General features: G+C 45.9%; 2 protein-coding genes across 3 annotated transcripts in view; one reads left to right on the top strand and one right to left on the bottom strand.

Moving 5' to 3' along the window:
• Positions 1 to 24,592: 24,592 nt before the first annotated feature.
• Positions 24,593 to 55,192, bottom strand: MDH1 (malate dehydrogenase 1). The gene is made up of 9 exons (XM_068232367.1): positions 55,068 to 55,192; positions 38,050 to 38,148; positions 37,847 to 37,943; positions 34,948 to 35,123; positions 31,173 to 31,295; positions 30,381 to 30,557; positions 29,190 to 29,303; positions 26,793 to 26,882; positions 24,593 to 24,915 (listed from the first exon to the last, which is right to left on the bottom strand). Exons 1-9 carry the CDS (start codon positions 55,068 to 55,070, stop codon positions 24,790 to 24,792), a joined length of 1,005 nt encoding a protein of 334 aa, XP_068088468.1. The 5' UTR covers positions 55,071 to 55,192; the 3' UTR covers positions 24,593 to 24,789.
• A 7,055-nt stretch (positions 55,193 to 62,247) lies between these two features.
• Positions 62,248 to 72,089, top strand: part of WDPCP (WD repeat containing planar cell polarity effector) — a 541,772-nt gene continuing 531,930 nt past the window's right edge. For both annotated transcript variants that reach the window (XM_068232353.1, XM_068232349.1), the window contains exon 1: positions 62,248 to 62,406. The gene's annotated coding sequence lies outside the window, so the exon portion shown is untranslated. The remainder of the gene's footprint in view (positions 62,407 to 72,089) is intronic.

Below are 72,089 nucleotides of genomic sequence, written 5' to 3'. Positions count from 1 at the left end.
CAAGTGTGCTGGTTGGCCCAGCTGTCACCTCTCCCTTACAGGGTCGGACTGGGACACTAAGGGCCCACCAGGAAAGTTGCAGCCTGGAGCCCTCCCCCCCCCCCTGGATACATAAATTAAACAGTCATGTGGACTAAATAAAATAATTAGATAGCTATGTGCCTATAGATATCAGTATTAGGTAGAAAAATGTGCCCCTAGATATTAGGTAGCCATAGCAGACCCCCAATTGCTGGTTGGGTGCAGGGCGCTTGCTGGGTGATGGTTAGGGCAGTTTGCAGGATGGGTGCAGGGACAGCATGCTGGTTAGGGCAGGGTGCTGGTTAGGGCAGTGTGCAGGGACAGGGTGCTGGTTAGGGCAGTGTGCAGGGACAGGGTGCTGGTTAGAGCAGTGTGCAGGATGGGTGCAGGGTGCTGGTTAGGGCAGTGTACAGGCTGGATGCAGGGTGCTGGTTAGGGCAGGGTGCAGGGACGGTGCTGGTTGGAGCAGTTCAGGCTGTGGCAGGGACAGGGTGCTGGTGGTTAGGGCAAGTTCAGGCTAGTGGCTGGGGTAGGGTGCTGGTTAGGGCAGTTCAGGCTGGGACGGTGCTGGTGGTTAGGGCAGTTCAGGCTAGTGGCAGTTACAGGGTGCTGGTTAGGGCAGTTGTGGCTGGGACAGGGTGCTGGTTAGGGCAGTTGTGGCTGGGACAGGGTGCTGGTTAGGGCAGTTGTGGCAGGGACAGTGTGCTGGGGCAGGGTGCAGTGCAGGGACAGGTTGCTGGGGCAGGGTCAGGGTGCTGGGGCATTGTACAGGGGCAGGGTGCAGTTACAGACCTCAGATTTTGCAGCGACCGGTCCCCGCCGCCTGTCCCTGAATCTCTTCTTATAGTGATATACCTCAGATTGCGGCGACAGCAGAGCCACAGGTGCACACACTATCAATGTACTCCAAATGCGGAAGTGATATCAGAGGTGAATGACATCACTTCCGCATTTGGAATATGTTCAGTGTGGATAGCATGTCACTTCGCTGTCGCCGCGATCTGAGGTCTGTCACTATAAGAAGAGATTCGGGCCAGGCTGCATGGAATAGTGGGCCCCCAGGTGAGGGGGGGGGGGGACTGCCCCCCCCCTCCCGGCTGCTCCTCCGTGCTGTGCCTGTGACCCCTCCTACAGTGCTCGGGGCCCCCAGGGCCCTGTAATTAAAGGGCCTTCCGGGCAAAATCCCGAGCTCCTGCCAGCTCAGTACGAGCCTGCTCCCTTACTTCCTGTCATAGGTAGCTACAGGTGCCCTTTAGTATTAGGTAGACATAGGTACCCTCAGTATTAAGTAGCTAGTGGTGCTTTCAACTGAAATGAGATCTTGTCAGTGGAATGCTGACTAGAGCTGCTCAAATCCGGGACCGGTAGATACCCGGATAGTTGCTATGCGGATATCTCCCAGTAAACCTGGGCAGGGGGATTCAAGCTTACCTGTGTGACGTCTTCTTCGCCCGTCCCTCGGCGCCTCCCATGATGCGCTCGCGCGTCATGTGATTACAAACACTACCCCTCCTTAAACCCGGAAGGAGGAAGTGTTTGTAATCACGTAACCGCCGCTTGGACCGCATCATGGGAGGCGCCGAGGGATGGACCGAAGAAGACGTCAGACAGGTAAGATTGATCCCCCCACACACACACACACACACAGGTAACTGGGAGATATCCGGATGTCTCCCGGATCCGGATTTGTGCAGCTCTGATGCCGACAGCTGGGTGAGTAACATCTCATTTACAATCTGCTCAGGACTCTGCATAGGGAAGGAGGGAGGGAGGCGCCTCTCTATTATCAGGCACCTGTAGGCACATGTCTACAGTGCCTTATGGTAAATCTGTCCCTGTGCAGCATTATGCAAATTTATGCAGCTTGAACATGAACCAATCAAATCCTGCTGAGGTAAAATTCAATTGGTCCATTTTCAAGCTGCACAAATTTGCATACAACATTTGCATAACTGCAACTTGACCTCCCTGGCGGTAAGCCCGAGCTGAGCTCGGGCTATGCCGCCGGGAGGCACCGCTCAGGCCCCGCTGGGCCGATTTGCATAATTTTTTTTTTGCTGCACGCAGCTAACACTTTGCTAGCTGCGTGCAGTGCCCGATCGCCGCCGATCCGCCGCTAACCGTCGCGCCGCAGCCCCTCCCCCCAGACCCCATGCGCTGCCTGGCCAATCAGTGCCAGGCAGCACTGTGGGGTGGATCGGAGTCCCCCTTGACGTCAGTCGGTGACGTCATCCCGCCCCGTCGGCATGGCGACGGGGGAAGCCCACCAGGAGATCCCGTTCTTTGAGCGGGATCTCCTGATCTCCGATCGCCGGAGGCGATCGGAGGGGCTGGGGGGATGCCGCTGAGCAGCGGCTATCATGTAGCGAGACTGTCTCGCTACATGACAAAAAAAAAAAAAAAAAAAAACGCATTTGCTGCCCCCTGGCGGATTTTTGCAAACCGCCAGGAGGGTTAAAAGACACAAAAGGGAGAGAAACTTGCCCTTGCCTAAGCTTACAACCTAAGGGCTCTTTTCCACTATGAAATGCGATCGCATTCCAAATTTCCACCATGCGATTGAGCTACTATACTCAGTATAATAGAGCTCAATCGCATCCAAAACGCGGCAGGACAACAATTGCCCTCGGACCAAAATCGCAACGCAATCTGATGGCACTAATGGAAATTGCTGCTACAGTTTCCATTAGTTTAATGTTCCTTGCGTTTTGCTATCAGAATAAAATCTCAAATCGCAGGGTAGTGAAAAAAGGCCCTGAAGGTAGTTTTATGAATGGGAAATGCCATACACATTGCTATAGTGTACAAACCGACAATAATACATCAATATACTGTATAGCCATGGTAAATTTATTGCGATGTTCCTATTCGCTGCCCTATCACTTGGCTTTAGATATAGAATGCATTTCTTATTTATAACTTGCCATCATTTTTACCAACCTGAACATAGCGATACCAATGCAAGTCAGTTCATCACTAATGCTTTGTCCTGTCCATTACTACACCAATATTGTCTTTTTATCTCCAGGTTACCAACAGTATTAATACAGTTCACTGCTGCGCTCTCTTTTATCATGGTTTTATAAACACAACACAATAAATGCATGCGAATTACAGTGATAACATGAACCACAGTGGTAAATTACAGATGTAATCCTCCTGGTTTTCTAAATCACCCCCTACGTTTAGAATTAATATTAAAATCTCTGATCATAAAAAATTACAACACAGTATATCTGACTAATCTGTTCCATCAATTCTTCTAAGAAATGAATGCTGAGCTATCCAACATCCTATTATTCAGCAATCAAAGTTAAGCTTTAATCAATCTAGTGCAGTGAGAGCAACCAAAGAGGCCAACAGCTGTGGATTACTGTAAGGCTTTGTATTAGTTTTGTATGGATTGTGAAAAAGTTAGAACCTGACAGATTTGTAATCCAGTGTGTCCCCACTGGTCAGATTCCTTCTCACTCTTATGTAATTTCTATCATAGGGTCAGGAAATGAGAAAAAATATTCTAAAATGAAGACATAGGCCTCAATTCACTAAGTTTAGACTAGTCTACAGATGTTTTTTAGCAGGGCTGTGGAGTCGGTACAAGAATCTTCCGACTCCAACTCCTCAGTTTCTGAAACCACGACTCCGACTCTGGGTACCCAAATTGGCTCCGACTCCTTAGTCTAATACTTAACAGAGCTGTGGATTTTGTACAAAAATCATCCAACTCAGACTCCCGACTCCTCAGTTTATGAAATCAACGACTGACTCCAACTCCGGGTGCCCAAAATTGCCCCGACTCTGACTCCACAGCCCTGGTTTTTAGTCTACTGATGGTTTGGTGTAATGTTTTAGATCTGGTCTAACATTCAGTAAGGGCCAGTTTCCACTAGGAGCGGTGCGATACGGCTACATAGCCGCATCGCACCGCAGGTGTCCTGAAACACATGCACAGCAATGGAAGAGTTTCCACTGCGTGCATGTTGTGCGGAGCGATCCGTGAATCTGCAGCATTCTGCAGATTCTCGCACGGCCGCGTCCCGTCTCCTCCATTGACTTCCGCATCGGGAGATGCGGAAGTATTGCGATGCGGCTAGGTAGCCGCATTTGCATCATTTAGTAGTGGAAACCGGCCCTAATTACACAATTTACAAAGGCAAACAAGGAGTAACCACGCCCACTTTTTCTCACAGAGATTAGACCAGCTGATTTCTGTTGGTAAAGTAATTCTGTGAGGTATTTTAGATGTAAGGATGGAACCTTTTGAATTAATTATGCAGGAGTTTAATGCAGAAACGTGAATCCAGGCACGCCATCAGACCTTGTCAAAAGATGGTGTGCCAGGTCCTCACCCCAGTACCGAGGGGTCAATGCGATAAAGTCTACCAAGGACCGGCACCACACAAAGTATTTATAGCTCAGTGAATTTTATTGCAGCATAATGCAATATGCAGGAGTTTAATAGTATCCAGAGGAGAGCTCGTCAGAGTAGGATGTCAGTCATAGCTACTTGTTTGTGAATTGCATCTTTTGATCATTTCCCCTGCTTTACCCACCTAATTACCAAACAGGTCTAAAACATTTAGTAATAGTGAATTCCTCTTTGATGCAACTGACCAAACCATAAGTAGACTAAAAATCATCAGTAGACTAGTCTAAACTGCTTAGTGAATTGAGGCCAAAGACAGAAATGAGAGCCTCAACCTGGCTGGATTTTTAGGAAGGTCCCATAGGCCTGGGCCTTGGGCAGAAGCATGCAAAGTGGTGGGAGGCCAGGTAGCCAACTTCACTATTCACCACCTGCAACGCAGGTTGCCCCGGTCCACTACATGTACCTGCTTTGTTGTGCAAACTGCAGTGTTTCCTAACGTGCAGTGAGTGGCTTAGCACGAGAATTCAAAGAGAGAACACTAGCTACCATCAGCTGTCAAAGTTGTAAGATTTGGATTGCTTCAGGAAAGGTCATTTTGCTGCTATTATATGGAGCAGTTTGCATCTTAAAAGAATGTTTACCCTTAAAGAGGAACTGTCACGAAAATCTTAAAATTTAAAACATACAAATAAGAAGTAAGTTTCTTCCAGAGTAAGATGAGCCATACATTACTTCTCTCCTATGTTGCTGTCATTTACAGTAGGTAGTAGAAATCTGACATTACCAACAGGTTTTGGGCTAGTCCATCTCTTCATAGGGGATTCTCAGCATGGCCTTTATTCTTTATAAAGACATTCCCTGAAAAATATTTATACAAAGATGCTGGCCAGCCTCTCTGCTTGCTGTACACTATTTTGGCAGTTGGATGGAACAACTGCCATTCACTAAGTGCTTTAAAAAAAAACAAAAAAAAAAACCTGAGAACCCCCCTATGAGAAGATGGGCCAGTCCAAAATCTGGCAGTAATGTCAGATTTCTACTTCTTATTGTAAGTGATAGGAACATAGGAGAAAACTAAATTATGGCTCATTTTACTCTGGGAGAAATGTATTTCTTATTTGTTTGTGTTTTAAAATTTTAAGATTTTCGCAACAGTCCGTTTAAAAAGAGAACCCAAGGTGGTTTCTAAGAATGATAGCCGCACACAGAGGCTGGGTCTGCTTATATTGCCCGCGCCCCTTCCTTCCAATCAGCGGGGAGGGAAGGGACGCAGGCGGGGACTGGAGCTATGCAGGAGGCGGGGGGAGCGGCGAGAGTGACACTACATAGATAAACACAGCCCGCTGCGTGTCGACAGCACAGCTGTGATTTCTGGGGCATAGCAGAGCGCAGGGGGAACTTAGGGGGGATTGAGATAGCAACAGAGGCTGGGCAATATAAGCAGACCCAGCCTCTGTGTGCGGCCATCATTCTTAGAAACCACCTCATGTTTTCTTTAAGGCCCAGTTCACATTGGCGTTTATTTGCGGACCGCAAACGGAACGGACAATTAAGGGTTCATTGTTAATCAATGGACCCGTGCGCACTCGTCCGTTCCTCCGGATGCGGTCCGGAATTTTCCAACATGCTCCAATTTTCCGGACCGGTCCTACGTCCACCGCCGCCGGCCCAGACAAGAAATCCAGCACAAGAGGAACTGATGAGAAACGGAAGTGCACAACACACTTCCGGATGAAAGCCGGACGTCCTACCACTCTTCCTGTGGGGTTCTCTATGGTGCAGGCGGCCACGTGGATGTACCCAGCGCCGGACAGCCCCTACCCTCTCCAGAAAACCGCAGAGGACGGAAGGACCCGACCATCCAGACGCAGGGCCCCGCGGGACGAGGAGGATGATGTCCGCACAGCAGGCGCTCCCCAAGAAGGACTCCAGCGCTTTTCCAGACCCCTCTTTGAAACCGGATCCAGGACACATGAAGAACGGAAGAAGATCCAGATGAAAACTGAACGTGACCTGACCGGATCCTGATGGCGAACGGATGTTCTCAGAACGGACCAGACCGGTGCCACCGGTAAGTATTTTATTGAAACGCAAGTGTGAACTAGGCCTAAGGGCCGGTTCAGATGGACAGCTATCGGCGTCCATCCGTGTCCTTTAGTGCTGAGATCCACTGCGTTCCACGTTATGATGAATTCATCTCATTGCATTTACCGTTAATTGCGTAAGCAATCACATTTTTTTGTGTAGCTTCTAGCATAGTTTGCGTTCGCGGTTCTATATCCCCATAGGGGCCCAAAACGGAACGATGGGGGAAAATGAGAAATGCTTTTCTGCTCAATACAGCAAAACAAGACACTGTGTGGCTGTGTGAACTGGTCAGATAATTATTTGGAGCGCATACGCTTGCAAAAAAAAAAAAAAATTAAGATTTTTACTCTAATTTTTATTTGAACAGAACCAAAATAAGCAATTCAAATAATATGCCAATCTCCATCTAATTATCAAAATCGGATGAGATTTTTCATACAAAACTGCAAACATAAAACGCATGCTGACAAAAGCAATGCTGCCATGTGATTTAAAAAGAGAAAAATAGTAAAATGTGCAAAAACACAATTCACAGATAAAAAGCTATGCAATAAATTATATTGTGACAAATGCAAAACCAATACTGCTCGACGCACATGAATTTCTGATACTGTATGTGTGAACATGATCTAAGGCAGTGTAATACACAGCATCAGAGGGAACCTAGCGCGACTTTTTTCCTGGTTTCTAATAGCTATAGGAGCTGCCATGTTCCCCTCTCCCCTTCTAGCTGCCCATTATTTTTCCAAGGGAAGGTGTGAAGGTAGCATCTGTGACTTCTGTAAACCCTTTGAAGCACAGAGTCCTAACTCCCCACGCCCCTGCTGATGAAAGCTTATGTTTTTTCTCTGCTGTGTGCAATAAAATAATTACATCAATCTTTATCTGCCTGAAACTTCTGCAGTCGGGCAGGCCTTGAAAGTAGGCTAATAAAATCCTCTGCTATACTTTTTTATATATAAAATACGGTTTTATTAAAGTTTGGTTATACAGAAAAAAAAAACCAATAGAAAAACGAACAAGTGCAGGTTATCTCTCAAGGGATTAAAAGTATTATGCTTGCACAGAACGTTCAATCAATGTCTAGATAATGGTTCGATACGAGATGGTCATAACATGGGATCATACTACTTGTTGCTTAGATAGGAACGTCATGCTGATAGATATCACAGGAGCAGATCAAAGGCAACACCTGCTGTACTTTTAAATGTAAAAAGGAGGTAAAATTGAATTTTTCTTCTATTAACCACTTGCCGACCGCACACTCATAACGTGCGTCGGCAAAGTGGCAGCTGCAGGACCAGCGACGCAGTACTGCGTCGCCAGCTGCAGCCTAATTAATCAGGAAGCAGCCGCTCGTACGAGCGGCTGCTTCCTGTCAAATCACGGCGGGGGGCTCCGTGAATAGCCTGCGAGCCGCCGATGGCGGCTCGCAGGCTAGATGTAAACACAAGCGGAAATAATCCGCTTTGTTTACATTTGTACGGCGCTGCTGCGCAGCAGCGCCGTAAGGCAGATCGGCGATCCCCGGCCAATCAGCGGCCGGGGATCGCCGCCATGTGACAGGAGACAGCCTGTCACTGGCTGCACAGGACGGATAGCGTCCTGTGCAGCCCGGCTTACCAAAGGGGGCCAGGTAGGAGAGGGAGGGGGAGCATTTCGCCGCGGAGGGGGGCTTTGAGGTGCCCCCCCCGCCAGCCACTCGCAGGCAGCAGAGATCAGACCCCCCCAGCACATCATCCCCATAGGGGGGAAAAAAGGGGGGCAATCTGATCTCCCTGCCTGCACCCTGATCTGTGCTGGGGGCTGCAGAGCCCACCCAGCACAGATCAATCAAACTAGCACTGGTCCTTAAGGGGGGGTAAAGGGTGGGTCCTCAAGTGGTTAAAGAGCCACATTGTTGGCGTGCATATTAAATGTGCTATTGAGATGCCCTGGGTGCTACAAATGGTGCTTGGTTCACTTTAAAACCTGTGCAGCAATGGGTGTTCTTACTAACATGGCTCTACTGAGTCTTAGTGAATGATAGTTTGGCTTGAATTCCTGATTTGCAGTCCAGCCTCACCACTCTCCACCCTTTGTCATACTTGGCATTTGTGCCAGCAGTTTGTGCTGCAGGAGCTGTAAGGCTCCGGCGGCTTGCTAATTGCCAGAGATGGCAAAGTGGTAGTACAGTGGAACCCAATGAGGATGGGCCCACTGCAGCCTTGGGAAAAATCGCAACCATGCTGCATGCAGCATCTTCTCAGCCACTGCGCTTTGTGTGCAATTTTGCAGAATTTTTTCAACTTCAAAAATCATTTTGGGGTGGGGTTGATTTGCATATTTGCAATTGGTAAGCCACTGCATTTTGCAATCTGCAGTGTGAACTAGGCCTTAAAGGACAACTGTAACATGAGGGATATGGAGGCTGCCATATTTCTTTCCTTATAAACAATACCAGTTGCCTGGCAGCTCTGCTGATCTGTTTGGCTGCAGTAGCATCTGATCTGCATGCTTGTGTCTGATGTGATTAAAAGAAACATCTGATCTGCTGCATGCTTGTTCAGGGTCTATGGCTAAAAGTATTAGAAGCAGAGGATCAGCAGGACAGCCAGGCAAACTGGGATTTCATTACAGTTGTCCTTTAATAGATAGGGCCAGTAATTCACTAGACTAGAAGACACTTTAACACAGCAGCTTTCCGTTCGAGCAGCGAGAAACTATAGTGTTTGATTTTTTTTTTCTGTGAGCGGATATTTGCTTTTTTTGTGAGATTTCTGAGCTCATTCTGAGTGCATCTTTAGGAAAATTACTTGATATAGAATTTAATGGAGCAGTGAGAACAACATTTAGGAAGTAGTCACAGCTTAATCCAGAATTACAATGTAATGAAATTAGTGAGAAAATAGCCGTAAGCCGCTTGTGCTCAACTATATCACACAGTTAAAATAATTGACAAGACAATCCGATCTGCAGTTGTAATCTGCATGGCCCCTGTGACATGGAAAGGTGTATGTAAGGTCAGTCAGCTAATAGGCCGACTGCTACTTACATACAGAAAAGAAGTCATCTATAGTATAGATGACTTCTTTTCTGTATGTAAGTAAGTAGCAGTCGGCCTATTAGCCGACAGGGGTCCCCAACCTTTTTCGGCCCGGGGACCGGTAACCGTCCAAAATTTTCTCTGGGGCCCGCGGGGGTTGGGGGGGGGGGTGTGGATATTCGCGGCGGCACAGCAAGCACAGTTGCCCCAGTATAGGGAGCTAGTATAGAGACCCAGTATAGCTAATATAGTGCCCAGTGTGCCCCAGTATAGCTAGAATAGTGCCCCATGTGCCCCAGTATAGCTAGAATAGTGCCCCATGTGCCCCAGTATAGCTAGAATAGTGCCCCATGTGCCCCAGTATAGCTAGAATAGTGCCCCATGTGCCCCAGTATAGCTAGAATAGTGCCCCATGTGCCCCAGTATAGCTAGAATAGTGCCCCAGTGTAGCGCCCCATGTGCTCCAGTATAACCCCCCCATGTGCCCCAGTGTAGGCCACCCTCCGCCCCGCGGCCGCCGCTCCTGTCACAGATTCCCGTAGCCGCTCTCCTCCGTACAGCATCTTCTATTTACAGCAGCGCGTCGCACGGCTGCTGTAAGGAGGGAAGGAGGCGGGCAGCGGTTCCCATGGTAACGGCGAACGCCGCTACAGGAAGCCACTGCCCCGCCTCTTTCCCTCCTTACAGCAGCCGCACAGGAAGCGCTGCTGTAATAGGAGATGCTATACGGAGGACAGCAGCTACAGGGAATCAGTGACAGGAAGCGGCCGCCAGCTCATAAGATGACAGGAGCGGATGGCCGCGGGGGGAGGAGGGGCGAGAGGTCAGACCCGCCGCGGCCCAGCTGGCAACTGCCCACGGACCGGCAGTGGGCCGCGGCCCGGTGGTTGGGGACCCCTGATCTATAGGACTGGATTACATAACAGTTCTAATGCTACCCTCACAGGGACACAGTTGTAGGCCTTGTTCCCATTGCGTTCTGTTCGCATGGCCATCTGCATTTGGCGCGCTTTTTTCAATTTCTGTGCGTTGGACAAGCAATTTTGCAAAGCAGCGATTGCGTTTGTCAGTCAGGAAGTGAACTCTGATCCAGAAATACAATGTATTTATTCTTAAAGACACTCACGCAATTGCGGCACAAATCGATTGTGAGCGTTTTCCTATACCTTCCATTGAGCCGGAATCACCTCAAAAATGGCCCATGAACCGCTTTTCTGAGCGGATGAGAAACAAACCGCTCAGATGTGTGCTTTCTCATGGAGAATTGCACAAGACCTTTCAGGAAGTTTTTGAAAATCGCTGAGTGTTTGGGAAAAAAAAACCCGCCCCTAGTGTGAACGAGCGCTCAATGTTATCTTTCTATGCTTGTGCAGAATTCTTCCAGCTACCTCACACAACCTAAACAATGGAAGACTGACTGGCAGGTTAGCAAATTGGCTTAGCCCAGAGTTGTTGGCTCTGGTAGGCATATTAGCCTGAACTCCTGAGAGCAAAAGTGCCATAGTAAGTACTCAGTATAAGACTGAACAGAGGCGCAAAAAGTATAAAAACAGTGTTTAAAATATTAAAAATTGCTTTGGAGGCAGTGGTGGACTTACCTCCCTCAAGCAGACACAAGAAGCTGTGTATTTCAACAAAAAGTAAGTTTATTAGTACACTCCAGGGTATTGCTTACAACGCGTTTCGCAGGTCTATACCCACTTCATCAGGCAGTAGAGATAGGAGTACACTAGTGGGGATAAAAGGCACGTATTTGGTATGTGATTTAGACTAAAAAACATAAGATTGCAATCAGTTTCATTATTATTTAAACCTGTGTATTTAAAGGAGAGGGCAACTATTTGTAAAAGGATGGGGGGTTGGGCGTGGGGTGGAGTAGGATTTCTTTGACAAAGGAATATAGTTCCATCGCTTTTCTCTCATTATGAGTTTTTAGGACAACTACTTTTAAACATAAAGTGGGGGCGAATATCCCCAATACAATACCTCCTTGTATAATAGAAGGTCTCACACAATCTAATGTACCATTTATTTATTTATATATCTTCCTCATGATACATACTGCGATTTAATTTTGACTTTTTACATTTTTATATTTACATGTCTGCCATCATTTTTATACAGTATAATCCAGATTCATTTATATATAGTTGGTATTCTCTTATGTATTTTTATATACAAGGATGTTTTTTGTTCTTTTATCTTTGTTGTTTTATATAACTGTTAGGTAATAAACCTCACGTGTTAATTATAGTACCCATTTCAAATAATACCCACTAGGTGTCACTAGTACACTAAAATAAGAATCCTTTGTCACTTACGTGGAGATACCAAATTTTCACAAAAAGAAGATAATCCATAAGTTAATTACATAGACACTGCCACTTCACTGTCCTTTTATATAAACTGCCCATTTTATAACACAATTCATACCTCTCGTGCCCTCTTTAATGCCTACAAGCCTTTACTGGCAAGTATTCCCACACCTAAGATGGCGTAGGATAATCCCACGCATGCGCCTTCTGAAGCACCCCTTATTCCGGCTTGTATTCCCAGCCGGGCGGAAATGACATACTCACCCAGTCCGCAGTAATGCGGAAGTAATGACGCAGTAATGCGGAAGTAATGACGCAGTAACGCGGAAGTAATGACGCAGTAACGCGGAAGTAATGACGCAGTAACGCGGAAGTAATGACGCAGTAACGCGGAAGTAATGACGCAGTAACGCGTCTTATTCAGCCATACACGGCGCCATGGCAACGTACAGACTCAGGCCCCTCAAAGCATTTGCCACCTTCAACTACTGTACATCACTTCCTAACTGTCCAGAACCAGGCCTTGTCTCATAACTGTTGCATAGAACCCATACTCTGGTCAAGTATTAGGAAAATGGGAAAAATAAGACTTGAGATGGTTTTAAAGGTCTAAAATAAAAATAAAGTGTAAGTGTAGGTTAGGTTACAGCAGGCACCACATCAGAAAAGTCCCTTGGGCGCTTTATAGTATGACACAGACAACTACACAAATAATGCAGCAAGCAAGGTCTACCAGCACACCAAATTCAAGGTTATAGTGCACTCTTTGTGCCCAAAACCACAAGGGAACCTTAATAGTTTTTGGAGTCTTGTCGGTCTTTCTTTGATAAAGGGAGGCTCTGCAAGGCTCTTTAACAGTTGTGGTTTTGAGCACCATAAAGAGTGCACTATAACCTTGAAGTTGGTGTGCTGATAGATGTTGCTTAGTAAACGTGCGCCATTGTGTTATTTGCTCGTGTATTTAAAATTATATCAAGTGGTCTATGCTTAGCAGGTGCAGTACTCTTCCATGATGGACACAGCATTTTCCAGTTGCTGTTCAGAAAGGCTGGTACTCACTTTATTGGCCAATCACCGACCAATGTTACCACTTCAAAAGTAGTAAGAACTTTGTTCTGTCAGTTGGCCCTCATACTACATTGAATAGGTAAAATTAGTCTGTAATTGGCAGAAGTTTTACATGTGTAAGCACCTTCAATCAGCATGGGTCTGTTCTAAAGCTGGGAAGTGTACAGGGCAACAGATATGTTCAGAGGTCTGGAACAGCAGTCTGTTGCAGAGCTAGAATTACATGCTACGATTGCCATTTCTTTTCTATGCTGAAGAGTGACAAGACAAAAAGGAAAGCCAAATGCGCATCCTAAAGTCTGGTACACACTGTCAACTATGATTGGATCTTTACTGACCAACTTTACCAGCTCCATGTAGTAGGAGAGTTTGCCTAGTACACAATATGCTCATAGTATTCAATATCTGTTAACCTCCATGCAGGTGGTAAAATTGGCCAATCATAATTGAAAGTGTGCACCAGGCTTCAGACTTCTTGATGAAAGCATTCGCATGCAAATCCTAAATGAGCACAATTCTGTAAAGGAAGCAGTGCATCATCTCCAGGAGTATCAAAAAAAATTAAATTGATCATTCAAAGTCAAGGTGGGATCTGATTGGTCCATTTTCAAGCAGCATGAATTTGAATAATTCTGCATCAACTCAAATATTTGCATCTCATTGACCTATCCCTAAGGGCCCATCTCCACTAGAGCGAATCTGCATGCATTTCCTGCATGCAGATTCGCACCACAGCCAATACAAGTGGATGGGCCTGTTTCCACTTGTCAGGTTTTCCTGTGTTTTTCTGTGCAGGATTTTTCTGCACAGCAGAGCCCTCAGAAGTCACTTGTGTGTGGAATGCAGACGAATCGCACGCAATGTATTTAACCACTTCCCGACCGCCGTATAGACAATTGGCGGCCGGGAAGTGGACCCCGCAAGGACCGCCGTATTGACAAATGGCGGCGGTCCTTTTACGGGCATGGGCGGCGCGATCGCATCATTTGTGATGCGATCGGCCGCCAGGGACTGGCTCCGCCCACCTCACGCTGTAACCCGCCGGCCGTTCGGAAGCGCCGGCGGGTTACTAGCACCCGGATCGCCGCATACAAAGTGTATAATACACTTTGTAATGTTTACAAAGTGTATTATACAGGCTGGCTCCTGCCCTGGTGGTCCCAATGTCCGGGGGACCACCAGGGCAGGCTGCAGCCACCCTATGTCGCACCCAAGCACACCGATCCCCCCCCCCCCTGCCCCAGATCGCCCACAGCACCCCTCCGACCCCCCCCCCCCTGCCCACCCCCCAGACCCCTGTTTGCACCCAATCACCCCCCTAATCACCCATCAATCACTCCGTCACTATCTGTCAACGCTATTTTTTTTATCCCCCCCCCCCCCTGATCACCCCCCCCCCCCCTCAGATTCTTCCCAGTCCCCCCCCCCCCCCCCCGTGTACTGTATGCATCTATCCCCCTGATCACCTGTCAATCACCCATCAATCATCCCCTGTCACTGCCACCCATCGATCAGCCCCTAACCTGCCCCTTGCAGGCAATCTGATCACCCACCCACACCAATAGATCGCCCGCAGATCCGACGTCAGATCACCTTCCAAGTGCAGTGTTTACATCTGTTCTCTACCCTAAACACCCACTAATTACCCATCAATCACCCTGTCACTGCTACCTATCAGATTAGACCCCTATCTGCCCCTAGGGCACTCAATCACCCGCCCACACCCTCAGAACGCCCTCAGACCCCAGCCCTGATCACCTCGCCAGTGCATTGCTTGCATCTATTCCCTCCTGTAATCACACCTTGAGACACCCATCAATCACCTCCTGTCACCCCCTAGCACACCTACCCATCAGATCAGGCCCTAATTTGCCCCGTGTGGGCTCCTGATCACTCAGCCAAACCCTCAGATCCCCCTTCCGATCACTTCCCCAGTGCATTGATTGCATCTATTTTCCCCTCTAACCACCCCCTGAGACACCCATCAATCACCTCCTGTCACCCCCCTAGCACTCCTATCCATCAGATCAGGCCCAATACAACCTGTCATTTAAAAGGCCACCCTACTTATGACCGATTCCACAAAATTCGCCCCCTCATAGACCACCTGCCATTAAAATTTGCAGATTCTTATACCCCTGAACAGTCATTTTGAGACATTTAGTTTCCAGACTACTGACGGTTTTGGGCCCGTAAAATGCCAGGGCAGTATAGGAACCCCACAAAGTGACCCCATTTTAGAAAAAAAGACACCCCAATGTATTCTGTTAGGTGTATAACGAGTTCATAGAAGATTTTTTTTTTTTTGTCAAAAGTTAGCAGAAATTGATTTTTATTGTTTTTTTTCCACAAAGTGGCATTTTTCACTAACTTGTGACAAAATAAATTCTATGAACTCGCCATACACCTAACGGAATACCTTGGGGTGTCTTCTTTCTAAAATGGGGTCACTTGTGGGGTTCCTATACTGCCCTGGCATTTTAGGGGCCCTAAACCGTGAGGAGTAGTCTAGAAAACAAATTCCTCAAAATGACCCATGAATAGGACGTTGGGCCCCTTAGCGCACCTAGGCTGCAAAAAAAAAAAAAAAAAAAAAAAAAAGTGTCACACATGTGGTACCGCCGTACTCAGGAAAAGTAGTATAATGTGTTTTGGGGTGTATTTTTACACATACCCATGCTGGGTGGGAGAAATCTCTGTAAATGGACAATTGTGTGTAAAAAAAAAAAAAAAAAAAAAAGTCATTTACAGAGATAGTTCTCCCACCCAGCATGGGTATGTGTAAAAATACACCCCAAAACACATTATACTACTTCTCCTGAGTACGGCAATACCACGTGTGGCACTTTTTTGCAGCCCAACTGCCAGTGTTCTCCCCAGGCTCTTTTAGCCGGGTGCTCCACCCGGCTAGATTTGGTGACCACCCGGCTGTCATCGGCTCACCTCCTCACCTCCTCCTATGCTGTAAGCAGAGTTGCCCTGCATTTTCATCTCGTCCCACCCGGCTGTTTTTTCATGCCACCCGGCTACTATTTCATGCCACCCGGCTGGAAAAAAATTCTGGGGAGAACACTGAACTGCGCTAAGGGGACCAAAGTCCAATGAGCACCTTTAGGCTTTACAGGGGTGCTTACAATTTAGCACCCCCCAAAATGTCAGGATAGTAAACACACCCCACAAATGACCCCATTTTGGAAAGTAGACACTTCAGAGAGGGGCATGGTGAGTCCGTGGCAGATTTCATTTTTTTTGTCGCAAGTTAGAAGAAATGGAAACTTTTTTTTGTCACAAAGTGTCATTTTCCGCTTACTTGTGACAAAAAATAATTTCTATGAACTCACTAGGCCTCTCAGTAAATACTTTGGGATGTCCTCTTTCCAAAATGGGGTCATTTGGGGGGTATTTATACTATCCTGGAATTCTAGCCCCTCATGAAACATGACAGGGGGTCAGAAAAGTCAGAGATGCTGGAAAATGGGAAAATTCACTTTTTGCACCATAGTTTGTAAACGCTATAACTTTTACCCAAACCAATAAATATAGGCTGAATGGGTTTTTTTTTATCAAAAACATGTTTGTCCACATTTTTCGTGCTGCATGTATACAGAAATTTTACTTTATTTGAAAAATGTCAGCACAGAAAGTTAAAAAAAAAGTCTTTTTTTTGCCAAAATGCATGGTCTTTTTTGATGAATATAATAAAAAGTAAAAATCGCAGCAGCAATCAAATAGCACCAAAAGAAAGCTTTATTAGTGACAAGAAAAGGAGCCAAATTTCATTTAGGTGGTAGGTTGTATGAGCGAGCAAACAACCGTGAAAGCTACAGTGGTCTGAATGGAAAAAAAGTGCCTGGTCCTTAAGGGGGGGGGGGGGTAAAGCCCACGGTCCTCAAGTGGTTAATAGGGAAATCGCATGCGGTTTTGGCATGCGTTTTTTCCCGCAATTTCGCATACAAACTAATGTAAATTCACACAGGCAGTGACATGGTTAAAATCGCCTATGCGAAATCACGGCAAAAATCGCATGTGGAATCGCACCCGCATGCGATCTAGTCAGCGGTGATTCCCGGCGATTCCGCACCGCAATAGTGGAAACGGGCCCTCATGGTAACATTTGGTAAAAGAAATCAAAGTGCTGCATATCGCATAACTCGCACCTTCTAGAAAAGGTGAATGAGCTCTCATCTCAGCTGCACAAAGCAGCCGAACGGGTTTAGTTCTGTGCACAAAAGGGAAGGACTAGCTTGTACGCCTTAAAGTGGAATTTCAAGCTAAAGAAACATACTGTCATTAAAGTGACCCTAAAGCCTGAAAAAAAAAAAAAAAAAAAAAAAAAAAAAAAATTCCGGTCTCGCCGCTACCGGCCGACAGGCATGGGAACGCGAGTGATTGTTCGCGTTCCCAGCCTGTATATTGCCCCCTATGCTGCTATTGCGGCCTCCTGAGGCCGCAATAGCAGCATAGGGGGCGATATACAGGCTGGGAACGCGAACAATCACTCGCGTTTCCATGCCTGTCGGCCGGTGATGGCCAAACCGGAAGTGTTCGCCGGCGGGTCCTGGAGCGTCAGAGCGGGGCTGCGAGGGCACCGATCGGCTGCAGGGGGCTGAGGGAAGCCCCAGGTGAGTATCATTTTTTTTTCCAGGCTTTAGGTTCACTTTAAAGGTAATATGAAATCTTACCCATCCTGCTTTAGAAGAACAGGCAAATGTTTTATTTCATGGGGCAGCCATCTTTTTCATGGGGCATCCATTGTTTTGGTTGAAAGGAGGTGACAGGGAGCATGAGACAGTTTCAACTGTCCTGTATCCTGATCACCCCTCCCAGCTTCGCACGCTAGGCTTCAAATCTTAAAAAAAAAAAAAAAAAAAAAAAATCGGGTAAAATGCCCTGGCAGTTTTCTTCAGTGCAGCTAAAAATGAGGCTTGGGTAAGAAAAAAAGTTCTGTGCTGCGAAACTGTTAAAGAAACCCCAAGCCTTTTCAGTGCTGCAGAGTAGATTTAGTCCTGAGGTTCACTTCTAAGCTGATGAAAAATTATGCCAATTTCTAATGCAAGTGAAGTGTATGCATCTTAAAATGGACCAAAGTCCATCTCTGATTTAATGGATCCATTTTCAAGCTACATACATTCAGAATACTTGCACATAATTCCAGGCTCATGCAGTTATGCAGGTCATGAACGGAGCAGTGCTTTTCAGCACTGCTAGATTTGGGCGCAGCCGGCGCCTCCATAGCGCTCAGTGAGTAACGTCGGCTCCGTCAGAAGACGGAGCCGAAGTTGTTTAAAAACATAATAATTCGGCCTCCAGCAATCGCTGCAAGCCGAATTATTTCATCCCACCACTATCCATGTCGGCCTGGAGGGGGAATAGTAATTAAATCGGCCGGACCTGTGCAGAAGCAGGATCAGCTATATACCGCTGTATCCTGCACCCAAGTCTACCGGCGCCGATTTCAAATATACTCAGTCATGAACCATCCCTAGTGATAAGATAGGTGGAGCAGTTTGGATTGAACAGACTGCTCTACTGTCCAACCAAACAGCATCGGACATTGGCACAGGAAGACCACATTGGAAACCCAGCCAACTAACAATACACAACCACAAAAAAAAAAAAAAAAAAAAACACCCCTATTTCCAATGCACACATTGCTTACACAAGCATGACCTGGGCTTGTAAACAAGTTTCCTCTTTTTTTTGAAAGAACCCTTTACTTTGGGGTTTTAACGCCAACACATTACTATCAATTGTAATGAGAAACGCCGCAGTCAGCACTAAAAAAAAAAAAAAAAAAAAAAAAAAAAAAAAAAAAATGACTCCTGGGAGCTTCAAAACGCAACGCTCCAAAACGCAGCGTTAAGTGTGAAAGGTAAAATGAAAGTCTATGGACTTTCATTTTACCTTGGAAAACTCCAACTATGGCCGTGGCATTAACACGCCGAAAAAGCACTCTAGTGTGAAAGGGCCCTTAGACAGCGCCGGTATCCAAGGAAACCAAAAAGCTGCTTTTTTGTGCGTTACTGAAGAACAGTGGCGCAAAAGAAAGATTTCAAATTTCTGTATGACTTTTCTAGAAGATTTGCATATTCACTACGGAGAGATTTTATACTTTGGCTCATGCTCACTTCAGATACCCACTTTAATGAAAATTAACGTTTTAAACAGAGCAATTTCACTTTTACTCCAAGAATCAGTACACATAGTTCAAGGACACCTGAAGTGAGACATGGAGGCTGCCATATCAATTTCCTTGTTGTCCTCTTGGGCTTCAGTAGAGTCTGAATAACACCTGAAACAAGCACAATGCCAACCCAGTCAGACTTCAGTAAAACATCTGATCTGCATGCTTGTTCGGGGTCTATGGCTAACAGTATTGAAGGCATAGACGGCCAGGCATAGTTTAAAAAAGGTAATTATACCAGCCTCCATACTCCTCACACAAAATTGCTTCATAGTACGAGTCTACATATTTTCTGAGCAGCCTTTCCTGAAGCCATGTACAAATAATGGGCTTTATTTTCTGAGCACTCGTAGGGATGGAGGCACCCAAGTGTAAGATCGGATTCTTTCAGCTTCTAATAGTAAACCTCACTAGCCGCAGTGATGGCTTCACCATCAGTTGTGTTCCACTGACTCGCATATAAGCAGAGGGTAATTTTTCAGCACATTTATTATGCTGAAAAATTAGGCTTATACGCGAGTATATAGAAAGGCAGGTTTCCATTACTACTGGTGTCCTATCTTTTGGAGAGGTAAGATTACCTCTCTTTGTAAAAATATTAGAAGTTTATAGAGTACCATCTTAAACTTGGGCACTTCAACCCCTATGAGTATTTAGCTAAACCTCCCACGAAGATGAAAAGGGAGGGCAAGGCTAGATACCTTTATGCAAATATAATGTATACACATAGGCATCCTGAATAATGTTATTACATTCAACTTTGTCAATTTGGTGCCTCTTTAATGACCCTTCTGTGTGAGTAACCAGTTGGTAAGTGAACACACTAGGTCAAAATTCTTTCAACTGTACTTTTTGCCACCCAGGCCTTGTATACGTCTCATGGTAGGTTAACCACTTGAGGACCACAGTCTTTTCGCCCCTTAAGGACCAGAGCCTTTTTTTCCCCCATTCAGACCACTGCAGCTTTCACGGTTTATTGCTTGGTCATACAACCTACCACCTAAATGAATTTTACCTCCTTTTCTTGTCACTAATACAGCTTTCTTTTGGTGCTATTTGATTGCTGCTGCGAGTTTTAATTCATCAAAAAAAAAAAAATAAAAAAAAATAAAAAATTTTATTTTATCTTTCTGTGCTGACATTTTTCAAAGTAAAATTTCCTAAACATATGAGCGCGAAAGCTATTCTGCTACATGTCTGATAAGAAAAAACAAAAACCATTCAGTGTATATTTATTGGTTTGGGTCAGGGGTCTGCAACCTTTAAGACATAAAGAGCTACTTGGACCCGTTTCCGAAAAGAGAAAAAACTGGGAGCCTAACACTGCATATATTGTTTCTTACCTTAATGCTATATACAGGATCAGATATGACCCCAATATGCACAAATTGTTAGCAGATATGACCCCAATATGCACAATCCTTCAGCAGATCTGACCCCAATATACACAATCCTTCAGCAGATATGACCCCAATATGCACAATCCTTCAGCAGATATGAAAAGAAAAACCCATTTACTCACCTAGTCAGAAGACCTCCTGTCACGATCTCCTCCTGTCCCGACCTTGTGGCGCGCAACTCCCACGATCCTCTTCCTTCCCGACGTCACGTCCTGCCTGCATTACACTGCAGGGCTACGGGAAAAAGGCCGCCCTAAGCCCTGCACCGGTCCGGCGGCCTCTCTGATAGGCTGCCGGCCAGCGGCAGCACAAGTCACACGCGCGCCGCAGCCACTGACACACACTACCGAAGCCGCGGCAAAGGTGAAAAGAGCCGCATGCGGCTCTGGAGCCACGGGTTGCCTACCCCTGGTTTGGGTAAAGGTTATAGAGTTTACAAACTATGGTGCCAAAAGTGAATTTTTCCATTTTGAAGCATCTCTGATTTTTCTGACCACCTGTCATGTTTCATGAGGTGCTAAAATTCAAGGATAGTATAAATACCCCCTAAATGACCCTATTTTGGAAAGAAGACATCCCAAAGTATTCACTGACAGGCATGGCGAGTTCATAGAAGATTTTATTTTGTCACAAGTTAGCGGAAAATTGCACTTTGTGACAAAAAAAAAAAAAAGTTTCCATTTCTTCTAACTTGCGACAAAAAAAAAAAAATTATATCTGCCACGGACTCACTATGCTCCTCTCTGAATACCTTGAAGTGTCTACTTTCCAAAATGGGGTCATTTGTGGAGTGTGTTCACTGTCCTGGCATTTTGGGGGGTGCCTAATTGTAAGCACCCCTGTAAAGCCTAAAGATGCTCATTGGACTTTGGGCCCCTTAGCGCAGTTAGGCTGCAAAAAAAAGTGCCACACATGTGGTATTGCCGTACTCAGGAAAATAGTATAATGTGTTTTGGGGTGTATTTTTACACATACCCATGCTGGGAGGGAGAAATCTCTGTAAATGACACATTTTTGATCACACACACACACACACACACACACACACACACACACACATTTCTCCCACTCAGCATGGGTATGTGTAAAAATACACCCCAAAACACAGTATACTACTTCTGAGTACGGCAATACCACATGTGTGGCACTTTTGCACCCTAACTGCGCTAAGGGGCCCAAAGTCCAATGAGTACCTTTAGGATTTCACAGGCCTCACGGTTTAGGGCCCCTAAAATGCCAGGGCAGTATAGGAACCCCACAAATGACCCCATTTTAGAAAGAAAACACCCCAAGGTATTCTGTTAGGTGTATGGTGAGTTCATAGAAGATTTTATTTTTGTCCCAAGTTAGTGAAAAATGACACTTAGCGGAAATTGATTATTGTTTTTTTCACAAACTTGACAAAAAAAAAAAAATCTATGAACTCGTCATACATCTAACAGAATACCTTGGGGTGTCTTTTCTAAAATGGGCTCACTTGTGGGGTTCCTATACTGCCCTGGCATTTTACGGGCCTAAAACTGAGTAGTCTGGAAACCAACTTTCTTAAAATGACTGTTTAGGGGTATAAGCATCTGCAAATTTTGATGACAGGTGGTCTATGAGGGGGCAAATTTTGTGGAACCGGGCATCAGCAGGGTGGCCTTTTAGATGACAGGTTGTATTGGACCTGATCTGATGGATAGGAGTGCGGGGGGGGGGGGGGGGGGTGACATGGGGTGATTGATGGGTGTCTCAGGGGGTGGTTAGAGGGGAAAATAGATGCAATCAATGCACCGGGGAGGTGATTGGAAGGGGGTCTGAGGGGGATCTGAGGGTTTGGCTGAGTGATCAGGAGCCCACACGGGGCAAATTAGGGCCTGATCTGATGGGTAGGTGTGCTAGGGGGTGACAGGTGGTGATTAGTGATGGGCGAACAGTGTTCGCCACTGTTCGGGTTCGCCCGGATTTTGGCCTGTTCGGGTTCGGTACCCCCCGAACACCTCATGGTGTTCGGGCACGCTGCCCGAACAGGCCTTTGTTAGGCCGAACACGAACATAGCCCCCTATAGGGTCCCAGCATAAAGGGAGAGCATGCCCCAAGCGCGGGGGACTTCCGCCCTCTCTTGACGCACTTCCTGTTTACATTTGAAGTCGCGTCAAGAGCGCAGAAGTACCGCGATGACGCGTACGAGGGTACGTGTCATGTAAAGGACGCGTACCCTCGTTCGCGTCATCGCGGTACTTCTGCGCTCTTGACGCGACTTCAAATGTAAACAGGAAGTGCGTCAAGAGAGGGCGGAAGTACCAGATGGTACTAGCGCCTAGCATCTCCGGCTGCCCGCTTCCTGCTCTCCTCCGGTACTTTTGGGGGGCTTAAATTTAACATTATAGGGAACCGGCAAAAGGGAGAGCTTAGCAGGGAGGGGTGGGGGGCATTTCCGACCCCACCCCCCGCGCATGCTCTCACTTTATGCTGGGACCCTATAGGGGCCCCAAAGGGACATGTTCGGGTTGGGTTCGGCTCGAACATGCCGAACATCAGGGGCATGTTCGGCCGAACCACACCGAACCCGAACATCCAGATGTTCGCCCAACACTAGTAGTGATTGATGGGTGTCTCAAGGTGTGATTAGAGGGGGCAAATAGATGCAAGCAATGCACTTGCGAGGTGATCAGGGCTGGGGTCTGAGGGTGTTCTGAGGGTGTGGGTGGGTGATTGGGTGCCCTAGGGGCAGATAGGGGTCTAACCTGATGGGTATCAGTGACAGGGGCTGATTGATGGGTGATCAGTGGGTGATTAGATGGCAGAACAGATGTAAACAATGCACTTTGGAGGTGATCTGAGGGTAGGTCTGGGGCAATCTGATGGTGTGGGTGGGTGATCAGATTGCCTGCAAGTGGCAGTGACAGGGGGCGATTGATGGGTGGCAGTGACAGGTGATCAGTGGGCTATTACAGGGAAGAAGAGATGTAAATAATGCACTGGCGAATTGATAAGGGGGGGGGGGGTCTGAGGGCAATCTGAGGGTGGGCGATTGGGTGCCCGCAAGGGGCAGATTAGGGTCTAATCTGATGGGTGACAGGTGGTGATAGATGGGTAATTAGTGGGCGTTTAGAGGAGAGAACAGATGTAAACACTGCACTTGGGAGGTGATCTGATGTCGGATCTGCGGGCGATCTATTGGTGTGGGTGGGTGATCAGATTGCCCGCAAGGGGCAGGTTAGGGGCTGATTGATGGGTGGCAGTGACAGGGGGTGATTGACAGGTGATCAGTGGGTTATTACAGGGGGGATAGAGGCATACAGTACACAGGGGAGGGGTCTGGGGAGAATCTGAGGGGCGGGGGGTGATCAGGAGGGAGCAGGGGGCAGTTTAGGGTTAAAAAAATAGCGTTGACAGATAGTGACAGGTAGTGATGGGTAAATGGGGGGGGGGTCAGAGAATCAGTGTGCTTGGGTGCAGACTAGGGTGGCTGCAGCCTGCCCTGGTGGTCCCTCAGACACTGGGACCACCAGGGCAGGAGGCAGCCTGTATAATAGGCTTTGTATACATTACAAAGCCTATTATACAATGCGTCAGTGGCGATCCGGGTGCTAGTAACCCGCCGGCGCTTCCGAACGGCCGGCGGGTTACAGCGCGAGGGGCGGAGCCAGTTGCCGGCGGCTGATAATGACGCGATCGCCACATAACCACACCCACCGCCACCGCCGATGAGCGTATTGCGGACGTTCGGGCCCAGCCCTTGCCGCCGCCCATCGGCTTAAGGCAGTCGGCAAGTGGTTAAAGAGGCACAGTAATGACATAGCAGAATGCAGTAAATTATTCAGGATGCCCACTTTTACACCATCTAGGTTTCATCATCAGAAACAGCTCCTATAGCTATAGATTGTCGATTATTGCTATGTAGCCCTGCTCTCCACCCTGGGAGACCTTGTATTCTTTCCCCTGGCTCAGAACACTGTAGAACATTCTGCAGTGTTGCACCTGTCAGTAGTAAAGATGTTGCCACCTGTGATAACTTTTCAGAATGTAAATCAAGGTGAGGAAAGTTTTACAATGGGTCAGCACTGGGGGGGGGAAATATTGTACGAATTTTTGTACAAAGTATAACTAAAACAACCACACAACAGACCACAAAAGGTTGTATAAACCCAACAGGGTTTTGTTTATTAACTACGGTTCGGAATGGGACTGGTGACAGATACAAAACTCAAGATGTGACCGTCTGGAGAGTTTGCTAGATTAGACTGTAGACATAAATAGCACTTGTTACTAAAACTTAAAGAGAACTTTTCATGTTCTCATTGTTTAAGTGCGTTTCAGGATCAGTTTCTAGTCATGCCAATGACAAAAACTCAAAAGCAGTATCCCTCTCCTCCTCCAGCTCCTTAGCTGTTAGATCCATCTTCTCACGGGAGAAGTCATTAATCTGCAGGCCTTCAACAATCTTCCAGCTCTTATCCTGATTGAGATATGGACGACATGTTAACACTGTTGTAGGTATCCTTTATACATGTAGTTAAGTACATTTCCACTATTGCTAACAGTTCACACAGAAGGAGTTCTTTAAGCAAAACAAAATCCGAAAGGATAAGTGTTTTACTAAAGTTCACCTTGTATTTATTAAAGGGAACCTAAACTAAGAAGGATATGGATTTTTTTTTTTTTTTTTTTTTTTTTATTACCAGTTGCCTGACTCTCCTGCTGATCCTGTGTCTAATACTTTTAGCCACAGCCCCTCAACAAGCATGCAGATCAGGTGCTCTGACTGACGTCACACTGGATTAGCTGCATGCTTGTTTCAGGTGAGATACAGATACTACTGCAGCAACGAGATCGACAGGACTGCCAGGCACCTGGTATTGTTTAAAAGGAAACATCCATATCCCTCTCAGTTTAGGTTCCCTTTAAAAGAATTGAGTTATCCAGAGCATTGGTATGAAGTGAAGAACTTAAGCACTCTCATCTAGGGATGCTCAACTCCAGAGTCGGACGAAATCTGGATAGTTATTCAGATTTCAAACACCTTCAATCCGGAAGAAGGAAGGGTTTGTAAACACGGGACCGCCACGTGGACCACATCGTGGGAGGCGCCGAGGGATGGACCTAAGAAGACATCAGATGGGTAAGATAACAAACCCCCCCCCCCCCCCCCCACGTGATTTGATTTAACCGGATGAAATCCGAACAACTATCCGGATTTCATCCGAATCTGGAGTTGAGCATCCCTGCTCTCATCCTCACCAGAACAGAGCCATGTAAGAGCCTACAGAGAGGCTTAACATTTCATCATGCAGTTTGGAGTTGCAGACAGACATCTGCCTCAGCCATCAGATTTGCAGGATGGCTAGGTGGCTGAACTTTAGGCCAAACGTCTACATTTCTGCCACTGTCAGATGTCAGTATATGAGGAAACAGCAACTTTTTAGGGGAGGGGGAATTATTTTGCTCACCTACAACTTTTTCTAGGTGGGAGGGGATGTCGGCCTATACACACAAAAGTTCTTGAGTTAAAGGGAAGGTCCAAGCAAAATAAAAAAATAATGAGTTTCTTACCTGGGGCTTCTGCCAGCCCCATGCAGCCATCCTGTGCCCTCGTAGTCACTCACTGCTACTCCAGTCCCCCGCTGGCATCTTGCCAACCTCGGAGGTCGGTGGGCCGCATTGCGTACATTTTTACGCATTCCCGCTAGTACAGGAACATGAACACATACATTTTTACGCGTTACTGGTTCAATGCGTACATTTTTATGCGTTGCACCACTAACGTATGTGTTAATGTTCCTGTACTAGGGGAAATACGTAAAAACATACGCAATGCGGCCCACCGACCTCCGAGGTCGGCAAGCTGCCAGCGGGGAACTGGAGTAGCAGTGAGTGACAACGAGGGCACAGAATGGCTGCATGGGGCTGGTAGAAGCCCCAGGTAAGTGAAACTCTTTTATTTTGCTTGGACCATCCCTTTAAGGCACACTTTCTGGACTGCGTTGGTTGAAATCTACATCTTGCAGGTGGCCTCACAGCTCTCACAGGACGTAGGTTACACCTTCCTCACCGTGCGCTACCGCCGATCTTGCCGCAGTTCACTTGCCCTGCCGTCTATATGATGGCAAAGCTCTGAGCAGGTCAGGAGGCTTTCATGATGGGAGAGAGTTGTGACCTGCGGGTAATGTCATGTGCGGCAATCCATTTTAAGCACCATTTTGATGTCCCAGCAGTCTCTGGTCCTTAAGGGGCCAGAGACTGCTGGTACGGAAGGGGTTAAAGACCTGGATGTAGCCACTGTCCGAAAAGGAAAATATGCCTCTTTATATGTAGAAACTGTGTAAAGCTACTTACCTTAATTGCAACAGGGAAGGAGTACATGAGCCCACAGGGGACAGCATAGCTGTTTCCATCAGAAATAACACCCATGGATACATATTCCCCCTGAAAAGAAACAAAAATTGTAAGACCTTTGGGCTTGCTTAAAGTGAACCTCCGGACTAAAAATCGACTCAGCAGCACTGAAAAGGCTTTGTGTTTCTTTAATAGGTTCACAGCATCAGAACTTTGTTTCTCTTATACAAGCCTCATTTTTAGCTGCACAGAAGAAAACTGCCCGGGCATTTTTCCCCTGATGCTGTGCAAAGCATGATGGGATTTCTGATTTTGTTCTCATTCTGCTGTTTTGGTGCAAATTTTTTTTTTACGTTTTGAATTTGACATTTGAAGCCTAGCGTGTTCAGCTGGGAGGGGTTATCAGGACACAGGACAGTTGGAACTGTGTCTCCTGCTCCTTGTCACCTCCTTTCAACCAAAAAGATGGCTGTCCCCATGACAAAGATGGATGCCCCCATGACAAAGATGGCAGCCCCCATGAATCACAAACATTTGCCTGTTCTTTTAAAACAGGGTGGGTAAGAGATTATATTACCTATCTATTCTAATTAACATAACTAATGTAACTTGATGAAGTTCCCCTTTAACAAAAGAGATCCCAAACTTCCAGACTACTAAAATTTTGTTTGCATACATTGATTTGCTTTGCAGTTTATCTTACAATCACAGAGTCATGCAGTAAATTGCACATTTAGACATAGGAAATATTGACCAACTGAATGAGGGAAAAAAAAAAAAAAAAAAAAACACCCACTGCTGACTTCCTTTTGGAAAGGATATGATGCTCAGGCAGTCTACTGATTATCTCTGCCTTACACACTGTCAATAAGTGACCCAAGGAAGTATAGATCGGGGTGGAGGTGCCACTGCCTGCATGCTCAAAACCATTGAAGCAATTATCACCGGACAAATATTAAGTCTTAAAATGAAGACAGTAGCAGAGTATATACTGTTAGAGGAACTCCAGTGAAAATAATGTAATAAAAGTGCTTCGTTGTTACAATAATTATGCATAAATGATTTAGTCAGTGTTTGCCCATTGTCAAAATCTTACCTCTCCCAGATTTACATTCAGACATTTATCACATGGTGACATTTTTACTGCTGGCAGGTGAGGTCACTGGAATGAGATGCCGCTTGCTTTTTTTTTGGCAGTTGAAACAGCTGTTCTTTCCCACAATGCAACAAGGCTCCCACAGTGTTATGTCAGGATCTTAGAGCTGTCAGGTGCTGACAGAGCTCCCTGATGATCCATTTAAGAATAGATTTCTCATGGGAAAGGGAGTATCAGCTACTCATTAGGATGAAGTTCAATTCTTGGTTACGGTTTCTCTTTAAACATGCACGAAGATCACACAATTGTACTGCCTTTAATACAAGGTCCCTCACCAGGGACCATTACTGTACATCATTCAAGAGCCTCAAAAACATCTGATTCTAAGGTTTTCTTGCAGGTGTACAGCTTGTAGCAGCATATTGTCCATAGCCCTGCCCCCTAAAGGAAGAGGTCACAGGCACTTCCCTGATAGATGCTTCTCTAGGACCAATGACCTCTTCCTTTAGGGGGCAGGGATACAGATGGAAGGTGGACAGCTGACACCCGGCAAATAGAATAAATTTGACTCCTGAGTCAGAGCCAATTATGCCAACTCATCCCTTTAAATACTGACCTGAATTATACAGGTCTCTGGGCTAGTTAGATGCAGTTTAGGCACAGATTATGTGTAATTAGCCCCAGAACCTGCATAACTTACATGTGTCAGTATTGAAAGGGATGATTTGACAACCCTCAGAGCTATGCTTTCTTACAAAACTCAAATCTGCAAGAGTTGAAAACTACAGTTAAAGTAAAATGCCATCTAGTTGGGATATGATGACTGCATGTACTAGCAACTTCCTCCTCTGGTTAGCAATAGTTAAAGCAGGCACCTCTACAGTCTATCCTGAACTCATCTACCTCTCTCCTTGATGAGCCTTCTCCATCAGTCCCTATACTGGTTTCTCAGTAAAGGATTGTGCTGCACACAAGATCTCTCTAAAGATCTCCAAGTTTAAAAAGGAGCCCCTTTGTTTTTAGAACAGAAACTGCACACGTCTTGTTTGTCAGGCTTTGGCCTCAACGCTAAACTTTACTAGTGTCACATGGCTAGCGCTTGTCCCAGAACATGCATTCTGTACAGTGTGTGTTGCAGAAGCCCCCACAGCCTGCAGTGTCCATTTGCAAGCTCACCCTAAAGCAGACCCAATAATTAGCAATACATTTATATATGAAACCCTAAAGTACTGGATGCATATCTGGATATTGCTTAACATTGTCAAACAAAAAACCCCACAGAAATCACTGCCCAATATTACCTCTGGGGTTCCAGACCAGATGTCTCGGACATGATCACAGATGGCTTTGGCAGCAGACATGGCGCTAGATAACTTTCTTGCTGCAATAACAGCGGCACCGCGTTGCTGCACAGTCTACAAAAGAAACAATTCAAATAAAGGACAATGACTGGTAAGGTAAAGCAACATATTTCAGTTTAGACAAATGATTACAACCAATCACTAGAGTAACTAGCTAGTGCTCAGCATCACTATGGATCCCATCCTGTAGTTTCAGCACTTTTTGCTCCTTTCAGTATGGAAAACACAAAATTAGACCCCCCCCCCCCCCCCCCTGGTTGTGTGCAAACAGGTAGGGGGAGCAGCCTACATGTTTTCATTCTTTCCAAAAGCACTCCCTAGAAAAGAACTTTACAAAGAATCCCTCTATGAAAAGATGGGCTACTCAAATTTCTACTACTGGTATACTCAGATTTCTACTACCTACTGTAAGTGACAGCAACATAGGAAATAAGTTATTTGTAGCTTATTTTACTCTGAAGAGATTTTTTCCCTATGTTGCTGTCACATATACGGGTACACACGGTATGATTTTCCGACCAGATTTCTTTCCCCACTAGATTCTGCACTCGATTTTCTTATCTTTGCTGGTTTTTCTTATCTTTTTCCATTCACTTCTATGAGAAAGCGAGCGCAGAATCGATCGGGAGTAATATCTGATGCATCCATTGCATGGAAAATCGTACCGTGTGTACCCAGCATTACAGTAGGTAGAAATCTGACAGGTTGACTTTTTCATCTCTTTACAAAAGCACAAAGATAAAAATTGCAAATTACCGCTGCTTATTGCATTTGGGCATGTATGCCACGTCTGAAAGCAGCTGTCTAATGACTGAATGGAACAGTGAGCTTGGTCATAAAATTGGGCTCTAAGAAGAACCATCAATACAGCCAGTTTTAGTTGCACTTTACTTGCTGCGGAGTGATGACTTACACAGAGCTTTGTGTAAACCACATCACCCATGCTAGACTGGCAGAGGTTAATGTGGAAAGCAAATCTCTATGCATGTGTGCCTGAAGCCACTACGTACAACGGAAGTTATATATGGCCCACTGAGGGACATCTACATACTAACATTCTGAACCGCCAATATAAATTCAAGCCCCAGTCACACACGGGTTAATGGGTTTTATCTCGTATTCTTTTCTTACTGAGATGAATTCTCCTTTCAGCCAACTGTCATCCTTCACAGCATCAAATACTGGCACATCCTTTCCTTGCAGCTTGACGACCGCATGACTGGCATCAGGGTACTGAGTAGAGGAGTGATTTCCCCAGATGATCACATTCTTAACATGGTCACTGGCCACATTCAAACGAATTGCAATCTGAAATTAAAAGAAGAGATGAAATGAATATCCACAAGCATGGCTCAGCACCTGCTGCAGTGCAGCTTTTTCGGTCACAAGACAGCAGATGAAGAGGAGAGGCAAATCCCCAGAAGACAATATACTGTAAAAGAATGGCCAAGCCCCAGTTGCGGAGTTAAAGAGACTCTGTAACAAATTGTTTATCTTTATTTCTTCTATGCTATAAGTTCCTATGCCTTTTCTAATGTGGTCTGGCTTACTGCAGCTTTTCCTAATTGCACAGTAGCTGTGTTATCTCTGTTATATGATCTAATCTTCTCTCTATAGTCGGCACAGTCAGGCTGAGGCAGTCAGACTGGAATGTGCAGGGCTGCTTGTGATTAGCTAGAAGCTGTACACACCCCCTGCAGGCTCTGTGTGACTAACACACTCTGCTTAGCTGAGCCTATTAGAAGCTGGTTAGTTTGTTTGTAAACACTGCCTAAAACTGGCAATTACAAGCCAGGTTTGCAGCAGAGAATGGCAGAAACAGCACAGAGGGGACCAGGAGCACATAATGAATAGAATGGTATGCTTTTTATTGTAAGAATTTCAGAGTACAGATTCTCTTTAAGTTACCTGAGCCTCCCTTACCTGAGCCATTGCTCTGTTGTGATCCAAGCGGGTCAGGCAGCTGAAGTTCTCTTTGGGAATGGATGGAGCAGACTTCATAGCAGTCAGGCAGTTGGTATTTGCAGGATTGCCCACCACGATTACCTACAAGGAGGCAAATATAGTATTTATGCTCCAGGTGCTTGCCCCATCCTCTTGTACATCCACACACAGCCAGGCGTACCAACCCATCACCAGAGATCTTCAAGTGGGATATCATACAGACACATGGAATGGATTAAAATGATCAGATGTGACCCAAAAAACGGATGACCAATACTAACTAGGGATAGTCAAACAAGATGCACATTCAGAGTTAGGAGGAAAAAAAAAAAAAAAAAAAAAAAAAAAAAACAGATGGCATTTTCAGATAATCACAAAATGATACTAGTCCTCCAAGAGACTATTTAATGCTGGGTACAATTTTCTGTGCGATAGATGCATCCGATTGATAAAATCCCTCATGTCCGATATTACTCCCAATCGATTCTGCTCTCGATTTCTCAGAAGTAAATGGAAAGCGATAACGAGTTAAGGTAAGAGAATCGAGCAGAAAACGGTCGGGTCAGAAAAAAAAAAAAAAAAAATTTAAAAAAAAAAAACCCAGGCACAGAAAATCATACCATGTCTACCCAGCATAATAAATATTTGACAAGAATGACACGAGGAGAAAAGCTTAGTATTGAAACCATATATATAAGATTTAGCTTTTTGGTACACACACACACACGATGTCAGCTCCACAATCCTATAATGTATGGGCCTGATCCCAAAAGCAGAATAATCAATGGCTGGACTTATCCGGCACTCAGCAATAATAGGATTCTGCAGAACTAGCCACAAATCATTCAGGCTAAATCCTATCGTTGATTAGCCCAAATTGAAGGCATCCTTTACAGCTTGAACTGCATCAGCTTTGTGAGTGAAGTGCAACAGTTCAGCAAACACAGCATGCCATAGTTATCACTCCATAGTGTTACTAGTACAGGGTCTTGATCCTGCACAACAATGTCCACATAGGATGGTGAATCCCAGCAAAACAAAGGTGGCTCACAAGTATCAGCTGTATGTTGTCAGCAGCTCTAGACAGCCTCACAAGTACCCCTATTGGCAAACAGGTTTCTCCGTTAAGTATGGCTTTATCAGGGGCGGGGCACAGTCTTCCCCATGTTGAACGCCATAAATCCAGGGCACGCCCTTCCCACACCCCAAGCACCCGCCCATCAGGCAGCACTGGCCTGCATCATACTCCAATGGGCGACACCTCCCGGATTTCACCAGCCGTGCTCCACATTCACCCTCCCTACCCTCCAGCGCATGCAATGGATGCATGGAAACCTCACGCCCTGAGGAAGCATGCATGGCGTCCAGCGAGCACAGTCAGGACAGTACAATTGGGAGTTGTATTGATCAATCCTGTCAATGATTGTGCACTGGACTCAGGAGTTTCTATCGGTTGTTTGAATGGTTTGTATGTGATTTGACCGATTTATATGCGATTAAATAAAGGTTTTTCTATACTGCAATCTTGTTCAGCTTTATTATTTTTTAGATACTAGATTGTTTTTTTTCCTTTTTTGGCGATGAATATAGCTTCTCAGACCCAGTATCTGGGAGATAATTCCTAGCTCTATCAGTGTTGTGTTGCATAGTTATTTGTGTGCTAGGCACTGTACATTACACGTCTCATGTCACCTCATGGATACTGTATAAAGATACCTTATTACACTGTGGGACTATGGACAGATTTATTAACACAGAATCTATGTATTGAATGCTATGCTGTTCTCTGTTCTGCACACTCTTTCAGGAGCCAAGGTATAAATCTACCCTCTGTATGAATTCATTCAGACCAGAACATCTCCCTGGGTACTTTCCCGCAATTAGAAACAGTATACGTGTTTGACCTGGGGCTCCCCAGCTCGCGCACTGGCCTTCCTCCACAACTACTGCCTCTCACCCAAGTGGGTCGCCTCATTGGATGCATTTGGGTTACTGTGTGTGGCAAGCACCACCCTTCTGTGCTGTATGCACTGCAGTCACCAGTTACTAGCACCATGCTAGTGTGTGTTGGGCTAATACATGCTCTTGGATGCTATTCCAGCTTCCTATCCTGGGACTCTTGTTGGAACCTATGATAACATTGCAGCATACCGCTACCTCTGATCGGTTATAGTATACCTGCATTACAACTGACACTGTCTGCACTAGATGGGCTATTGCTTCAGCTTTGCAAGATTGGAATGCACACTGCTGCTGCTTGCCATCTGTCTATTGCTGGCTTTGACACTGCCTGGCTGCTATACAAACGTGTGATGGTTGCTGCGCTCCTGGGACAGATTATAACCATTCAGCATTGGAGGGTTTGAGGCAGGTTATGGACACAGTGCAGTTGGACATTCACAGGCCTGTGTATTATGGTGATCACCGCTACATATTTGTTCCCTGCGTGTATGTGTTGTGTGAGTGATGGGCGATGTGTGGGTGAGCCGGCTAACCTATAGGTCAAGGCTTTTAAATGTTGCACTGTTTAATATAAAAATAAATAAATTAATTAACACTTTATAATTAAATTGGATTAAGCGTATTAGATTGGTGAGTGCCCCCCCTTCCCCATTATACCCAAACACGTTTTTGATAGTATGTTTCACTCGGGGCTGTGGAGTCAGTCGAGGAGTCGGAGCAATTTTGGGTACCTGGAGTTGGTGGTTTCATAAACTTACGCTAGGTACACACACCATACAATGCACCGATCAGGAGTGCAGCAGGGCGATCAGACTACCCCCCTTTTCCCCACTGGGGGGGGGGAGGGATGTCCTGCTGGGGGGGGTCTGATCGCCGCCGGCTGCATTTGCTTAGCGGGGGGGGGCTCTTCAAAGCCCCCCTCCGCAGCGTTCTCCGCCGTCTCGCGCTCCCTCCTTCTCCCCCTGTGAGCTGCGCAGGACGGATTTCCGTCCTGCGCATTGAAGGATAGGCTTCAGCCTATCATATGCCGGCGATCCCCGGCCAATCAGAGGACGGGGATCGCCGATCTGCCTTACAGCGCCACTGCGCAGCAGCGCCGTATGATGTAAACAGCGGGGATTTCTTCCCCGCCTGTTTACATTTTGCCGGCGAGCCGCGATCAGCGGCTCTCCAGGTGTTCACGGAGACACCCTCCGTGAACTGACATGGAAAGGCCGCTCGATGGAGCGGCCGTTTCCATGGTAACCCGCAGATGACCAGTTTACGCCAATCGGCGTTAGCTGGTCGTCAAGAGGTTAAAAACAATCGAAAAAATGATTTAAACAAACATTTGGAAAAAAAAAATCGAAAGATTGATCGAGATTCAGATCAGACATGTTGGAGAAAAACAAGTTTTGGCAGGTAAATTAGCAAAAACAATTGTATTGTGTGTTCCTAGCATAAGGAGTCGGGAGTCATTTTGGGTACCTGGAGTCAGAGTCGGTTTCATAAACTGAGGAGGAGTCGGATGTTTTGTACGAACTCCACAGCCCTGGTTTCACACAAAAAACAAAAACAAAAACCCAAAACACATTTTTGCCAGTGCCCATAAATAAAGCATAGTACTGAAAACACTTCAGAATAGAATCCCTCGGGCGACATTTTGTGGATGAGGCTGCCAGGCTAACAATGTGTTCAGTCACCATGGCAGGCGATGTGTGGTGCACAATGGAGCGTGGGAGAAAACCATGCAGTCAAGCAGTGTTTGAGCGTATCACTAGGTATTCCCTAAACGCACACTGCCTCCACTCACCTTTACAGTCTTTTTGGCATACTTTTCTAGAGCAGCACCCTGAGATTTAAATATTTTCACATTGGCCTTCAGCAGGTCTTTTCTTTCCATGCCCTCCCTCCTTGGCATGGAGCCCACCAGGATAGCAAAGTCCAGGTCTTTAAAGGCCACTTCCTCCTTGTCTGTGGCCACCACCTCTGCAAAAAGAAAATAGCGCCAATCACCATGAGACTTTGAATTTTACTGTTTGTGAGCAACAATTAGTATTTCAACCAACTAGGCATTCAAAATACAGTCTAACACACTTGTGTGCCTCTGTGCATTTTCCGCCATGTGCATTAGTCGAATATTGATATTGCTGAAAAATGCACAGGAGAGCTTTCAAGTACTACTGTCAACCAAGGATTGGCGAACTATTACACTGGCGCTTTATAAAATGGGCCCCTATGGATGTACACTACACATCCATCCACTGCTGGTGGACTTGGACATACATAAATGCTGAACTTCAAAACAGCATAAAAAAAATTGTGAGCACAGTTTCAATGTCTTTCCAAGTTAAAAGTAACCTTTAATCCTGAGATAAGAACACTGCGTGAAAACACTGTTCTAGAAACGCCAGTCACTTTTTACCCATTATTCAAAGAAGAGATTACGGTACTCTGAAGAGTCCAAATGTCATTACGCACCTAACGGTATGTTCTGTCAGTGAGCCATTGTATAGGATTCATGTAGCGGAAAATGATCAGGGCAGTAAAGACATCAAGGAATCATCTGTAACCAGACTGTTTATTCTGCTCTCCAGGTGCTATGGGTAAAAGGGGATTGTGCAACTATTTCCTTACATGGCTGGCCTCACGCAGTGCACACAGAACATATGCAAAACGCCAAACTTTCTCAATTTATGGCACCTGTACAGTAATAGTTACACTGGTAATTACCCACTTCTCTATAGAACTTACCTACATGTTCATTCTAGACCAGGGGTGTGTAAAGTTTTCCTCAATCTGGCTTTTTTTTGTAGAATGTGGGCCGCTCTACTATGTGTCTCTCCAGAATGTAGTGTGACGGGAATGACTGGGTGTAACTCACAAATCACTCATTCCACCCGCAATCCCCATGGCAACTGTGTCATGTGACCCTATATATAGTGTAGTGAATAAGCCGCAGCACCTCTGACGTCATGAGAGACTGCTGAGTAACCAGGGCAACAGGACGCGAGAGGAGGAGAGCCCAACGAAAGGAGTCCACGTGGGAACAGGGCTAAGTTACTGCGCCCCTTACTGTGGACACTGCCTGCCACTTCTCTCCTGGGGGTGCAAGATCCGCCATTTTGTCTGCTGCCCCGGGGAATCCCCTGATAGGTGCCGATGTAGCCCCAGGGGTTCGTAGGCCCCAGGTGGAGAAACACTGCTCTAGTATATACACACGGTACTACAGCTGTATATTGGAATGTAGCACCAGCCATCCCGAAGATTATCCTAGCTTTTTTTTTTTTTTTTGCAGAATTCTGCCCAAAGCATTCTACGACCAACTGTATTGGTTTTGAAGTGGCTTTAGAACTGAGGCTTGGTTCACAGAAGAACGTTGCGGTGCTGCGGTATAAAGTCTTATAACGCAGCTTACCACAATGCTATTAAAAGTCTATATGCCACTCACAGTGCGACGTTATATTGTAACATGTAGCGCATTACCTCTAAAAGCACACATTACCAGGTACAGAAAAGCCTGTATGCTTTACTGTACCTACTTAATGCAACAGTAATGCAGCACTAATCTGCGGTACCACTTTTTGTTGCGTTGTATGTTGCAACTTTACAACACAACATCCCTACTGTGGCGTACGAGCTAACTGCCCACCGGTAGACTTGGGCACTGGATACAGTCGGTATATGGCTGATCCTGCTGCAGAAGGCCTGGCCGCGTAAAGATATTGCCGCCTGTGATAAAATTCAGAAAGTAAGCAAGTCGGGGAGAATAAACGTGGGCTAAATCATTTATGAATGAATATAGGGAGGGGGGGAAAGAAAGAAAAAAAAAAGCCATTTTATTCACTGTTATTATGGATACAGTTACTCTAAATAATTTGTACCAGAATAACTCCTCCATAAAATCACACCAGCTGTTATAGTCTTTACTGCCCCCCATGACTTGTCTTTCTATAGCATACCTAACATACCAATGTTGTCTAACTGCTGCATATTGGGACACCTCACAAGTGCTTCCATCTTGGAGATGCTTTGATACTGTGGTCTAATAATTTGGCTCTCAAAGTTGGTGAAACACCACATCTTACAAAATTAAGGGTGCATACACAACATTCCAAATTTAGTTGGCCAATCACTGGCCAATTTTTCCACTTCCATGTAGTAGGAAGGATTACCTACGCAATCTGAGCATAGTATACAATCTGTTGGCCCTCATGCTACATGGAGGAGGTAAAAATGGGACATTAAAAAAGGAATGAGTGCACCAGGTTTAAGTGTTCACTTGCTGCCTTATATTGCCCACCCAAAGATACGTGCCATTGTAACAAGAATTTATACGCTTAACTTGTCAGGGGTTTTAATATTGTGGCTGATTGGTGAATACCAGTCAAGGGATCAGGACTCAACCTGATAACTGCAAAACCAAATACATGGGTATCAAAAAACACACATCAAATGTAGTATATCCCAGTCAAGACGGAACATAATGGAACCAATGTAGCCGAGATCCTGGCAGTAGATATAAAAAAAAAAAATAAAAAAAGTTTCCTATGTGTTGGACTGGTTAATTGCATATGGGCCAATAGCGAGCAATCGCAAGGGGACAGGCAGCCATGTGACACCATCTAGAAGCTGCTTATCTGGAAATGGGTTTCAAAGTGTCATCCCATCGCTTCTTCATGGTCTGTTGAGCAGACAGCTGTCAGCCTTACCTGTCAGCAGAGGCAGAGCACAGTCCTGAAGCTCCATTACAACTCCTCCCAGTACTCCCATCATAGGTGTAATATCCAGGAGAACAAGTGCCAATGGCTGTAAAGATAGTGAACGAAAATACATTTCAACACATTTGTGACTTCAAAAAAGAGCTTATGCTCTGTACACTGTAGCACAGTATATGCAGCCTCTAACCATTTACCTGATCTTTGCCGAAGACATCGCCTTTAGCAATTCCATACAGTAGGGAATAGGCAATCTGGCCTGCAGCTCCAGTCACCAGGACTCTCAAAGTACTAACCTGAAACATAATGACAGACAGTCAGCAGTTTTTTCAGCACAGGAAATGACAAGCTGCAGTAATACTGAATCACTAAGTTAGCTCTGCAACTGAATTATCCACAAAAACTTATGTTTGACTGAAAACCCCAGCACATGACGCAAAAAAGTATTCTGCTCCAGTGGGGAAGGTAGTAACAGACAGACTTAAAGAAGTCTAGGCATTAAAGAATACCTTTAGGGGAAGGGCAGTGAGAGTTCCTGGGGCCCCAGGCTGGCTTGTGCACCATTATTGTTTTTAATTTTATTGTAGATTCCCATGCAGTTTAGTTAGGAGGGGGGCAGATGAGAGGGTATATCCTGCACGCTGGTGCCCCCTGCTAGCCATATAGCCATTGTCTATATGCAACTGAAACCCTCTCCAATTACTAGCTGAGTAGCTCAGCTTCTGTTTGAATTAATCACTGCAGACTAGGTGTCATGTGTATGTGCACTTCTTGATTGGCTTACAAGCAGCCTGCAGGCTTTATATAAGCAGCAGAGAACTGTCTGGGAAGTGAGTATCTCCTGTGTGTTTGGTAAGTTTTAGGGGAAGAAAGGGCACAATTTGCACACTTACCCAGGTAGAAGGCTTACCAGTCCCACTTCTCGCTGTTCCTCTGCTGGGTACACCCAAAAACAACAAGCGCTTGCTGACGGCTCATGCAGTGAGGGCTGGTGCACACCAAGAGCAGTTCTGAGCATTTTTTAAAACTAACTGCGGGGAAAACAGCTTCGCTAGTGAAACTAAATAGGATGGTGCACACCAGAGCGCTTGTTTTTTCCCCCAAACGCAAACTTTGAGATGTCTGAGGTGTTTCTGCCTCAATGTTAAGTATAGGAAAGTGGAAAAAGGCTCTGAAAACGCTAGATTAGAGCAGTTTTCCAAGAGTTTTTGTTACAGAAGCTGTTCAGATACAGCTGTATTGTAACAAAATATAAAAAAAGACACTACACAAAAACACTAAGCATGTTTAGAAAATCTCTAAACAGGCCTAGAATCGCTCTGAGAAAAAAAGAGAAAAAAAACAAAAAACCCCACAACTCTTCAAAAACCTCTAGCGTTTGTGGATCCGCTAGCGGTTTTTTGTGATCACCAGCCCTAACACTGACCCACTCAGACCTCAGCTTGTTCTGACAAAGCCTATTGTTCCACATTACAGAGTGATTAGTGCGCGCATGCAAAGCAGAACAGACACGATCTGGCTCTGCTTTTTACACAAACCTGAGCGGGATTGGTGCTACTGGAGCAGTGCGGATGCACTTCGGGGGGGGGGGGGGGGGGGGGAAGATTCCAGCCCTGGATCAGCATGGCAGAGCAGGATGGTGGGGAGGCCTCCGCAGGATCCCTTCTCTTGAAGTATCTAAGCTGGTCATAGGAAAACCTCACAGGTTTCTTTAAGATCCAGTTCCAGGAGTTTCTTCAGTTTGGAACGGTGGATATGGTCATTGAGGTGCAAATTAATGGAACAGATTTATGCAAATTTATGCAGCAAAAAAAATAAAAAAATAAAATAAAATAAAAAGGGACCAAATACCACCACAGCAGGATTCGGTAGGTCAGTTATACATCTGAATACATTTGCATTAAAAAAAACAAAAAAAAAAAAACCTAATCCTGGATCAACTCAGGTTTGCATCTCCCTGACCATTACCAGTTGTGACCAGAAACCTCTACGAGAAGCCATGGAAATCTAGCCTTTTAGATGTAGCATAAAGCCTTACCTCTTGCTCCTGAATCATCATTGGTGAAGGGAAAAAAAAAAAAAAAAAAAAATGGACTGCGCCACAGTATTATACTGTGCTAGCCTAGCCACATTTAAAAGTAAGAAGTTTTAAATCAGGAAGATATCTAGCAGGAATAGAGTCTGTAGAACGCTCATTAGCCAAAAGCTTTACGCTTTTTCTTTGAAGTTGGACAATAAATGGTATCATCCAGATTCAAAAAAAAAAAAAAAAAAAAAAAAAAAAAAAAACTTATTTTCTCTGCACAAGTACCTCACTTGTGTGGTGGGGGATTTGGACAACTCAGGCTCCCTCCTTGCCCAAAAACAGTGTCTGACAATGGAAGGCAGCTTTGCAAACAAACTACGTACAACGAATGCACAACGTTTTGTGGCCAGCAAAGAAGAGGTTTCACATGCTATGCATAAAAAAGGCCCCGATATGGTTCAAAGTGAATTTTTTTGGCTTAAAGCAGGTGCTAAAAAAACAAATACTATAGGTTTAGAGGATACCTGCATGCCCAGCAGTGCAAGTAACAAACACGGAGCTCAGCCAAGCACTTCTGTACCTTGGAGAGGGGAAGTTAGGTTGAGATGAAGACTATTGGCCGTCTCAAAAGTGAGAAGACAACAGGAACTGCGCAAGTTTTACCAAATAATCAGTCGCTATTCTTGAACGATACCAAATAGGCATTGCCATTTGTAACACTAAAAAGGTGCCCATACATCAGGCGACTTTGGCGGGCGATCGAGCAAGCATCATGATTATGCAATTGGTTTAAAATTGGTGCTGCCAAGTGCAGGCCCAACTGACAATGCAACCAATTTCAGGCCTAAATTGGTTGTTCGGGTGTGCAAGATGTCGGGCCAAAGTTGGTTGATTGGGTGTGTGGCACTACAGCGGCCGATTTCGTAACAAAGCAACAAAACCCCTGCCGCCACCCCCTTCTAATGTATAAAAGGGCCACCCTACTCAGTGTGGTGTCAGTCTCCGGGTGGCTCTTCCATCAGCTACATACACACTGGCGGCAGCACATAGCGTGCGAGGTCATGTGCATAGCGCCGCCAGTGTGTATGTGGAAGAACCACCTGGAGACTGACCGGCACCACACGGAGGCTGACACAGGACATGTATAAATGAACTCATGGGGGGCATATTATAAATTAGGGGGCAGCGGCGTGGCGGACTCTGCCATTTCCCTGCTGAAATCGGACGGGAATCCGTCCTACAGTATATGGGCAGCTTTGACAAAGACAAATGTATCTAATCAGATTAGAGATTAATTTATCTGTGGAATCTGCCCATAATCTCCTGATGTATGGCTACCTTAAAGGGGTTCTGTGGGGTTTGGTAAGGATAAAAAACACCACTTACCTGGGGCTTCTATCAGCCCCCTGTAGCAGTAATGTCCCACACAGTCCTCCGATCAGCTGTTCTCCGCTGCCGGCCTCTGGCATTATTAGTCTGGCATCGCCGAATAATGCACGCTGCCGTTCACGTCCTTTGAAGCTTACTGAGTACAAGGTTTTCTTGTACTGTGCCTGCGCAGTAAGATTCTGATGAAGCAGGCAAGAGCGAGCAGGCCGCGGAGCCACAGTTGGACAGCGTGACGCGCTACACCGGGGCCAGCGGCGGGGAACGGCGGATCAGAGGACGACGGTGGGGGTCATTACTGCTACATGGGGCAGATAGAAGCCCCAGGTAAGTGGCGGTTTTTATCCTTAGGTTCCCCCACAGAACCCCTTTAACCATCTGTGGTGCTATACAAATATTTACATACAGATAAGCAAGTGCAATATGGAACAAGGTACAGCTGCGTAGCACATCTTGAGCCAAGTATACATAAATGGATCAAAGTCTCTTTCCCTCAAAATGCAAGAATACAAAAATGAATGTACTGGCATCTGTAGTATTCATTTCTAGTGTGTGATTTGCAACACCTGTAAGAAATGGGAGCCTTTGTGAACAGAGAAACTCCAGTCATATACTGTAGTTACATGCAGTTTTTTACTTTCAAGCAAGTGGTTTTAGCAGGTATTGTAGCTGGATAACATACTATTAAACTGCAAGTACCATAGGTCTTCAATTAACAACTTATTTTACCCCATATAAAGTATATTGTGCAACATGGTATTTGTACACAAGTTCCAAACTGTTTAGAAATTGATAGGCACAGAATATGTCCACAAATATAGCTGAGAAAACATGTTAAAGTACTTTTACTAATTAAATGTCATACCTATTGAACAGATGTCCAAGTGTGGTCTCCAGGCCGCACTCCCCCACAGTATAAACTGAGGTGCAAGGTCAGTCCGCCTGAGCACCAGGTCGGACACTGAGTATAAAGTCCACAAGGACTAGCACATTCAGGGATTTCTTCCAAAACCCATAGAAATCTTTATTACAAAATCTTCAATATCAAAACATTAAAATATGTTTGCCGTCACAGGGACAATCGAGCAATACGATAACCGCCAAACACAGTCAATGTCCATCAAAAGCCTAGTCCCACTTTACTTGGCTTGAAGACAGGCTGTATGCCCGAAACAGCTCTTGGTCAGTGTCTGTCGCCGTGATGTTTGGACTTTCTATATGATGGTGACCTTTGTCTACCAGACGGCTATAAATACCGGTACTCTGTCTGCTTGGGGACTAGGCTTTTGATAGACATTGACGGTTATATTGCTGGATTGTCCCTGTGACGGCTCACATATTTTAAGGGTTATGATAGTGGAGATTTTGTAATAGGCATTTCTTCCAAAACTCAGAAATCTTTGAGTGTGCTGGTCCTTGTGGACTTTATACCTATTGAATAATACTGAGTTTAATGCATGAGGCAGCAGTAAGGACTCGTTTCCACACCAAATCCACAGTTTCCCCGCAGGCAAATGGCGTGGGGAAAGCTGCCAGAGGGTAAAATGGCGCCACCTGCTGAACTGCTTGCGCTAGCGATTTGGCTGACATTGCCATCCGAAAAGGTGTGGGAGGCTGCGAATCCCATAGTCGTGCATGGCACGGCTGATGGGATTAGTCTGCGTAGCCGCAGACTCTGAAGTGCCGCTGTGTGTCTCGCAGACGCATGCGGCTTAAGTGGAAATGGGCTCTAAAACTATGCTACACAGACAGTGCATGGCAATTTTAGCAGTGCAAATGGCAGGAGGGGGGGGGGGGGTGTGCTGCACTTCCTACCTCCACCCATTAGAGCAGCCCCCTCAAACATCTTCAAGTAGGCACTCAAAACTCGCCTTTTAACTCTGGCCTACCACCCCTCACTGGTGCTCCAAACCTGCAGCTGAACTCTGGTCTCCTACCTTTCGTGTCCCTACCTCTCCCTCTAGATTGTAAGACTTCGGGCAGGGTCCTTTTGTGTCCTACCTGATCATGCACCTCCATTACTGAGCACCCATGCTATGAATTTTTGAGTGGACTCAACTTGAGTAATCTCCATGCTCCCATCCAGTGACTGACTAAGCATTACCTTGTACTCATCCTGTGCTGCGTGATCTGGATTTTCTTGTATTCCTGTATTGTCATATTGCTGTTTGTCACCCCTAAAATTGTCTGTAACTAAAAGGAGACACCCAAGCTGTAAAAATAAATAAATAATCCACTTACCTGGGGCTTCCTCCAGCCCGTAGCAGCCATCTTGTGCCCCCGCCGCAGCTCCGGTGGCTCCCGGTCTTCCCTTTCCAACGTCATCAGGACGTCCTGATGACGTCAGAAAGACCACTTGACCAGCGCAGTGGAGCGCAGAGACCGACCCGGAACCCGACCTGGGAGGTCGGCTGCGCCAGCGGAGAAGACCGGTAGCCACAGGAGCTGCGGCGAGGACACAGGACGGCTGCTACAGGCTGGAGGAAGCCCCAGGTAAGTAGATCTCTTTAACAGCTTGGATCACTCCTTTAACTAATGTACAGCGCTGCGTACTATGTTGGTGCTTTATAAATACAATAAAGGATTGTTATTTTAACATGTTATGCCTTGGATGTATCACATTACCATAGCAACATGTGCATCACTCAGGTAATCGGGTAACATGCACTGGCCCCGTGCCGTTAACACCAGTGCTTTGAACTTTCCATGCAAACAATTGTAACACTTCTGCATGCATCAGGCCCCATTTTTTCTAATAGCTCAATGATGGGTCCAAAGCCTTTTATTTTATCCATCTCATCCTCTATTCATGCAGTTTGTTGTTTTTTCTACTTGCTTGACTGGAAGGGAGGCAGTTTGGCAATCACCCATATCACTGCCGTAGAGATTTGTGTTGCCAGGGATGTTAATGTTGTGTGCTTCTGCACTGAAGCTTACAAAACAGTCTGCCAAAGGTATAAAATATGTATTCCTGTTTTTGGGAATAACAGGTGTTCGCATTCTATGCTTCCCTAAGGGTGGGGGGGTGAGAAAACGCATTTGTTTTCCACCTTGTGCATTTCGTTTTTTTCTGTTGCAGACACGTGTGCTCCCAGCCTACGAAAGGCTATCGAAGGTCTGGTCAGGGTCAGTAACAGGTCATCTGTATATTATGAGGCTTTCAGGTTGGAACATACTTTGCAGGATTGCATGTGTTTTTCAAGAGTGCACTACTGAAAAACACATGCAATTCTGCAAAGTGTGCTCCCAGCCTCAAGCTTAGCGTTTTTATCAGATAACTAGAAATGTCCATTTTCCGATGATCCAAAGGAGAAAGCAGGTTGGCACATGCAACTTCCTTGTGTATATATAAAAAAAAAAAAAAAAAAAAAAAAAAAAAAAAAAGCGTTATTTTATCCGGCTGTAGCAAAACAATGCTTCATGCGGTTATAAAAAGTTCCTAGCCGGTCTAGAGGCTGTGGGGTGAGATGAGAGCGATGGACAACCTGATGAACGTTTCGTTCACTTGAGCGTCTGAGGCACTGCACAGACCGGGTAGGAACTTTTTATAACAGCATGAAGCATTGTTTGTTTTGCTACAGCCGGATAAAATAAAGCTTTTTTTTCATATACAAGGAAGTTGCATGTGCCAACCTGCTTTCTCCTTTGGATCATATATTGTCTTGTATCTCTTCATGGGTTTGAGCACACACAGATTATGACAAATTGTATACCAGATCTAGAACCCAGTCCCTCCAGCTAAATCTCAACCCGCAGCGCACTAGCAAGTGTTGTGCCTGTTGCTGTGACTATATTGCAAAATGTCCAATTTTCCCTTATGCTGGGTACACACGTTGAGATTTCCCACGCAAACGATTTCCAAAATGTTCGATTCCATTTCGTTCAATACAGCCGTCAATTTTGCATAATTATGCAAAATCGGCGGCTGTATCGAACGAAACATGTTGGAAATAATCAAATAGATATCGCAACGTGTGTACCCAGCATTAGAGCCCATTCACACTTGAGCGGGAAACCCGTGATTCCTGCTAAATCGCTATTTTTTTTTAAACGCTAGTGCTATTCTAGCCTATGGCAGTGTTCTCACTGCTGCAATTATCAGGGGCTTTTCGTGATTATTGCTAAATGCAAACACGTTACCTGCAGCTTTTTTCTGGAGGGATCGCAATTAGCATCTATAGAACTGCTAATCGCGATCACTTCATAAAACGTACATTTGTCCAGTGATTTTCCAGCGTCAAATCACCCGGACAAAACGCTAGTGTTAATTGCTTGCGTTTTGGGATTTTCTAGTGTGAATGGGCCCTCAACCACTTCAGCCTACAGGCCGTGAAAATAGAAAATCACGCTGCATGTCTATACAGATACGGACTGACTGGGTAATGCATTAGGAACGAAAGGCTGTCACATAGTTTGATGAAAATAAAAAGTATTAACCTACCCAGGTGGCTGAATTCAAAGAAACTCCACATATATTATCAGGCAATGCCACTACACTAGAACGCCCTCCACAAATAATATTCCAGACTACTCAATGAAAAATTAGAGCTACCAGATGTTATTCTCAGTGGGACAAAAAACAAAAAACCAAAAAAAAACCCGAGAAAAACAAAAACCACAACACACTCTCTGCATTGCCTACGGAAACAGTACAAGGTACAGGTTGTCACATCATGGGTCAAACATGCAAGACCATTATGTTTGACTGTTGGACAGTGGGTGGAGCCACACAAATTGTTACTGTACTCCCTGGCATGTGCATTACTGCATAGCTCTGCCCATTGTTAAAGGATACCAGAGCCCAAATTAATGTAAGAAATGGGGAGCAGGCATGTATGGTGAGCTGCCCTGATACTCACTGCTCCTCCCATCTGCCCCTCAGTTCCTCCTAAATTCCCACCGCCACCCTCTTCTTGGACGGCCAGGTCGTGCATCATGTGCACTGGCCTGGCTGCTCTCGTCCTATAGCGCAAGATCGCATCCGGAGCTCTCTGCGCAAGCCATTGTGAGGTCATGCTCCTGCGCACAGCACTCCCAGCCGCAATTATGCGCTGTAGGACGTGAGCAGCCAGCACAGGCACAGTGCTGCCCATAGACTTTCAGTAGTGAAAAAAAAGTTAGCGTTTCTGCCTAGTGTGTTCCTAGCTTAAAGGGAACCTAAACTGAGAAGGATATGGATTTTTCCTTTTAAAATAATACCAGTTACCTGACTCTCCTGCTGATCCTGTGTGTCTAGTACTTTCAGCCACAGCCCCTGAACAAGCATGCAGATCAGGTGCTCTGACTGAAATCAGACTGGATTAGCTGCATGCTTGTTGCAGGTGTGTGATTCAGCCACTACTGCAGCTAAAGAGATCAGCAGGACTGCCCGGCAACTGGTATTGTTTAAAAGGAAACATCCATACCCCCCTCTCAGTTTAGGTTCCCTTTAATAGCAACCGACAACAACAGCAACAAGAGTGTTAACATGTTGAGGCATCTATGCTGTAGTTGTCAAAATTCTTGTGAAATTAAAGGTATTCTAACAGTTTGCCTCAGTATTGCAATAAATACATCTCATACAATAATGACCAAGCAACAGGCTTTCTATAAATAAGCCTCAAAATGTGCACATATTGTCTCTATAGCTTAGGCCTGGTTCACACAAATCTGTACTCGTCAGTTTTCTACCAGTTTTATCAGGCAGAATTGGAATTGTACAGCTTTTGTGTGGACCCAGCCATAGAAAATTCATACAAAACTGATTCCATCTGGAAAAAAACTGACAGGACACAACACCTTTTACATGTTAACCCAGCCAGAGAGAGCTCTTTTACACTACACATCTACATGAGATTCAGAATCCCAATTTTGATGCAATTCCAATTTTTGGTGCAAAAAAAAAAAAAAAAAAAAAAAAAAATCCTGCCCGTTCTGTTCTTTGCTTGTGTTGCTAGCATCAAGTGAAAGTCACAAATCAGAATTGCAATTTGCAGTGTAAACGAAGCCTGGAGGAGAGAAAACTGCTAAGAAGTCATTGGTAATCAGCTGAAGTGCAAAGGTCATTTTAACATGACATTACAAATAGCTTAACTCGCATTTTCTTCACCAACTTTAATTTTGCAGTTGTAAATAAGTTTACCATGATCCATCAAAAAGTAAAAACCATTGGTTTCAGGATTATAATTCACTTTATTACCAGTGAAACAGAAGCATTCTGACAAGTCTCAACACCTCAATTCTGTACTGTGGATTTAGAAGAGCAATTGTGTAATCATATATGTGATATACATGCACACATGAACTGCCACAAAAATGCGTTCTGCAGACTGACCAAATTCAATTGAAAGAAGTTCCTGAACGCACCAGTATATACACCGATATTCAAGCTATGACAGGAAGGAGATCAAAACACACCTGAAGTGACAGGGATATGGAGGATGGCATTTATTTACTTTTAGGCTGCTTACACACGAAGACGTTACAGGCGCACGTTAGTGCGCCTGTAACGCTCCCCCAACGCACAGCAATGTAACACAAGTGGGCTGTTCACACAGCCCACGTTGCGTTACATGTAACGCTGCACGTTCTGCCGAAAGTGCAGCATGCTACGGCGTTAGAGCGGCTATAGCCGCGTTAGACTGTTTGCACATGCTCAGTGGGGGGCGGAGAGGAGGCGGGGAGAGGCAGCTACAGTACCCGCGCACATGGCTACTTAATATTCACTGCCCTGGCGGCCGCTGATTGGCCGGCGGGACCACGTGATGCGAAGTGTCTCGCTCCGCATCACGTGGTCCCGTCGGCCAATCAGCGCCACTCTGGGAGACCTTATATGGATAGAGCCGCCTAACGCGGCTCACTCTACCGTCCTCTCCCGCACCACCATACGTTGCGTTAGGTGCACGTTATGCGACCTTAACGTAGCACCCAACGCAACGTCTTAGTGTGCAAGTAGCCTTAATCTATTTAGGACTGGATCCTCTGGTCCCTTTACATACAGTACCACATTGATCAGGAGCCAATGAAAACTGCTCCTGACTGAGTTAAGATGACGCTCAGCTGTCTAGAGTTTCGAGCTGCAGGTACGCCATTTTGTTTCCTGTGTTCAGGATTGGGCAGAATCAAAACTATGCCGCATCAAGCTTAACCAGTCCCAAGTGTGGCGTAGTTTTAACTACACATGGTCCGAACCAGTTAGGCTTCTTTTACATGGACTGTTGATAGGCAGTGAAATGCCTCTTAAACTCTCACTGGTAACTGCTTGTTGCTGCCTGGTAAATGCTCACTGCTGCCTAGTAACTGATTGATGGGCACACAGCTCAACAGTCTGTGGAAAAGAGGCCTTGAACAGTGCAAATTGCCTGGCTGTCCTGATCAGTAGGGATGATCAATGAGATGCAAATTCTTCCAAAATTATGCAAATTTGTACACACCAATTTGCATAACTGATCATCGCAACTAATCACCTGTCTCAAACTTTTAGCAAAAGATACTAAACAAGCCTGCAGATCAGGTCATCTTGACTCAAATCTGATTGTATTTGCCACCTGCTTGTTTCAGGTGTGTAATTCAGACACAACTAATGCCAGTTAACTGGTTTTGTTTAAAAGGAAATAAATATGGCCTTTCACTTCAGGTGTCCTTTAACCTGTAGCAGACCACGTCGCGCTGATGGGTGTGGTAGCAGCAGCTGCCCCAGGACCGCCTAACGCCGATCAGCATTAAGTCCTGGGGCTTAGTGCACATCTCCTGCTTGGTAAGCGGAGCTCCGCTCCACCTTCAGTCTCCCAGCGGTGATCGCTACTTGGAGACTGTTAGACCATCTATTTACCATGTACAACGCTGCAATCTACAGCAGCGCTGTACTGGGGACAGCCGTGTGACACGGCTGTCTCCTCCAGTCTCCAAAAAAAAAAAAAAAAAAAACATCAGGAGGTGGTCCAAGTTCACCTGTCAGCTGTCTATTTACTGGCCAGGCGCTGGTTAGCGCTCAGCCCAGGCGGGGTACATGCAGCCCCCTCCTGTGGAGTTACATCTGATACGGCCATGCTCAGGTACTGTTTTTAATGACATCATTTGGATTTAAGGGATACCAGAGCCAAAATCAATGAGAAATGGGGAATCAGACATGTATGGCGATTCATCCTGATGCTCACCGCTCCCCTCCGCCTATCCTTCTCCATTCTGCCCATCCGCTGCATGTAATTGCCCTCCAGCACCCTCTTTGGATCCCCAGAGACTGGCATCACTGTGCCTGCCCTGGCCCAGTTGTACACGTCCTACAGAGCGCAACTGTGGCAAAGAGCACTCGGCACATGATGTCATGCGCAGAGTGCTCCCGGCTGCACGTTGTAGGACACAGGCAGCCACGCCAGCACAGTGATGTCCAACTCAGGACGGCTCATCGTTTCTCATATTAATTTTGGCTCCGATATCCTTTAAGGATATACATTTAAATTGAGGGGACTCTAAAACATAAACTACTAGTATGTTAAGCAGGCATAGTTCCCCTGCTGCTACTCTCATCCACCCACCAAGGTTTATCATGTTCACTCAACTACCCCTTTGATCTGTAAACTACACAAAAATAGCCTGAGTCTTCTTTTACACTGCAATCATAAATTCCGATTTTCACCAGATGCTAGAAGAAAAATGCAGAAAAAAAAAAAACCAAAAAAAAAACCACAAAAACAGCGCGCAGGACTTATTAAAAATTGTAATCAAATGTGTAAAAATAAAAAAATTTGCATCAAAATTGGAACGCAATCGCATGAAGTGAAAAAAGCCCTGAAGTTGACTAACATGTCAGGGAGAACAGATCCTTAAGGCTGGTTTCACAGTGGGACGTTACAGGCGCACGTTAGAGCAGCCTGTAACGCAGCCCACCGCACAGTAATGAAAAATCAATGGGGCTGTTCACAGTGCGGACGTTGCGTTACATTGTAACGCTGCGTCACAAGACAACGTACTGCATGCAGTACTTTGGACGCGGCTGAGCCGCGTTAGACTGCTTGCACATGCTCAGTAATGTGGGGGAGGAGCGGAGAGCGGCCAGGCACATGGCTAATTATTATGCACTGCACGTTATGACATGCACTGCACGTTATGACGTGCAGTGTTTACTTCCTGGAGCAGCCGCTCTGTGCGTCGATTGGCCAGCAGGACCACGTGATGCCGCATGCGCACAAGAGTGCGCATCACGGCATCACTGACGCCAGAGTGAGCTGCACAACGCGGCTCACTCTGACGTCCAGATCCAGCACCACCAGGCGTTCCGTTAGGGGGACGTTATGCGACCTTAACGCCCCCTCTAACGCAATGTCCTGGTGTGAAATTAGCCTAAAACACGACAGATTTGAGTGCCACTGAAGTTCCATGAATTGTGTAAAAGGTAGATATGAAAAACTGTATTGCTTCAGCCAACATTTACACAGATGAACCCAAACTTGGATGTTCGGAGTTACCTTCCTCTACATGAACCAGAATTTTGGGCACTAGCTAGTGTAAGGGACCCAACAGAAAACCTCAGAGAACAGTTCTCCAATCACAGCACAATTGCATTGCTATTGGCTAGAGCGTGGGCATTGATACTACAACCTATCTAAAACCTAGCAGTTCAAGAGGGTTCTGTCCACCCAATCACACATGCAAATTTTTCCTATGAGGCTTCATGCAGAGTGCCCTAAACTAGACCAGCGTCAAATTTTGCACAGGACTAAACCACATTCAGCTATTTTAAACTCAATAAGGTAGTTAAACATCAACTTTCCAAGTCTTATTAGCTCTTTGCAAAGTTTACCTCCCATAATTCTGGTCCCTGTAGGACACGGGTGTCTAAACTTTTTAGGCCAAGGGCCATATCGCCAGTCTTGAGATTGCTAGGGGGCTGAACTGGCAAAGTTGAACACAATTTTTACCCAATCCACTGCGCTAAGTACATCTGAGGAACGATATAAAAACAGAAAGTGGTGCGCTGTCTAAAAGACTTCAATAAAACCTAAAACATATACAGACTAGACTGCGCAACATCCCTGATATAAGTCCTGCTTGTATACAAGATGCAATATCCTGAGGTAAATATCAGTACATACATGTCCTTTTATCCAGCTTCTCAGTGGAATAATAGCTTGCTAGTAGTCTTGGTTATAATCACCACCACACCCATGTGACTGGGCACTCACCCTTATCCAATGACCCGTTAAGATGGGTCATAAGTGCTTCTGGGATACTCTCAGGCAATCCCCAGCCTATCATGCTCCACTTTCCACTTATACAGCAGTATCTTCACATGCAGTCCTGCATTTGAGGTGGTAGCAGCCAGGCGTGCAGCTGTTGAGCCGACGGAATGGGGACGAGAATTTGTTTTTGCCCAGCCGGTGGCCACTGCATGGGGGACAGCCCAATAAAAACTCTTTGCCTGTTTGACATCATAGAACATGTGAGCGAGCAATTTTATCATCATATTTAATAAATTGAAACGTTTACGCTATGGGAGGCCTTGTGCTTTACTTTGAGGTGCAATCTCTGAAGATACTGCTGTATACGAGAAAAGTGGATCGGGATAGGTTGGGGATCGCCTGAGTGTATCCCAGAAGCGCTAAGGCCGCATCTTAACAGGGGGTCATTGGATAAGGGTGAGTGCCCAGTCACACGGGTGTGGTGGCAGTGATTATAGCCAGTGGCGGCTGCTAATCAGTGGCCATTACTGCTGCTAGCATAGAGTCAGCTGCTAATCATTGGCTGCTATAATGGTGGCTGATAACCTAACAGGCAAGCAAAGGTGGCCCCTGCATTCTAGCTTCCTCCATTAGGAAGCAAAGCCATGACCCAGGAGTTCCTGGGTGACGTTTTGGCTTCCTATTGGAGGAAGCTAAAAGAGAGGTGGGGGGGGCTCGTTATGGAAATTCTACGAGGCTCACCGACAGCCTCACATAAAGCAGGCTAGCAACAAGCAGATTGTCACTAGCCTGGCGATCTTTTAAGGGGGTCCAGTGTCGCACAGGGGGGCTGGCAGCGGTGGTACAGTGATTCAGAGGCATGTCATTGTGCACGCGACATGCCTCTGGGTCCTGTTGGGCCTCTTTCCCTCGGACTGTTGAGCTGTGTGCTCATCGAGCAGTAGCCAGACAACAACGAGCAGTTGCGAAAGTTTGAGAGGCATTTCCCTGCCTATCAGTCCGTGGAAAAGAGGCCTTAGGATTATTGTGTGCCACCTCGGGTTCTCTGAGAACTTTAGAGGTCACCAGAAAAGGCTCGGCAGGCCGCATTTTGCCCCCAGGATGGACTTTGGACATGCCAGCTGTAGAAGAAACAAATGCAAGTCAAATAGTACAATTTAGTATTTATAGCGCCAACCTCTTCCACAGTGCATATTCATGTCACTAACTGTCCCTCAGAAGAGCTCACAATCTATTCCCTACCATAAGCATATGTCCACTGTAGTCTAGGGCCAATTTAGGGGTAAGCTGTATCTGTTTGTTTTGGGATTTGGGAGGAAACCAGCATGCCCAGAGGCAGGGAACACACTAAGCAGAAACTCTAGCGCTGCGTAAAACGCAGCATTCATGCGTATAATGTTAAGTCAATGAGATGCATGAAAATATGCATGTGTAGGAGCTCTTTAATACGAGTTTTTAAAATTCTGGTTTTGTTGCATATTTTCAAAAACACAAAAACGCACATAATGAAAGTCAATGGTGACGCAATGTATTGTGTTTTGTATGAGTTTTTTTTTTTTTTTTAAATAATCAAAAAAAAATCAACCCTATGTCTTCTGATGTATTTCCGCTTCCTGTTGGCTTCCTAGTGGTTTGCATAAGGAGCATATAAAAAAAAAAAAAAAAAAAAAAAAAAAAAAATTTGCATGTGTGGGAAGAAAACTCACAGAAAACAGAAGTAAAACGCAATAAAAACGCACATGGCATAACATGACTTCACACACTGCCAAGTGTGCACCCAGCCAGTGGAAACCCAGACAGACACAGGGAGAACATAGACTCCTGGCAGATAGTGGCCTGCCTGGAATTCAAACCAGGGACCGAGCGCTGCAAGGCAAGAGTACTAAACACTACACCACCATGCTTAGATCACATCTCTAATATAAAACAGGAAAAAAAAATTAAATGGAGGGGGACCACAAGGTTAGCAAAAAGAACAAACATGTAGAAACATAACGGTTGTGGTCAGCAATGGAACTTGCTGCCATTCGTTTACAATCTGTGGGCACAAGCTGATGTGGGCATTTTTATTATTATCAGCACAATAGATGAGAAGTTCTGCAGGCTGCAAATTGCAGTGCTGGTCTCTTGGTAATGTGCCAAACATCCTAAACCAGAGGTGCCCACACTTTTTCAGCTTGTGAGCTACTGTAATCAGGGCCGGGCCGAGGCATAGGCTGGAGAGGCTCCAGCCTCAGGGCGCACTGTAGGAGGGGGCGCAGAATTCATTCAGCTGTCATTCCTAATTGTGTTTGAAGCAGAAAGAAATAAGAAAAGGGGATACATAGCAGTGACTGCAAGCCAGATAACTAGATATTAAGGTGCTGGGGAGGTTGTGTGCCCTGTGGCGCCTTAGTCTAATAGCAATCAGTGTTTGATGGCTGGGGTGGGAGGGATGGAGGGGCGCACTTTGGTGTCTCAGCCTTGGGTGCTGGAGGACCTTGTCCCGGCTCTGACTGTAATAAAATAGCAAGTCGCAATGATCTTCCAATGTACAATTTTAGAAGCATACACAATGGAAAATGTAGTGATGTCAGGATCTACCATAAAGTCCTTTACTGGTAGATCACCATCTACCCAAAGCCTCATCTACATGGTACAATTCATCAGATCTATTAAGGTGGCCACACGCAATACAACGATCCGATTTTACAGCAATTCGATAAAAACGATTGTATCCCCCAAAAATGTTGAAAGCTTTTTTTTTCCAATCGACTGAAAAATCCGATAGGATTTCCCAGTTTCTTTGATTTTTATGGATCCGGAATGCCAGATATTTTTCTTCAATCTTTCTAAAGATCATATGGTGTGTGTTAGATTGTCAGTTTATCAATATACACACCCTAGCAATTTTCTCAGTTTGCAATCATTTTTATCATAATTGGGGAAAAAATGTAACATATGTGTGTGTGGTACATTGGTCATATTTTTGAAATGTTACAGTCAGAAAAAAAATGATTGCAATTCCTAAATTGAATTGTATAGTGTATGACCACCTTTAACCTCAACACACACCATACAATCTTGGTTGTACAGATTTACCAAATCTATGTAGTATAAGGGCCAACAGATTGAAAATACCTTGATTGATTGATTGATTGATTGATTGATTGATTGGATAAGCTCTTATACTACATAAAAGTGGTAAGATTGAACAACCAAGATTGTATGGTGTGTGTTGAGCCTTAGACAGATCTATCTAACCAGTCCAATCGAATTGTTAGATTTTGCAATAGATTTTGGGTACTTATCAAATCAAAATCTATCGCAAAATTGATCTGAAACAATTTGAATGTCTACACACGATGCAATTTCTTTTTAGATCTATCTAATGGAAAATTGTACCACGGTTGATGAGGCTTTATGGGCACCCCTGTCATAAACAGAGGCTTCCATTGAAGCACTGCAGCTTTCCTATACACTAGCCTAGAACAGGGCCATAAAGCTGCCCATATACCATATATATATATATATATATACGCCTCGGAGCACACCTGGCAGACAGCCAGTCTAAAGCCTCTGCGGCATGAATTACAATGAAAGCCGGTATAAGCTGCACCGAGGAGCCTACAGGCTAAGCTATAGCATTAGCGGAAGCTATACTAACCATTGCGAACGTTAGCTGCTGATAGGCAGGAAAGCCGGGAGGAGGAGGCGATGGAGGGAGGCGACTTTCTTCTCTCAACGTTCTGTCAAAAGTGTCTCCAGGTCACCTCTATCTACTAGATGTAGCAAAGGACACACGTGACTCACACACCCCCTTTTCCGCTTGTGTCTGGTGTGATGGGGTCCTGTAGTCTCTTTCAGCAGACTCTCTGCGGGGCTACTACGCTGAAACCGAGCTCACTAAACTACACTACCCGACATGCCCCGCATTACCCGGGTAGTGTATCACTCCGCAGGCAGAATCAAGGCAACGCTCCTCTTCCCGCGTGATTAAACGCGAAAAGGAAGTTTAAAAATAGCAATGATTTAGCTCAGATTTTAGCTGTGATGTAAAAAGGTCTGATCTGAGCTGAAATGTATTTTTAATCCCTCTGCAAAGTAGTGTAGTAGATCTGCAAAGTAGTGGCGCTTCCCCCACTAATTCTGTTTCCTAAACAAAATATACATATACTACTGGACACAAAATACAAAAAAAAAAAACTAAAATCTAAAGGGAAATCAAATTATTTGTTCATCTCTGTAGCTGTATAATTGACTTCAGAGATATTATAAAATTATATTTCTTATACACAGGCTCTTCATAATAAATAGCCTATTTATGAGGGATCTTTTCTTTCATTTATTCTCAGTTTGGTTAGTTGGTATTTCGCACCTGTATGTATTATGATACATCTGGTGAGCCTACAAAATAGATTCATTCTCTTAACTGGTATCTCCAATTTTTGGAAAATTTGGAGGTGGCAGCTCCAAGGTCTTGGCTGCGCTCACATATGGTGTTAGATGCTGGTTCTGGGGCCCTGGGCAGTGAGAGTTCCCGGGGCCCCAGGCTGGCTCATGCACCATTGTTTTTAATTATTGTAGTATCCCATGCAGTTTAGTTAGGAGGGGGGCAGATGAGAGGGAATATCCTGCACGCTGGTGCCCCCTGCTGGTCATATAGCCATTGTCTATATGCAACTTAAAGAGGAGCTGTTAGGTATAAGGTCTCAGAGAAAATAAACACATATATCAGTAGCTAAATATTGGCTGTACTTACATTACATATGCATTTCACTGTCCACGTTTGGATTTCACAGAATTTGTATATAGTATATGCAGAGATAGATGCTCCTGACAGCTCATGGCAGGCTCCATGTTTTTCTGTCAAATGTGTCCTCATGTCCTGCCTGCTTCCTGATCACAGATAAGCTCCTACTTGAACAACACAGTGTGCAGTGAATATTAATGAGCCATGTGGCTAGGAACAATAGCTGACTTCTGCAGAGTACTCTGCCCCGAGATTTATCAGTGCTACACAGCTGGACTGATTACACAAGCTTCTGTAACGTCTCATTAGCAGCCGAGGGGAGGGCCCCAGAATGCTTTGCAGTTTAGTATGCGGCTTGCGTCCTTATGGGTCTGTAACAGACTTGCTGATAAGCACACATCAAAGGTAACTGAGATTTTTATCTTCACTAATAGCTTTTGGGCTTCCTTCTAAACTGTTTAACACAGGAGAATAGAGGTTTAAATTAGCTTCTGCAGCCTGACAGTTACTCTTTAAGCCCTCTCCTACTAATTGGCTGACTTGCTCAGCTTTTGCTTGATTATCACTGCAGGCTAGGTGTATTATGTGTGCATTTCTCATTGGCTTATAAGCAGCCTGCAGGCTTTATAAAGCAGCAGAGAACTGTTTGGGAGTGAGGTTCTCCAATTGTGTGTTTGGTATTTTCAATACGTCTGTTGCTATGCAAGGGGGGCAGAGGGAAAATGGAGCAGTGCATGCATGACATCACGTGGCAGGCGGGGGAACGGCATTCTCAAAGAAGTGGGCCGCCACGCTGCCAAGTTGATCCACCAGGCGGATCGCCTGCCAAGCGGCTGTCCCTGGTCAGGGGCCTCTGTACACATGCCTTATATAGACACACACTCACATACAGTATACCCAGCCACAGTCTCTCTCTCTCTCTCTTTCCTAAAGTGAAAAATAGAGGCGGCACACCACTGGCTGCAAAGATGCGTATATTGTGGAACAGAAGCACTACATGTTACGGACACGCAGGTCCTTCATCAGGTGCATAACCTTATGTACCTGATGAAGGACCTGCGTGTCCGTAACATGTAGTGCTTCTGTTCCACAATATATGCATCTTTGCAGCCAGTGGTGTGCCGCCTCTTTTTCACTTTGGTTGTACCTGAGACCGTGTGAGCAATCCGGTCGAGGCTTGGCACGGGCGAATTCCAGGACAAGGTAGACTGGGGCAGCTGCTTCCTTGGAGGTCCATTTTTGTTACTCTCTCTCTCTCTTACCCTGTCTGTGTACACAGGCTAGCTTTAATCATCCTGACAGAAGAGGAAGCAGGAGGGGTGGAGCTACATTCAGCCTGTAACTGCTCCTCCCCTCCCTATATAGTGCATGTGAAAATAACTACAGAGGAGGTAATTTAAAGGTATACTGTAGGGGGGTCAGGGGAAAATGAGTTGAACTTACCCGGGGCTTCTAACGGTCCCCCGCAGACATCCTGTGTTGGTGCAGCCACTCACCGATGCTCCGGCCCCTACGGTTCACTTCTGGAATTTCAGACTTTAAAGTCTGAAAACCACTGCGCCTGCGTTGCGGTGTCCTCGATCCCGCTGATGTCATCAAGAGCGCACAGCGCAGGCCCAGTATGGTCTGTGTCTGCGCAGTACACTCCTGGTGACATCAGCGGGAGCAAGGACACGGGGGTGCAGGCGCAGTGGTTTTCTGACTTTAAAGTCAGAAATTCCAGAAGTGAACTGGAGGCGGGGCCGGAGCATCGATGAGTGGCTGTGCCAACACAGGATGTCTGCGGGGGACCATTAGAAGCCCCGGGTAAGTTCAGCTCATTTTACCCCGACCCCCCTACAGTATCCCTTTAAAGTGTACCAGAGCTGAATAATTGAAAATATTTTATACAAACCTGAGGCTTCTTCCAGCCAGACAAGTGTGACCCCTGCCTCGGTGTTTCATAAACAAATTGCCTTCTTAAAACAGAAGGTATTTGTGATTATTCAAGTTGGAGTGAGCTCTGAGGTGTCCCACGGTGCATCACTACTGAATATGCAAATCATCCTTTTGTTTCCCTGAAAGCTTAAGTGTACCTAAGACGAGGGGGAATAAAAGTTTTATACATACCTGGGGCTTCATCCAGCCCCCTCTACGCAGATCGCTCCCTTGCTGCGGTCTAAAGCCTCCTAGATCTCCTGGTAGCAGCCCCCTTCTCCACGGCCAGTCAGGGCACTGCGCATGTGTGTGTGACCTGGCCATGCGCCCACCCTGCTCCTGTTGCCGGGAGCGTTCTGTGTCTGCGCAAGTGCAGACCACTCCCAGCCTGCGGCGACTGGCCGCGGAGAACGGGGCTGCTAAAGGGAGAGCTAGGAGGCTTTAGACCGCAGCGAGGGAGCGATCTGCGCGGAGGGGCTGGAGGAAGCCCCAGTTATGTATAAATCTTTTGTTTCCCCTCGTCTCAGGTACACTTTTACTCACCTCCAGAACCGCTGAAATGCAATGATGTGTCGGCTTGTTAATTATACAAAGCCACAATAATCCAACATGCATACAGACTGTTTCAGACTGGTTGATCCTCATCAGTGCATGGCATGGAGTAATGTGGCTCTATGGGGAAAACTTGAAACACCAGCGTAACAGATTCCCAAGCAAGTTCATGGTAAACCAGAACTTCTGGGAGTGTGTAAGGGACCATGCCCTTCACGGATGAGGACCAACCAGGACCGAAACAGTCTGTATGAATTTTGGATTATTGTGTCTCTGTACAATTAACAAGTTGACACATTAATAAATATAAATGACAAAAAGGCTCATGCAACAGCACTGCTCTATGTTATGGCGATTAAGAATGAACAAATAGCTTTTTTATATTCTAAATTGTACCTGCTTGTCTCCCGAGAGGGGGCTGCCAAAGAGAGGGTTCATTTACCTGGCTGACGTCCTCTTCCCTCGGCCTTCCAGCCCCCCGACATATCCTGTGTCAAAACACACCATAAAGTATAAGTAGGTAGAGGTAGCCCCCGTTATAAGCAGCCAAAAGTAGCCCGCAGTATTAGAAATAGGTAGCTTTCCTCAATATAAGTAAAAGAAAAAAAAAAAGTTTCCAAATGGGTACTCAGCTTTGGAGAGGGAAGCCTTTGGATCCTCCAGAAGCTTCCCACGTCCTCCATTGGCCCGTTCATCCGCAAAACCGCTTGTCCACGGTTTGTGCATGTGCAGTAGCACGAACGTGCTCGGGCTTCAGAGGAGAAAGCCAAGCCCAATTGGTGCGACTGTGCTTGCGCGAGCCGCCAGTGCAGTAGCAGGGACATGATCAGGCTCGAGGCGTTTTTCCACTGAAGCTCGAGTGGGTCCATGCTACTGTGCAGGTGCACTTCACAGGTTTGCTTTAATGCATATTTAAAGAACAAGCGACACCCATGCTAACCTAGAAATAAAAAAACACATATATAAGTAGATAAATACTAGTTCTACTTACATAACATATGTATTGCGCTAACCACGTAATGATTCCTGTGAATTCTATAAAGTAAAATCCTATTCTAGGAAGTGGCCAACTTGCTAAGCTAACACTGACATCATATCCTCCCTGACTCTTGTTCCCTTACCCCCCCCCCCCTTTTCTTGCTTATTGTGTATTCATTAGCTGCCCTCCTCCCAGGGTCTTCAGACACTCCCACTGAGGTGTGTACTAGGAACTGCACTGTCTTTTTTTTCTTTTCTCCTCCAATCGCTGAGTCACCTCAGCCTTGCTTGTAAACACAAGTGAGCAGAGTATCATGTTTCAGATAGGCTAGGCAGGGAAATAAATGGAAGAGGAGGAATATATTATAGATAAAAAGAACCCCCAGGCCAGCATTCAACTGTTTGGCATTGACTACTAAAGGGCCAGTGCTCCTAAAGTATGTGATAACTCCAAACCATAACAGCAGAAGAAGTTTTGCAAGTTTTGAATGCAGGATTAGCATCTTTATCACTTAATACACTCAGACCAGCTGCTGTTGAAATTTGATTTTTATGATGACAATACCGCTTTAAGTATACTAGTATTAGGGAGTGCACTGAAATTTGTATATAAATAAGAAATACATATTTAATGGAAAACATTGAGACAAAAAGGTCATTTGGGAGGGATGCTGGTCATTTTATTATGTGGGTGGCAGAGTCTCAAAAAGTCTGTTCCTTGTAATAGACCCATGTTTTGTCTCCATTACATCCCCACTATAATGGTGCCCAATTTCACGTCTCCATTCCAAGAGGTTCCCTTTTGTTTGTCCCTCATTAAAGTATCTCCTGTGGTGTCCCCCTTTATAGTGCCTTCAGATATACATTCCTCTATGCCGTAATCCTCTGCAGTGGCTCCTATGTTGTGTGTCCTTAAAGAGAACCCGAGGTGGGTTTGAAGAATATTATCTGCATATAGAGGCTGGATCTGCCTATACAGCCCAGCCTCTGTTGCTATCCCAAACCCCCCTAAGGTCCCCCTGCACTCTGCAATCCCTCATAAATCACAGCCACGCTGCTGACAAACAGCTTGTCAGAGCTGGCTGTGTTTATCTCTATAGTGTCAGTCTGCTGCTCTCCCCGTCTCCTGCAGAACTCCAGTCCCCGCCTGCATCCCTTCCCTCCCTGCTGATTGGAGGGAATGGACGGGGGCAGGGACCGGAGCTATGCAGGAGGCGGGGGAGCAGCTGAGACTGACACTACAGATGTAAACACAGCCTCACAGCAAGGCTGTGATTTATGAGGGATTGCAGAGTGCAGGGGGACCTTAGTGGGGTTTGGGATAGCAACAGAGGCTGGGCTGTATAGGCAGATCCAGCCTCTGTATGCAGATAACATTCTTTAAACACACCTCGGGTTCTCTTTAATTGTAGCCCCTATGTTGGTTCCCCTCATGATGTGCCACCACTATAGTGGCCTCTGCCCTGCTCCCCCAAATTGCAGCCTTTGCACTGTGGCTCCCTGTGCTGTGTTCCTATATAGTGCCACCTATCTAATGGCTTTTATTGTTTTCCCTGGTGGTCCAGAACCCCCCCCCCCCACTTCCTAATAGATTTCCATAATTAGTCAGTATATTGTCCCCCCATGCAGAGATTGGCACTATCATGGTGGTCCCCTGCCTGAACTCCAGTTAACCTCCTCTGCCATGAGTGCCACACCCTGGCTTGATAACATTCAGGACAATCTCGACAGAGAATCTAGTGTGTGTTCAGGTATTCCACTAGGTCACTTTTGATTAGGCACGTTGGATCGCAATAGCGATGCCCAGAACTGGGACAAGGTCCTCCAGCACCCATGGTTGAGACACCAAAGTGCGCCCCTCCATCCCTCCCACCCCAGCCACCCAGCCATCACACACTGATTGCTATTAGACTAAGGGGCGCCCCAGGGCCCCCAACACCTTAATCTCTAGTTATCTGGCTTGCAGTCACTGCCATGTATCCCTTTTTCCTATTTCTCTCTGCTTCAAACACAGTAGGGGAATGATAGCTGAGTGAGTTGTGCACCCCCTCCTACACTGCACCCTGAGGCTGAAGCCTCTCTCGCCTCTGCCCCCGATGCCCGAGACTATTGTTCCCCTTCTACTGCTGCCTGCCGGAAGCTGATCTATCGTATGCTTCCTTACCATAGTCCTTAGAAACAGATTTTGCAGCGTGTAGTTGCATTTTGCCTTTGATGGAATTTAGTATGTTGTAATCATTAAAAAAAAAAAAAAACAGAAACTTTGGCATGATAACGCTCATTATTTTACAACTTTACTGTACATTATAGTGTAAATGTTGGTTTCAAAGACAGCCTACTAAAAACTTTATTTTGTAGCATCTGCTGTGGGGGGTTTTTTTTTGTTCTTTTCTCCTATGCATGTAATCTATCAGATAAATGTTTTTTTTACTTCCACCACTTTTTATGAACACCATGTGCACTATTACTTTTGTTTCATCAGCAGTGAAGACGGGCAGGACAGCCCGGTACAGTCAGAGATTAGTATGGATGTTTCCCCTCAGTCAGTTTAGAAAGGATTCCCTCGTGGAACGTACCATTTTTATTTTGTATGGAATTATGACTCCCCTCTACAGAGAGTGGAGAGGACTGCACGGTTGCTAGGCGACAGCGTGCGGCCTCAGCTTGCCACGGAGAGGAGGGGCGGGACTTTGCCGAGATTCAGAGTAGTGTGTGTCACTGTCTCTCGGTTTGGGAACAACCGCGCCGGGGCAAACATAAACCGGAAGCCGGGGCGCTGTCCATAGAACTGACTATCGCGGCAGAGGTAGGCAGCGCCATCAGATCTTTCTCTTCTCTGTCGTTTCTCTCATCGATCCCAGCCGCGCGCTGTGATTGGTTATTGATTATTAGGGCTGCGCTACATCCCATTGACTTGAATGGGCAGCGCGTGTCACCGGAGGAGGAGTTCTTCTGGGGAAAAGATTTTCATACTGCGGGGCTGTGTTTTCAGTTTCACTGCAGTTCTCAGCATGTCTTGCTTACATGCTTACTAATATTATTATGAATTTATATAGAACTGACATCTTCCTCAGCACTGTAAAGAGTGCAGCAAGCAATTCACTACTGTCCCTCAAAGGAGCTCATAATTTAATAAACGACCCTACAATAGTCATAGTCTTATACAGTGTTTCTGTTTCTATACAATTATAAGTATCACTATTGTGGGTAACATTGTCTCAAGTATTCTTGTCTCCCTGAGGCCACAGCACGTTAGATGATTGTATATGCCGTATTTTTTGTAATATAAGATACTCCGGACTATAATGCTGGGAAATTGGGAATACACGGTCCGTTTTTGAGCCAGATAGATGGCTCGATAATTTCCAACATGTCCGATCTCCTGCTCGATCGTTTTGCCGCTCAATTTGTGATAGAAGTGAATGGAAAGAGATAAGAAAAATGAGCAGAAGATAAAAGAATTTACTGCAGAATCGAGCGGCGAAACGGGAAGATCGAGCGGCAGAAACGAACCGTGTATGCCCAGCATTAGACGCACCTAGGTTAGAGGGCAAAAAACAGAAAAAAGTTATACTAAACCTGGTGCGTCCATGATCTAGGACCGTCATGTAAATATTCTCCCCCCAATTATTGTGTCCCTTTCTGTCCCCCATGTGTCCTCTGTCCTCAGGGCCGGCCCTAGACTTTTTGCCGCCTGAGGCAAATTTTTTTTAAAAAATTGCCACCGCCGCCCCTCCCCCCCCCTCGGGGGGGGCCGCACTGGGGGGCCGCCGAGCTGGAGGGGTAGCTGGCAGGACGGGGGTATTGGGCCAGCGGCGGGGAGGGGGGTCGGACCCCCCCCTCCCTCGCCTGGGTCCCCCGTCCTCCGCTCCCCTCCAGCCTAAATAGACGCAGCCGTATATGTAAGAGGCACGGGCGGGGAGGACACTCACCTCTTCCCAGCATGCGCTCCACTGACATCACTTCCTGCAGCGTTGCAGGAAGTGATGTCAGTGGAGCGCACGCTGGAGCGAGGAGGAGGTGAGTGTCTCCCCGCCCGTGCCTCTTACATATACGGCTGCGTCTATTTAGGCTGGAGGGGAGCGGAGGACGGGGGACCCAGGCGAGGGAGGGGGGGGTCCGACCCCCCTCCCCGCCGCTGGCCCAATACCCCCGTCCTGCCAGCTACCCCTCCAGCTCGGCGGGCCGGCTCCCCGCACCCACGGACGGGCGGGTGCCGCCCCTGGAAATTTGCCGCCTGAGGCAAAAGTTTCACCCCTATATAAAACCCAAATCATCCAAGCCCATTCATTCATGTACATTCAAAACAACTATAGAAGGGCCCTTCTATCACAAACTCATTTGTCAATTCGTGTATGAAAAAACGTGTTGAAAATAGTTCAAAGTGTAATGAAAGAAAGGGATCTAAAAAACTAAAAAGGTATTGGTAGCTCTCCAGGTAATCTCATGCGGAACCTATTTCGTTCCCAACAAGCGTCTGTTTCCAAAGCTTATGAAGTTACGCTGTTCCTCCAATTAGAGAAAAGATTTCCCACTTACAGTTCTGCAGTAGGTCTATCAGGTCGGGGGATAGGTCCGCTGAGTCTCAAGATGTACTCCTTCTTATCGGTCTCACCTCCACAGACTAAGAGTCCGTCTTAATGGTGAGCCGTCTCCTCGCTGCTCTCCACGTCGTATAGTTGAGGTGCGCATACGTCACTTCCGTGTGTTCAACTCACGGGTCCGCTCGTCGCACTTCCTTCTGGCTGGTTGCAGTCTCTCTGGCTACTATGGGTGACGTCACCGCTGAAGATCTTTTGAACCTCTGTTTACAGGCAGCCGCTGCGCGCTAACACGGCGTGTCTGTAGTCCACGATCTTTGCCAAATGGTAATGAAACCTCTACGCGTTTCTGCCAATTAGCGTTGGCTTTCTTCAGGAGGGTTTACTCTGAGTCATCTGAGGCTAGCATTGTCCATCCTTCTTTTATAGTATCCATTCAACACTCCTTACTTCCTCTTGGTCGGGTTATAGGTCATAGTTCAAAGGGTAACCTCTCACAGATGTATCAATTCCTTGTATTGTTCACAGAGCAGAAATCAGCATTCCATTTTACTTGATTCAGTACATTTGTACATGGCGAGGAAAGGAACAGCGCTACTTAAACACAGATTGCATCCTTATGACTACCTGCGTGAGAGTGCCAGCCCCACTAGTGGGATAAAATACACACCCAGCATTCAAATAAAGTGACCTGTCTACCACTGGAGGAAGTTGGACTTCCTCCAGTGGTAGACAGGTCACTTTATTTGAATGCTGGGTGTGTATTTTATCCCACTAGTGGGGCTGGCACTCTCACGCAGGTAGTCATAAGGATGCAATCTGTGTTTAAGTAGCGCTGTTCCTTTCCTCGCCATGTACAAATGTACTGAATCAAGTAAAATGGAATGCTGATTTCTGCTCTGTGAACAATACAAGGAATTGATACATCTGTGAGAGGTTACCCTTTGAACTATGACCTATAACCCGACCAAGAGGAAGTAAGGAGTGTTGAATGGATACTATAAAAGAAGGATGGACAATGCTAGCCTCAGATGACTCAGAGTAAACCCTCCTGAAGAAAGCCAACGCTAATTGGCAGAAACGCGTAGAGGTTTCATTACCATTTGGCAAAGATCGTGGACTACAGACACGCCGTGTTAGCGCGCAGCGGCTGCCTGTAAACAGAGGTTCAAAAGATCTTCAGCGGTGACGTCACCCATAGTAGCCAGAGAGACTGCAACCAGCCAGAAGGAAGTGCGACGAGCGGACCCGTGAGTTGAACACACGGAAGTGACGTATGCGCACCTCAACTATACGGCGTGGAGAGCAGCGAGGAGACGGCTCACCATTAAGACGGACTCTTAGTCTGTGGAGGTGAGACCGATAAGAAGGAGTACATCTTGAGACTCAGCGGACCTATCCCCCGACCTGATAGACCTACTGCAGAACTGTAAGTGGGAAATCTTTTCTCTAATTGGAGGAACAGCGTAACTTCATAAGCTTTGGAAACAGACGCTTGTTGGGAACGAAATAGGTTCCGCATGAGATTACCTGGAGAGCTACCAATACCTTTTTAGTTTTTTAGATCCCTTTCTTTCATTACACTTTGAACTATTTTCAACACGTTTTTTCATACACGAATTGACAAATGAGGTTGTGATAGAAGGGCCCTTCTATAGTTGTTTTGAATGTACATGAATGAATGGGCTTGGATGATTTGGGTTTTATATAGGGTTGTTTGTTTACCCTATTGATACTATATTTTCATTCTATATGTGTGGATTTTAACATAAGAAACGAAGAATAAAGAGGAATCTAGTTTTATACTTGAAGCGCGTGTTAGATTTAATACACTACTTTGATCCATTACTGTGAGGGTGCTGGGGATCCCTCAACTAACAACGCAGCTCACTGTTATATATATGTGTATGTATATATATATACACATATATAGGAAACTCTAGCGCCGGGTAGCATATATCAAAAGTTTCACCCCGCCTCATGAGCGGGCCGGCCCTGTCTGTCCTCTACTGTGCCCTAGTTGGCCCCCTGTGTCCTTGCCTGCTCTTCTGTGTCTTCCTCTGTCCCCCTCTGTGGCCGTTTGCCCTCTGTCCTCCTGTGTCCCCCTTTGTGGCCGTTTGTTGCCCTTCTGTGTCTCCCTTTGTGGCCATTTGTCCCCCTCGCTGCCCTCCTGTGTCCCTCTTTGTGGACATTTGTCCTCCTCTCTGCCCACCTGTGTCCCTCTGCTGCCTTTGTATAGTTAATAGTGGCAAAACTAACTCACCTGATCCAGCGGTGATCGCAGACCTCTCATCTCCTGCATGGCTCTCCCCTAGTGACGTCTTCTGCTAATCACATCATCAGAGATGAGATGAGCGGTTTGCGATCACCGCTGGAACCGATGGATTAGGTGAGCCAGTGCTGCCACTTCAGATTACTATACAAGAGCAGCAGAGGGGACACAAGGGGGAGTGAAGGAGGAAACAGTGGGATAAGGCAGGGAGTCCCCGACATCGCGGCAGGTCGGCGGTTCATATCGGTGGACGTTCGTAAGTCGAGGACTTCCTTTCTTATTATATACCATTACTACTGGCAGGTTACGCTATTAGCGCTAACTGTGATACTTTAGTAAAGGGAATGTTGCTATGGTAACATGTGGTACTAACGAGTGTTAACATAGCAATGTTGGCACTACTAGCGTTTCTCTAGGTACATGCTGCTGGTAGTAATGGTAATATTGCTGTGCGCTGTCTGTGCATGGCAATATTACTTACCGCTATTTAGTGCAAGTCCATTTTTTAATGGTTTATATTAAAGGCCCCTACACATGCTCAACCAAATCACCTGATTGTTGTCTGCTGTTGGACCACAATGAGGTGTGTGTCTGTGTGGCAAACCACTAGACGAGCAACTGGTAACAGGTGGTTTGATAGATCCAGCCAGCGTATCAACTCACACGACTGTCGTGCAGTTGGCCCCATGTGAACAATGTTTGAACGACATACTTGTTTTGAATGTGGCCATGTCGTGCAGTCCACCAGTTCACTTGCATGCGCAGTATGTAAGTAAGTTGGTTGTTCAGTTGTTCGGTATGTGGAGAATACATGTAAATGGTTTGTCGTGCTGCCGGTCATGTCATGTCGTGGTGTTGGTCATGCACTTTGTTGAACGTGTATGTTGTGACAATCCAGCCCCGCGATCCCGTCCAATCTGCTCCCGTTAGTGTACGCAGGATGTACGGGTGCAGACGGACAACGAAGACCGGTTTCTGGATCGTCAGAGGTAGAAGGTTAATGCGACAAAGCGTACCAATCCCATCTAATCTGCTCCCGTTAGCATACGCAGGAAGTACGGTGAACAGACTGACAATAAAGATTGATCGCGCAGCTGCCGACAATATGTAATGTGACAATCACTCTGCAATCCCGTATTACTAGGCCACTGTTGCCATGCAGGTCTCATGCACTAGAGACTGCTGGAGGCAAATTTACTGTGTGCGTAGTAAACGGTTAAGATTGGTTGGCGGTGCCCATACATCTACAATCCCGGTTGTATATACAATCGGTAAACTAAAAATATCGATTTCGCGCTGGAAATCGGGTAAATTCACTGCCACAACTCACCAATTGATAGGGGCGAAGAGACCCCAGCGATATCATAATACGGTAGCCAGCCCAATCACGTTCAACATGCTCCAGTCATCAGTTCCGGGAATAGTCACTTCCGAAGGCTTAAAGCCTGTGAGCAATGTGACATTTAAAGAAAGGTTACTGGGTCCATATATGATGCAATCTCGATTGAATATCCAATCGAGAAACTAAAGTTATGGATTTCGCACAGGAAATTGGGTACTAGCTAATCCTAGAAGGAAGAAACGGTTATTTAAAGCCTAGCTAGCAAATCAACAATTTATAAGCAAATAATAAAACAATGCGGTAGTATGACTGACTCTTCAGAGGACAGGTTCGTTATAGCAGCAATCAGATGACCAGAACAGACAGAAGACTGAACGAAATAATCATTTGTTTTATTCTAAAACTACATACACACAGCTTAATTTAGCCCACAGATAGATATACCTGTCCGGCAGAACAGATTGGTTTGATAGAAAGAGAATAGAGATGAAAAGAAACAGAATGTCTTAATATACAGTTCAAATTCCGTTATGGGTAGTCCATGCAGCAATTGCAAGTCTTTGGAGGAAGTCCAAAATGGCGGTTTTGTCCCGTGTCCTGGCGGGCTGGTCGATTGATGTTACTTCAACGTCAGATTAAAGGTGAAGGACCCTCGATAAACTGGGCCCCGTTAAGTTATACCCCTCTCTTCAGCAAGTAGGAGTTAGGGGCATGGATCACACACCTCTTTGGAACATGAGATGTTCCCGCCCCTTCTCATGGACACAGGAATACACCTGAATCATGATAGGTGTGCTAATATTCAAAAGCATACAGGTTATGTTAAATCTAATAAAATGTTTAAATTTGTCAGAATTTATCGATAACAATATCAAACTTGAGGGGTCAGACCCCTGGAGTATTAGAGGGTTATTTTAAAACAGTCTTACTTTAGTTCTGGGGATCCGATTGGTACGGAAACCTCTCAGAACCAGTGTCACACGGAGTCCAATAAACTCTGTGAATTTGAGGGATCTGTGATCTTGGGAACAGCAGAAATATTACAAAACTGTGCCTATTAATAAATATAGCTTGTAAGGTTTGTTGAACTTTTGGGCGTCTCCAGTTGGAGTGATAAGGATCACTCCTTTGTCTTCTTTGAAGCTAGGACAGCAAAGCTTCGTGTCGGACTCCCTGCTGAGATCAGGGCCGATCAGTCTGGAGAAGAGAAATGCAGGTGTGAGATTTCTCTCTCTGCCTGGTTGGGTGTCCTGGATGCCAGGAAACCCGCTCGTCACACTTAGGTGAGAGAAGCTATGCAATTAGAGCCAGGAAGGAGAGAGGAAAAAAAACAGTGGATTTAAACCAAAAATGTCATTTTGGTGGTTTTGCAAAGAAACTTGCGTTTATCGCTCACATGACGCATAAGCGGTTTTCTCGGGAACCGCAGAGCGTCACACCTCCTTCCCGGGGAAGATTGCTGAACGACTGTTTTCACACGAGAACACGAATAAAGCAATACCAACTTGCTACTTGGGCTCAGTACAGCGGGAAAGCCTGGGTTCCACATGACCTTGGGGGTTGCCCTTTTTTTGGTTGGCAGTGGGGGTGATAGCACACCCCAAAACCAGGCATAGCCAGCTTTTGGGAAATCAGAGTGCAAAGATCTAACAAACTCAGTCTTTGCAACCAGAATAATAAGACAGTGGTCACTAAGTATCCTGTCTTGCAGAACCGGAGTTCTGGGCACAAAATGGTACACATTGATAGCGAATAGATTGGTCTACATTTCCTAACTTTTTCTTTGCTATATCCTATTCTTTGTTGTACTCTTCTCTTCTGAATGTCTGATTCACTTCAGGATTACCAGAATTGGTCTGTTCCTGACTTTCAAGCCCTCTGCGAATCGCACGGCATTGCCGCTTGCGGCACAAACAAGGCTGAACTGGTGGCATTACCCCAGAGATGGAATCCTTGTCACCACCTTGCTTAATGCCTCTATTCCCTGCAATCCTGATACCCCCGGAGTGGTTGGCAAACCTGACTGACCAGTATCTGCGCTTGTACCAGGAGGTACAAGAACTTTGGCTCCAGCATGAGGCAAAGGAGCTCCAGCATGAGACAGAGCTGCTCCAGCATGAAGCAAAGATGCACCAGCTAGAAGCAGAGCACCAAGGGTGACTGCGCCAGATCGAGCTCCAGAGCAGCTATGGCTACAGCATGAATTGGAGTTGGCCCAGCCAGCCCAAATGGATCTGCACTCCTTACTATGTGCTTTGGTGGAGAGAAGCGATCCTCTACCCGTGACCCCCACAGCAAAACTTCCTGCCATGGAAGAGGGCATGGAATGAGACTTTCCTGTACGCGCCTCTGAGAGGGCATACCATCAGGTTCCTGTACCTGACAGCCAGAGAACCCTGGTGCTGGACAGTCACAGAACACTGTCCCAGGACTTGGAAGGAGGTAAGCCTACTCCATTTGCTCCTCCTGGTCCGGTGAGCTTTGTGCCACTGAGACCTGCAGCTGCTGCTACTGCTGCATCCCAGTCAGATACACCTGCTATTCGCACATGTAATCTTTGTGGCGAGACCGGCCACATACAGTTCTTTTGTACCAAGAGAAAGAGAACCACAGTCCCTAGCCCAAAGATGGCTAGCAACCCTGATCCGTCACCTGCATCACCCTCTGCACTGCTTGTCAGCGTGTTAGAGATGCTCTACGGTTCGGAAATCGTCACAGTGCTCCAGTGGACGACCAGATCATCTGCTGCTCCAGTGCTCCAGAAGCAGATGTCCCCTTGGTCTGCTCCAACCTCGCCACAGAGGAAGATATATTCCCACGAAAGCTCCTCACCCTGACTGGAGTCAGCCCCACCACCACAACCCTGTTATCCCAGGTCCCGAGAAGGCCAGATGGGGGTAGGGTTTTCCAGAGCGGGCTGTTGCTGAGATTCTCTCTCCTCCTGTACTTGGCACTGATCTAGGCACGCTTGTGTGCCATTCGAAATTTTCTGCTGATATGCAGGAGATCCCAGCAGGACTCCCTGACAACCAGGTACTGTACAAGCCTTTGGGAAAACAAGGAGAGGTGAACCCCTTACCTGCTATTGCTACTGTATCTAACGCCGCTGGGCGGGAGGTATCCTCAGATTTAAATATACCAGCAACTGACTGTCTTTTATCCATTTCTGCACCTGTTATTGCTAATGAAAATGCATGTGTCAGTGATAATTGTGATGGAAATGCTGTACATGTTCTGGCCATTACATGCCCTATGGCCAGCCGCATGAACTAAGAGCTGACAGCAGGGATTCCCTCTGACAATTCTGACTTTCAGGCGTTTGACGCTCATGCTAAAAATGACATGTCATGTTATGCAAATGCTTTTGATAATGTTGTGCATGTTTGTGAGGGTACGCTGAATGATGCTTTCAGTGTCACCAGTAGTCTGGCCTCAGGACTATCTGGAGAAGTCTCGACTTCCCCTGATATCTCTGACCCCCAGACCGATGTCAATATTGACTTGATTTACCCAAAATGTGATGTTTATTGTGGTGAACCTGTGCAGACAGACACGCACAGTACTGGTGGTAACCTGAGCTCAGAGCATACAGGCATTCCTGTCAGCTCTGACCCCAGAGAGTTTGATCTTCAGCAGCTGACCTCAGACCTTACTCGGCAGCTGGCTGAGATTTGTAGTCCCACATCCGTGAGGATACTACAGAGCGACTCCAACCTGTGTGCGCTTAGTGGCCAGACCACTAAGCCACCAGCAGCGGAAGCTCCACCACAGGTGTACAGGGAGAATGGTAAATACTCCAGTGAACCCATTCCCCATGTAACTGACACCCCAGGTGAAAGCACGGTCCATGTGGATCTGTTAGAAGCCCAGTCAGACAGAACGCAGTTAGTTCTAGGAGAGTGCGGACAATTACAACAGGAAGACACAGGTCCCCTGTCAGGCTTGATTGCTCCCACACGAGAATTGGCGGATGATGTGAAAGACACCCCCCACCTCTCGTACTCCCAGAAGGCCTTACTGAAGCGCACTGCGCCCCCACAGCGAAATCTTCGCAGCAACCCTGGGCATGATACAGCAGTTCACAGAAGGGACCCGGGGACTCACAAGCCCTTACGGTAGATCCCCTACAGCCTAGGTTCTCAACGTGTGGTACGCGTACCCCAGGGGGTACTTCTGATGGTTCCAAGGGGTACTCAGGCTTGATTTACTTAACCAAGAACAACAAGTTTACAGTTTAGAAAATGATAAATCTTATTTAAACAACACCAAATTACTGTTTAGCTAATTAAAAGCAATGGTAAATGCTTGGAAATGGTTTAGAACCAATTATGTAC

This window comes from Hyperolius riggenbachi, chromosome 4 (assembly GCF_040937935.1).
Source record: "Hyperolius riggenbachi isolate aHypRig1 chromosome 4, aHypRig1.pri, whole genome shotgun sequence".
NCBI classification, from domain to species: domain Eukaryota; kingdom Metazoa; phylum Chordata; class Amphibia; order Anura; family Hyperoliidae; genus Hyperolius; species Hyperolius riggenbachi.
This window is presented reverse-complemented; position numbering and strand designations above follow the sequence as displayed.

What these genes read in the sequence shown, in the direction of transcription:
- MDH1 (XM_068232367.1), bottom strand. An exon ending in ATGTCTTCGGCAAAGATCAG is followed by an intron (nt 37,944 to 38,049) that starts GTAAATGGTTAG and finishes CTATCTTTACAG; the next exon opens with CCATTGGCACTTGTTCTCCT. An exon ending in TGCTCTGCCTCTGCTGACAG is followed by an intron (nt 35,124 to 37,846) that starts GTAAGGCTGACA and finishes TTCTTTTTGCAG; the next exon opens with AGGTGGTGGCCACAGACAAG.